The sequence below is a fragment of the Leucoraja erinacea genome, chromosome 3 (genome assembly GCF_028641065.1).
Source record: "Leucoraja erinacea ecotype New England chromosome 3, Leri_hhj_1, whole genome shotgun sequence".
NCBI lineage: Eukaryota > Metazoa > Chordata > Chondrichthyes > Rajiformes > Rajidae > Leucoraja > Leucoraja erinaceus.
The window spans coordinates 9,063,816-9,135,904 of NC_073379.1; the positions used below are offsets into that span (position 1 = coordinate 9,063,816).

The window sequence follows — 72,089 nt, forward strand, 5'->3', positions numbered from 1 at the left end:
GCGTAGGATCGTGTTACTAAGCGGGGATCGCTGGTTGGCGCGGACCCGATGGGCCGAAGGGCCTGTTTCCACACTGTATCTATAAACTAAACTAAACCTCTATAAGATCATCGGGTGTCAGGGGTTATGGGGAGAAGGCAGGAGAATGAGGGCTAGGAGGGAGAGAGGGAGCAGCCATGATTGAATGGTGGAGTAGACTTGATGGGCCGGGGTGGGAGATTGCAACCTTCACGTGTTCCACCCTGTTTTGACGACTCGACGTGCACTAACAAGATCAAATAGAACAAGTTGACCGACAACTTTAGACTGTGCACGCCACACCAAGAAGAAGAAGAAGACAGGAATGGCCTAATTATGCTCCTATCACTCATGAACATTCACCATGTTGGTCCTGCCTGTGTTAAGACTTTCGGAAATGCAACACCTCACACTTCTCTGCATTAAATTCCATCAACCACTCCTCAGCCCACCTGGCCAACAAGATTCCTGCTGTAATGTTTTTTTCACAACCATCTTCACTATATTTTAGTACCATCTGCAAACTTGCTAATCTCGCCTTGTGTAGTAGGTTCTCCTGTCAAAACAGGCCCTTCCCTCGAGTCCCGGCGGCCAGCGTCCTCGTAAATCCTCTCTGCGCCCTTTCCGGCTCGACAGACAGCAGCATCTCTTCGCTGCGATATTGTTACATGGGCGAAACTGACGGGGAGAGAGCTGACGAAATGCGCGTCGTCGGAGGAGGAGGAAGTGCAGACTGACGGGCTGCATGGAATGAAACCGAAGATAGACACAAAATGATCAGCCCGGAGAAGACGGGTCTCGTCCTGAAGCGCCACACCTATATATATATATATATATATATATTCCTCCTCTACAGAGATACTGTCTGCCCCGCTGAGTTACTTTTGTGTCTATCTAAGGGGAAGCACAAGCAGGCGACGGGGCTTGGAGCACCGTCTTTCACGCCCTCGCCTGCCGGCGAACAGGGAAGTGAAAACTGAAAATGAATTTGCGGGAGAGACCAATGAAAGTTTGCGAAAGACTTCCGCAGTCAGTGATCTGGGTCCCGCCCAGGCGATGGTGTAAATGCAGAGGAAGAAACAAGAAAACAAATCAGCAAGCGGGGGGAAATTTCCAGTCTCCCGGCCCTCTTCTTTTACTTTCGTTCTAATTCTGCAAGTGACAGGAGTGGCGACTTGCGCTTTCCCTTTGGACTGTATTAAAGCCCGGGACTCATTTGGAAGTGGGCACTTGGAGGTAACGAGCCAAAAAAATACGGAATGCATTCAATTTTATTTTGAAAAAAAATCTCTATATATATACGATGATAGCAGAGATAAGAAATGATTGTTGTTCCTTAAAAAAAAACCTGACGGGTCAGCGCCTCTGCAAAAGTAAAAGGAAAAGTGCTTCTAACTTTTGCGCGGATATTTTTTTTTGTCTTGTAGTTTTAGTTTCGTTTTTAGCACAAACACTTACGCAAAACAACTTGCTGTTCATTAATGTGGAACTTGGACGATCGCCGATCACGCAACATGTTTTTTTTTCTCCTCTCTACCCCCCCCCCCCCCCCTCAACAAAATAATGGTGGATTATTTAGGGAGTTTAGAGGATTAAAAATGAGACAACAAGGTATCGCCCGTAACTAAACTGGTAGAGCCGGGTTAGTGTGATATAGAACAAGAGTTGAAGGTTGTACGGTTGAAATATATATTTGTGTGTGTACATATATATATATATACATATATATGAAGTATGTGGATTGAAACATGGAGGGGCGATGACATTTTCGGGTTTATTGCGTCTCAGTTTGTGCACAGACACTACATAGAATATTGATAATGATAAGATTATAAATGGGGCCGTATTAAACGACCAGAGAGTGAAGTATGTAAAGATGTTTTACATTGCACTAGAGTTGCGTCAAGATATATTTATAGGACTACATTCTCTTAAACCTGATGTAAATCTAGAAATAGATTCTGCATATAAGGTGCGTAGATCGATTAGCATTGCAGCAACAACAAAAAAAGGTGGGGTGCAGCAGCAATTTATTTTTTGGGGGGGATTTTAACTTTTTATTTGGGTTGAATCAGGTTTTTTTTTAGTGAATTTACTTCCGCCTTCTGTAAGAGATGTGGGCGGGCTTTGGGCCAGGCCGCCAGCCAATGGGGGTGCCGGGATCTGTGATTGGCGATGTGGGTAGCCAATGGGGCGGCAGGGATTGGGTGCCTGGCGCCTCCTGTAGCCCATGGTCAGGGGGCGGGTTTCGTTACATAATTCCCAGAATTATATCTTTGCTGCAAAAAAAACATGTCAATGTTGTCAAGAGGGCTCGCTTAGGGAAATGCCGACATGCAGGAATCTGATTTCGTTTTTATCAATCAAATTTTAAGTGCGAAAAAAAAAATGTTTAATTGGATCATCTTGTTCAGAGTGCAGCTTGTTTGTAAGTGTTGAGATCTCCACGCCAGAAAGAAAAATGCAAACATCGAACAAAAGTGCAACACAGTGTGTAGGAAGGAACTGCAGGTGCTGGTTTACACCGAAGACAGACACAGAGTGCTGGAGTAACTCAGCGGGTCAGGCAGCATCTCTGGAGAGAAGGGATGGGGTCCAGATTCAGGGACAGTTTCTTCCCAGCTGTTATAGACAATAGGTGCAGGAGTAGGCCATTCGGCCCTTCGAGCCAGCGCCGCCATTCAATGTGATCATGGCTGATCATCCCCTATCAGTACCCTGTTCCTGCCTTAGTTTAGTTTTTGGTTTAGAGATACAGCGCGGAAATAGGCTCTTTGGCCCACCGAGTCCGCATCGACCAGCGATCCCCTTTACACTAACTAGTTCAATCCTACACACGAGGGACAATTTACAAAAGTCGTTTAACCGACAAATCTGTACGTCGTTGGAGTGCGGCTGGAAACCGGAGCACCCGGGGAAAACCCACGGGGAGAACGTACAAACTCTGTGCAGACAGCACCCGTAGTCAGGATAGAACCCGGGTCTCTGGCGCTGTGAGGCAGCAACTCTACCGCTGCTCTCCACCGTGCCACCCCGTTTTATTTTGCAAACTTACGTAGGCTTCCACACTGTCCAGTATACCACTGATTTAGGAGTCAGCTGCAAAATTACAGACAATTTTAACTACATTGTCACCCAATTTGTTAATACAGCATCAATAATAGACAATGATTACTTTTATGTGGATTCTAAAGTTCTGAAAAGGTTCTTTTAAAAAAAAAAAAAAAATTTAAATAATATTTTTATTAGAAGTCCTTAGGCCAACCGACCCGTGATCCCCGCACACCATCCTACACACACTAGAGACAATGTACACAGCCACCAAGGCAATTAACCTACAAACCTGTATGTCATTGAAAGTGGGCATGCAGGTGCAGCAGGCAGTGAAGAAAGCGAATGGTATGTTAGCAGTCATAGCAAAAGGATTTGAGTATAGGAACAGGGAGATTCTACAGCAGTTGTACAGGGTCTTGGTGAGACCACACCTGGAGTATTGCATACAGTTTTGGTCTCCTAATCTGAGGAAAGACATTCTTGCCATAGAGGGAGTATAGAGAAGGTTCACCAGACTGATTCCTGGGATGGCAGGACTTTCATATGAAGAAAGACTGGATAGACTCGGCTTGTACTCGCTAGAATTTAGAAGATTAGGAACTTAGAAAATTCTTAAGGGGTTGGTCAGGCTAGATGCAGGAAGATTGTTCCTGATGTTGGGGAAGTCTAGAACAAGGGATCACAGTTTAAGGGTAAGGGGAAAGTCTTTTAGGACCGAGATGAGAAAAACATTTTTCACACAGAGAGTGGTGAATCGGTGGAATTCTCTGCCACAGAAGGTAGTTGAGGCCAGTTCATTGGCTATATTTAAGAGGGAGTTAGATGTGACCCTTGTGGCTAAAGGGATCAGGGGGTATGGAGAGAAGGCAGGTACAGGATACTGAGTTGGATGATCAGCCATGATCATATTGAATGGCGGTGCAGGCTCGAAGGGCTGAATGGCCTACTCCTGCACCTATTTTCTATGTTTCTATGTCTTTGGAGAGTGGGAGGAAACCAAAGGTCTCGGAGAAAACCTACGCGGCCACAGGGAGAACGTACAAACTCTGTCCAGACAGCATCCATAGTCAGGATTGCACACTGGTCTCTGGCGCTGTAAGGCAGCAACTCTAACGCTGCGCCACCGTGCCACCCTTTTCTTGTATATGAATGTACCTATCCAAAAGCCTCACAAATGCCACTATCATATCTGCCTCCACCACCACCCCTGGCAGCGCGTTCCAGGCACCCACCACCCTCTGTGTAAAACATTAACCCCACATACTTTCAAAAGAGAACTAGATAGGGCTCTTGAAGATAGCGGAGTCCAGGGATATGGCGAGAAGGCAGGAACGGGGTACTGATTGTGGATGATCAGCCATGATCACATTGAATGGCGGTCGGTGCTGGCTCAATGGCCTACTCCTGCACCTATTGTCTATTGACATTCCTCACAGCAAGCACAGCTCATGAAAACGGTAACTTCTTGATTAGTGCGGGTGTCAGGTGTTACGGGGAGAATGCAGGAAAATGGGGTTAGGAGGGAGAGATAGACCAGCCATGATTGAATGGCGGGGTGGACTCAATGGGCCGAATGGCCTAATTCTACTCCTATCACTTATGACCTTCTGAATTTATGATCACACATCTCCTTTCAACTTTGCCCATCTCACCTTAAAGCCCTGCTCTCGAGTCTTTGACATTTCCACCCTGGGGTAGAAAGGTTCTGATTTCTTCTATTTGAAGAGAAATCTTGCTCTGTATTAACCACACCCTCTGTGTAAAAAATCTTGCCCCGCACACATCCGTTAAACTTTCCCCTTCTCACCTTATAAACCATGCTCTCCAGTGTCGGGCATTTCCACCCTGGGGGAAAAAAAGATTTCAGATGCTGCCTCTGTCCGAACTGACACCAAGTCATGTTCAACCCTAATCTCCCAAACCTCACACCGGCTCCAAGTTTAACAATCCTTTGTATACAATCCACGCCTGCTTTCCTCGGGGAATGCAAATGCCAACCGCTCCTCCGAAAAGCCAAGTTCTGGAGCCTCTTCCTGAACTACGGAGTCTCTTTCCGAATTTAAGACCTCATTCTTAATGGAGGAGGGGGCCGTCGAGAGAAACTGTCGGGGGCCGCAGAGAATGAGGCGGGGACCAGGCGGGTGTGGAGGGGTGTTTGTTGCAAGGTGTGGGGATAGGCAGTAGATAGGACTGTTCAGTGAACATTTGTAGCTTTGTCGGTGTCAGATATATGGCGACTCTTGTGCAGTAGGTGAGGTCTGCTGTACGATGTTACCTGGTTGGATGCCATATAAAGCATTTCACTGCACCTAGATACATTCATGTATCATTGAATCTTTAACACCTAGCTTGTTCTTGAATGTCTCTAGGTCACATTCAGCTTGATAACACACCTATGAAGCACTGTGTTCACACTGCTATTTAAATACCAGATCATATTGGTAGACAAAAATGCTGGAGAAACTCAGCGGGTGAGGCAGCATCTATGGTCCGAATTAATAGGTGACGTTTCAGGTCGAGACCCTTCATCAGACTGATGTGGGGGTTGGGGGGAGCGGGAAGAAGAAAGGGAGAGTTGGAGACAGTGGGCTGTGGGAGAGCTGCGAAGGGGAGGGGAAGGAGGGAGGAAGGACTACCTGAAATTGGAGAAATCAATGTTCATACCGCTGGGGTGTAAACTGCCCAAGCGGAATATGAGACGCTGCTCCTCCAATTTACGGTGGGACTCAATCTGGCCATGGAGGAGGCCCAGGACAGAAAGGTCGGATTGGGAATGTGAGGGGGAGTTGAAGTGCTGGGTCGGTCAACCAGGAGATCAGGTTGGTTAGTGTGAACTGAGGGGAGGTGTTGGGCGAAGTGATCGCCAAACATGCTTGGTCTCACCGATGTAGAGCAGCTGACACCGAGAGCAGCGAATGCAATAGATGAGGTTGCATTGAGATCATATTGGTGTCGTATTCAATAATTTTACCCTCAATGGTTAATATATTGGCTCACCTCCTAGATTCCAGTATTACATGTGCAATGTTTTGTGATTTTATTGGTTCACACCTTTTCCTCACGGGGGAAATTTCTAAAGGCCATAGCATTCATCCATAGCCACAGCCATAACATAGCCATAGGCCTGGAAAGAGTGGATGTGGAGAGGATGTTTCCACTAGTGGCAGAGTCTCGGACCAGAGGTCGTAGCCTCAGAATTAAAGAACATTCCTTTAGGAAGGAGATGAAAAGGAATTTCTTTAGTAAGAGGGTGGTGAATCTGTGGAATTCATTGCCACAGGGACTGTGGAGGCCAGGTCAATGGATAATTTTTAGGCAGTGATAGATAGATTCTTGATTAGTATTGGGTGTCAGAGGTTATGGGGAGAAGGCAGGAGAATGGGGCTGGGAGGAAGAGATGGATCAGCCATAATTGAATGGCGGAGTAGACTTGATGGGCCGAATGGCGAATTCCGCTCCTATTCCCGATTACCTTATGACTTTACTTAAGGTGACAGAGGCAAAGTTTAAAGGAGATTTGCGGGATGTCCAATTTTTATGTGTCAGAGGTAGTGGGTGCCTGGAACGCGCTGCCAGGGGTGGTGGTGGAGGCAGACACGATAGTGGCGTTTAAGAGGCTTTTAGATAGACACAAGGATATGCGGGGAATGGAGTGATATGGATCACGTGCAGGCAGATAAGAATAGTTTAAAGGGCCAGTCCCACTTGCCGATTTTTTCGGCGACTGCCGGCGTCATATCAGGGTCGCCAAAAGATTTTGAACATTTCAAAATCCAGCGGCGACCAAAAATACGTTGCGACACTTGAGGAAACACCGCGCGTCAATACGTCATCACGCCGCGACTTTTTCGGTGACCTGATATGTTGGTCAATGATGCCGGCAGTCGCTGAAAAAATCGCCAAGTGGGGCAGGCCCTTAACTTGGCACCATGTGCAGCACAAGCACTGTGGGACGAAGGGCCTGTTCCTGCACTGTACTGTTCCAAGCTCTGTATTGGAAGATCTGCATTGTGTTTCCTGCAGTTTCTGTTTATATTTCAGGGCTCCAGCTAAGCATTTAAAAAAAAAAAAAAAACACCCTTCAACAGAACATGGCAAACCATATTTAGATAGATGATAGAACAGTATCGTATGTAAGGAATGGAAGGATATGGTTCACATGCAGGCAGTGGAGATCAGTTTAACTTGGCATCTTGCTGAGTTCAGTTTAGTTCAGACTAGAAACATAGAAAATAGGTGCCGGAATAGGCCATTCGGCCCTTCAAGCCTGCACCGCCATTCAATATGATCATGGCTGATCATCCAAATCAATATCCCATACCTGCCTTCTCTCCATACCTCCTGATCCCTTTAGCCACAAGGGCCACATCTAACTCCCTCTTAAATCTAGCCAATGAACTGGCCTCAACTACCTTCTGTGGCAGAGAATTCCACAGATTCACCACTCTCTGTGTAGAAAATGATTTTCTCATCTCAGTCCTAAAAGACTCTTATCCTTAAACTGTGACCTCTTGTTTTGGACTTCCCCAACATCGGGAATAATCTTCCTGCATCTAGCCTGTCCAACCCCTTAAGAATGTTGTAAGTTTCTATAAGATCCCCCCTCAATCTTCTAAATTCTAGCGTGTACAAGCCGAGTCTATCCAGTCTTTCTTCATGGAAAGTCCTGACATCCCAGGAATCAGTCTGGTAAACCTTCTCTGTACTCCCTCTATGGCAAGAATGTCTTTCCTCAGATTAGGAGACCAAAACTGTACGCAATACTCCAGGTGTGGTCTCACCAAGACCCTGTACAACTGCAGTAGAACCTCCCTGCTCTTATACTCAAATCCTTTTGCTATGATGCTAACATACCATTTGCCTACTTTCAATGACTGGTGTACCATGACACCCAGGTCTCCGCTTTTCCTAATCGGCCACCATTCAGATAATAGCCTACTTTCCTGTTTTTGCCACCAAAATGGATAACCTCACATTTATCCACATTATACTACATCTGCCATGCATTTGTGCACTCACCCAGCCTATCCAAGCTCCTCCTTGCAGCCTCCTAGCATCCTACTCACAGCTAACATTGCCCCCCAGCTTCGTGTCATCCGCAAACTTGGAGATGTTGCATTCAATTCCCTCGTCCAAATCATTAATACATATTGTAAATAGCTGGGGTCCCAGCACTGAGCCTTGCGGTACCCCACTAGTCACTGCATGCCATTGTGAAAAGGACCCGTTTACTCCTACTCTTTGCTTCCTGTCTGCCAGCCAGTTCTCTATCCACATCAATACTGAACCCCCAAAACCATGTGCTTTAAGTTTGTATACAAATCTCTTATGTGGGACCTTGTCGAAAGCTTTCTGAAAGTCCAGATATAACACATCCACTGGTTCTCCCTTATCCACTCTACTAGTTACATCCTCGAAAAATTCTATAAGATTCGTCAGACATGATTTACCTTTCATAAATCCATGCTGACTTTGTCCAATGATTTCACCACTTTCCAAATATGCTGCTATCCCATCTTTAATAAACGATTCTAGCAGTTTCCCCACTACCGAAGTTAGACTAACTGGTCTGTAATTCCCCGTTTTCTCTCTCCCTCCCTTTTTAAAAAGTATGGTTACATTAGCTACCCTCCAATCCTCAGGAACTACTCCAGAATCTAAAGAGTTTTGAAAGATTATTACTAATGCATCCACTATTTCTGGGGCTACTTCCTTAAGTACTCTGAGATGCAGCCTCTGGCCCTGGGCGATTTATCGGCCTTTAACCCATTCTATTTACCTAACACCACTTCCCGGCTAACTTGGATTTCACTCAGTTCCTCCATCTCATTTGACCCCCGGTCCCCTGCTATTTCCGGCAGATTATTTATGTCTTTCTTAGTGAAGACAGAACCAAAGTAGTTATTCAATTGGTCTGCCATGTCTTTGTTCCCCATGATTCACCTGTTTCTGACTGCAAGGGATCTACATTTGTTTTAACTAATCTTTTTCTCTTCACATATCTATTAAAACATTTGCAGTCAGTTTTTATGTTCCCTGACAGTTTGTCTTTCCTAATTAAGCCTTTTGTCCTCCTCTGCTGGACTCTGAATTTCTCCCAGTCCTCTGGTAGACTGCTTTTTCTGGCTAATTTGTATGCTTCATCTTTTGTTTTGATACTATCCCTGATTTCCCTTGTTATCCACGGATGCACTACCTTCCCTGATTTAGTCTTTTGCCAAACTGGGATGAACAATTGTTGTAGTTCATCTATGCAGTCTTTAAATGCCTTCCATTGCATATTCACCGTCAACCCTTTAAGAATCAATTGCCAATTTATCTTGGCCAATTCACGTCTCATACCCTCAAAGTTACCTTTCTTTAAGTTCAGGACCCTTGTTTCTGAATTAACAATGTTACTCTCCATCCTAATGAAGAACTCAACCATATTATGGTCACTCTTGCTCAAGGGGCCACGCACAACAAGACTGCTAACTAACCCTTCCTCATTACTCAATACCCAGTCTAGAATTGCCTGCTCTCTCGTTGGTACCTCTACATGTTGGTTTAGAAAACTATCCCACATACATTCCAAGAAATCCTCTTCCTCAGCACCCTTGCCAATTTGATTCACCCAATCTATATGTAGTTTGAAGTCACCCATTATAACTGTTTTACCTTTGTTGCACGCATTTCTAATTTCCTGTTTGATGCCATCCCCAACTCCACTACTACTGTTAGGTAGCCTGTACACAACTCCCACTAGCGCTTTCTGCCCCTTAGTGTTTCGCAACTCTACCCATATCAATTCCACATCCTCCAAGCATAGTCGAAGACGGTCTTCAACATGTCATTTTTTCAAACTCTTCTAAACTCGCCAATTAGGTGCCCCAAATGGGACAGCCCCTTTACTAAGATGGCCACTTCTCGGTGAACAATGCTGCCTGGAAGATCTAGCGGTGGCTAACGAGAAGGCTGCCCACCGTGCAAGAACCTGGCCCAACATTTGAAACATGGATGATGGACACGAAAGAAGAAGAAGTACAAGGCCCTGTTCTTGTGCTGCACCATTCTGCTCTATCTTCTATGATGCTGGCAAATAGCAGTGTTATGAAGAACACAAGTCAAAGTCAATTTCATTCGTCACTTACATCCAGAAGGTGCAATGAAATGAATTTGCCAGCAGCGAAACAATTAAGAAGAACACACAATACACAATAAGATTTAACACAAACACAATAAGATCAAACACGAAGAGACTTAAGTATTTGAATTTCTGGGCAGTCCATATTTAAAAATGCAAATAGCTGCATTTTTAAACTAAGATAAACAATGGCATTTAATGTGTGACTCATTGACATGTCTGTTTTATATTGTTTCAAACTTAAAATTGACAAGATGTTCGGCAGCTGGGAAATTGGAGCGAGATTTTACAAAATAAAGGCAAAAACATTTAAATATTTAGTTTGCCTGCGTCAGTTTTTGGACAAAAGTCAAATTGCTGGAGGAACTCAGTGGCTCAGGCCTCTGATTCGATCTTGAGTACGGGTGCTGTCTGTACAGAGTTTGTAGGTACTCACCGTGACCCGCGTGGGTTTTCTCCGGGTGCTCCGGTTTCTCCCACTTCCAAAGACGTGCAGGGTTGTAGATTAATTGGCTTCTGTAAATTATCTGTGTGTGGGATAGAACGAGTGTGTGCTGCGATCGCTGGTCGGCGCTGACTCGGTGGGCCGAATGGCCTGTTTCCATGAACGATCTCTATAACTAAAACAAGAACCTTTCTCCAGATACTCTTTGGATATTCATATATCATATTCAGATATGAAATATTTTGTGGGTTAATATCATGCCATAGTGATCAGGTCGACACAGACTGATTGGGCCGAAGGGCCTGTTTCCAACATTGCATCTCTGAACAAAAATAAGATGCTGCCTGACCTGCTGAGTTCCTCCAGCACTTTGTGTTTTGTTCAAGATTCCAGCACCTACAGTTGCTTGTGTCATTGTTATTGGACAGTTTCACATACAAGAAAAATCTTGGAAACACTTCAAAAATGTGTCCACACAAAAGCAACATGTCTGTAGAACTACTTTAGAAGTTCTTTAGTCGTGAACAATGTATCTTCAGTGCTGGTGATTCCCTGGATCCTGTCCCATGATCTTAAAACACAGGACGGCATTTCTAATGCTTAACTCATTAGTCCACAAGTTGCAGTTGTTGCTCGCAATACTGGCATTTGTTGTCCATCCTTAGGTTTCTCCGCAGCTTCAGAAGGTCAAAAGTGATAGGAGAAGAATTTGGCCATTCGGCCCATCAAGTCTACTCCGCCATTCAATCATGGCTGATCTATCTTTCCCTCTTAACCCCATTCTCCTGCCTTCTCCCCATAACCCCTGCCACCCATGCTAATCAAGAATCTATCTATCTCTGCCTTAAAAAATATCCATTGACTTGGCCTCCACAGCCTTCTGTGGCAATGAATTCCACAGATTCACCGCCCTCTGGCTAAAAAAATTCCCCCTCCATTCTAATAGTGTCCATTTATTCTGAGGTTATGGAACATGCTATTCCCCCCCCTATTCCCTCCCCACTGCTATCATCTCTTTATATGTCTGCATCAAAACTCTCATTGGCCTCCACTCCGGGTGATCCGGTTTTCTCCCACACTCCAAAGACGTACAGGTTTGTGGGCTTCAATAAAATTGCAAATTGTCCCTAGTGTGTGGGATGGTGCTAGTGTGCTGTTTCACTATTCTGTACGTTTCAATGAGGTTTCCCTCACCCTTCTAAACTCCAGCGAGTACAGGCCCAGTGTCTTTAAATGCTCACCATATGAATGAATGAATGAATTCTCTGCCCCATGGGGCGGTGGAGGCAGGTTCTCTGGATGCTTTCACGAGGGCTCTTAAAAATAGCGGAGTCAGGGGATATGTGGAGAAGACAGGAACGGGGTACTGATTGGGGATGATCAGCCATGATCACATTGAATGGCTGTGCTGGCTCGAAGGGCTGAATGGGCTACTCCTGCACCTATTGTCTATTGAATGAATGAATGAATGCATGAATAAATGAATAATGATGAATGAATGAATGAATTGAAAGAATGAATGAATGAATGCATGAATAAGTTTATTGGCCAAGTATTCACATACAAGGAATTTGCCTTGGTGCTCCACCCGCAAGTGACAACATGACATACAGTGGCAACCAATTATTCCTGGGATCATTCTTGTAAACCTCCTCTGGTTTAGAGGATTCCTGAAAGGCGTTGATACGGTAGTCAGTCAGAACCAGGATGGAAATGTCAAAGACTCGATGGCATTACGACTTTAAGGTGAGAGAGGCAAAGTTTGAAGGAGAAATGAAGGGCAAGTTTTTTTTTTACACAAAGGGCGTTGGGTGCCTGCAATACTCTGCCAGGGGTGGAGGCAGATACGATAGTGGCATTTAGGGGCTTTAGGGGCAGAGAATGGAGGGATGTGGGTCAGAGGCAGGTAGAGGAGATTAGCGACATCATGTTCGGCACAGACATTGTGGGCCGAAGGACCTGTTCCTGGGCTGTACTATTCTAAGCTTGATATTAATTTCCACTGAGCGGATAAAAATAATTTATTTTAGAGTCGTAGAGTGATGCAGTGTGAATGAATGAATGACTGAATGAATGAATTCTCTGCCTCAGAGGGCGGTGGAGGCAGGTTCTCTGGATGCTTTCAAGAAGGCTCTTAAAGAGAGCGGAATTAGGGGATATGGGGAGAACGCAGGAACGGGGTACTGATTGGGGATGATCAGCCATGATCACATTGAATGGCGGTGCTGGCTCGAAGAGCTGAATGGCCTACTCCTGCACCTATTGTCCATTGTCTATTGAACCCGAGGGATAACTTTTTTCTACAAAGGGTGGTGGGTGTATGGAATGAGCTGCCGGAGGAGGTAGTTGATGCAAGTAATATCACAACATTTAAGAAACTTTTAACATTTGGGACTGTTTCCACACTGCATCACTCTACGACTCTAAAATAAATTATTTTTATCCGCTCAGAAAGAAGGAATAAAAGCGCCTGGTACAGTCACCGACTGGCTATGGTTAAAATATGTAGGATGGGACTGCAGATGCTGGTTTACACTGAAGATTGACACAAAATGCTGGAGTAACTCAGCGGGACAGGCAGCATCTCTGGAGAGGGGGAATGGGTGACGTTTCGGGCTGAGACCATTCTTCAGACTGAGAGTCAGGGGGTGAGGGAAACATATAGACATGGAAGGGTGAGGTGTGAAAATGAGCCATCAAAGGGGACGAAAGTCAAGGAAAATGTAGAATGGATCTGAGGGGAAGGAGACAACGAGGCAGACAATCGGTAATATGTAATCAGGAGGGCAGTGAAACTAGTTGGAGAACTGAGAAGGGGGAGGGATGGAGAGAGAGGGAAAGCAAGAGCTAGAGAAGTCAATGTTCATACCGCTGGGGTGTAAACTACCCTAGCGAGATATGAGGTGCTGTTCCTCCAATTTGCGTTGCGCTTCACTCTGACAATGGAGGAGGCCCAGGACAGAAAGGTCAACGTGAGAATGGGAGGGGAAGTTAAAGAGTTTAGGTAGGTTTAGGCGGACTGAGCGGAGGTGTTCAGCGAAACGATCGCCGAGCCTGCGCTTGGTCTCGCCGATATACAGGAGCGGTGGATACAGTAATTCAGTTTGGAACGATGAGAGGGGAACATATAAGATTTCTAAGGGCTTGGACACGCTAAAGGCAGGAAACATGTTCCCGATTTTGGGGGAGTCCAGAACCAGGGGCCACAGTTTAAGAATAAGCGGTAAGCCATTTAGAACAGAGACGAGGAAACACTTTTTCTCACAAAGAGTTGCGAGTCTGTGGAATTCTCTGCCTCAGAGGGCGGTGGAGGCTGGTTCTCTGGATACTTTCAAGAGAGAGCTAGATAGGGCTCTTAAAGATAGTGGAGGCAGGGGATATGGGGAGAAGACAGGAACGGGCTACTGATTGTGGATGATCAGCCATGAATGGCGGTGCTGGCTCGAAGGGCTGAATGGCCTACTCCTGCACCTATTGTCTATTGTCTATTATTGTCTATTGTCTATTATTGTTTGGAAGATTCCAATCCAATCTAATTCCAATGTTCTACTCGTCAATGTGATTCTCCTTAACCTTTACAGCGACTATCCAGGACAGACACGGACCCCTACATTTGACAGGAAGGTCGCCCTTATCCCGTATGTCACCCACTCCAAGTCAGGAACTGTTCGGACTACAGGGTCACGTTTAACTTGCAGGTAAGAAAAGCATCTGTCTCAGATTGACTTGCCATTAACCACCCATTTTTGTGTTGATAAGTGATAGGAGCAGAATTTGGCCACGCGGCCCATCAAGTCTACTCCGCCATTCAACCATGGGTGATCTATCTCTCCCTCCGAACCCCATTCTCCTACTTTCTCTCCATAGCCTCTGACACCCATATGAATCGAGAATCTATCTACCTCTGTCTTAAAAATATCCATTGACTTGGCCTCCACAGCCTTCTGTGGCAATGAATTCCACAGATTCACCACCCTCTGACTAATTTTTAATTTAATTGAATGAGACCTGTATGTGAACATTTAAGCTTTCACATCGTATTTGCGCATGGGGTACAGACGTCTTCCCTCTGCAGTTTCTTCGTCTTCATACTCTCCTCGTGTTTGTTTAGTCGCCAGCGCCTGGCCCGTGCCTTCTTGGGTCGCAGATCCAAAGGCTTGTACTTCTGGCCTTTGTAGAATTTTCCTCCCTTGTAGAAATTCCTCCTCATCTCCTTCCTAAAGGAACGTCCTTTAATTCTGAAGCTGTGTCCTCGAGTCCTAGACTCTCCCACCAGTGGAAACATCCTCTCCACATCCACTTTATCCAAGCCTTTCACTGTTCGGTCCATTTTGATGAGGTTCTCCCCTCATTCTTCTAAACCCCAGGCCCAGTGCCGTCAAACGCTCTTCATAGGTTAACCCACTCATTCCTGGGATCATTCTCGTAAACCTCCTCTGGACCCTCTCCGGCGTCAGTATATCCTTCCTATGATTGGGGGGAAAAATTGCTCACAATATTACAAATGCGGCCTGACAAGCGCCTTATTGAGCTCCGCTTCACATCCCTGTTTTTGTATTCTAGTCCTCTTGGAATATTTTGGGGGAGATGTTTCGGAATGTGGAGCGCGTACGGTTTGCAGATGTGAATCGGATTAATATATTGAGCCAGACAAGGAGTGGAGTTGCCACAAGGTATTTGTTGGAAATGAACTTCAACAGAGCATGGTTGTGGGCATAGAATAGTGAAACGCTTGGATGGAGCGGACGTGGAGAGGATGTTCCCACAAGTGCGAGAGTCTAGGACAGGGGTGGGCAACCTTGTTCTGCAATAGGGGCCGGGACGCATGTCTGTGAGGGGATGGCGGGCCACATCTATCACGTGTACACATGGATCCCGCCCCCACCCCGCCCCGGATGGCAGGCATCAAATCACGTGTTCACATAGATCACGGCCCTTCGAGGACGCCACCCGGAACGGAGCACTGCCCCTAGTTATGGGCGCTCACCAACATGGCGCACCTATGGACCATTGCCTTGGCAGTGACTCAAATACTCACACTCACTCGTCCCCGGCCTATTGACAACCCCGATCCCGACAGTGAAGCCCAGACACAGAAGGTGCGTGGCCGTGCCCGCGGCTTTGCGCAGGTACAGCCAGACCTCGGCGCTCGGCGGCTCCGACACTGCGGCCGTCAGCGCAGGCCCCCCTTGTGTCACCGCGCCTGGGCACCGCGGCCTCGGGCCCGGGTTTGTACTGGAGATGACGGGAGTCTGCGGGCCGGATGATGTCGGGTTACGGGCCGCATCCGGCCCGAGGGCCGTAGGTTGCCGATCCCCTGGTCCAGGACCAGAGATCGCAGCCTCAGAATAAAAGGATGTTCTTTTAGGAAAGAGGCAAGGAGGGATTTCTAGAGTTTATGAGTTTGGTTATTGTCACGTGTACTGAGGTACAGTGAAAAGCTTTTGTTGTGTGCTAACCAGTCAACTGAAAGACAATGCATGATTACAATCGATCCATTTACAGTGTACAGATACATGAAAAAGGGAATAACGTGAATGATGTTCAGAGCAAGATAAAGTCCAATCAAGGATAGTCCGAGGGTCTCCAATGAGGTAGATAGATAGCAGCTCAGGACTGCTCTCTGGTTGTTGATAGGATGGTTCAGTTGCCTGATATCAGCTGGGAAGAAACTGTCCCTAAAGGGCCTGTCCCACTTACGCGACATTTTAGCCGACTGCCGGCACCCGTCATAGGTCGTTGCAGGTCGCCGAAAATGTTCAACATGTTGAAAACCCAGCGACGACCAGAACAAGGTACCACTCTTTGGGCGACTGCTCACGACCATACAGGCTTCACCCCGCGACATGTCGCCTGTATGGTCGTGCGTCGTCTCCTCAGTCGCCCAAAGAGTCGTAGCATCTTTCTGGTCACCGCTGGATGTTCAACATGTTGAAAAATTTCAGCGACCTGCAACGACCTTTGAAGGGTGACAGCAGTCACCGAAAAAGTTGCGTAAGTGGGACAGGCCCATGAATCTGTACAGGAGGTGTGCTTTTTTACACTTCATTTTATTTTGCAATAGGCCTGAATATTTCATTTGTTTTTTGTTACAAAGTGGTAATAGAGGAGATTAAACCAATTTCCTGTTTTAATATCATCACCATGGCATTAAATAAACACACAGACCTGTTTCCACGATAAGATTCAAAACTAAATATAAGGTGTAGTCTGTTTGACCTATATTAATAGGTGCAATATAAGGGAGTGGAGCCAGAATTGAATGCTATTCTAAAACTCACCTGGTTCAGGGTGTTTGAACAGCGAAAACCTAACGACGTTGTCTTTTGTTGGAAAAGTGGCTGTTAAAAGAACCTGGTTCTGCTGCTGTTTGATTTCCATCATAGCAATGTTTTTTAGTTTAGTATAGAGATGCAGGTGGCGCAGCGGTAGAGTTGCTGCCTTACAGCAAATGCAGCACCGGAGACCCGGGTTCAATCCCGACTACGGGTGCTGTCTGTGCAGCGTTTGCACGTTCTCCCCGTGCAAACGCTGTCTGTAATCGTGACCTGCCTGGGTTTTCTCCGAGATAACCATATAATATAACCATATAACAATTACAGCACGGAAACAGGCCATCTCGACCCTTCTAGTCCGTGCCGAATACATAATCTCCCCTAGTCCCATATACCTGCACTCCGACCATAACCCTCCATTCCCTTCCCATCCATATAACTATCCAATTTATTTTTAAATGATAAAAACGAACCTGCCTCCACCACCTTCACTGAAAGCTCATTCCACACAGCTACCACTCTCGGAGTAAAGAAGTTCCCCCTCATGTTACCCCTAAACTTCAGTCCCTTAATTCTCAAGTCATGTCCCCTTGTTTGAATCTTCCCTACTCTCAGTGGGAAAAGCTTTCCCACGTCAACTCTGTCTATCCCTCTCATCGTTTAAAAAACCTCTATCAAGTCCCCCCTTAACCTTCTGCGCTCCAAAGAATAAAGCCCTAACTTGTTCAACCTTTCTCTGTAACTTAGTTGCTGAAACCCAGGCAACATTCTAGTAAATCTCCTCTGTACTCTCTCTATTCTTGTACTCTGTACTCTTATTCTGTACTCTCTGATCTTCGGTTTCCTCCCACACTCCAAAGACGCACAGGTTTGTAGGTTAATGTAGGCTTGGAAAATGTATAAATTGTCCCTAGTGGGTGTTGGATAGTGTTAATGTGCGGGGATCGCAGGTCAGCGCGGACCAGGTGGGCCGAAGGGCCTGTTTCCGCTCTGTATCTCTAAACAAAAGTAAATTAGACTATAGCACGGAAACAGGCCCTTCAACCCACCGAGTCCACGCCGACCAGGCCTGCCAGATCACAAAGCCAAGTCGCCGGACATTGCGTGCGACGTCGCGCGGCCCGGGCCAAAACTCCTCAGCAGGCCCGCCGGCTGGACTTTGTGTTCTGCTGCACGCAAAGCCCGGCACCGCATCCAACTCATGAACCATGAGAAGGAGAGGTGGTGGCGTTGGCGGTAAGCGAAGGTCCGAAGGTCGGACAGCTGGCCGGGCTGCCGACCGACGGGGCCACAGGCGAGGCGCTGTTGCTGCTGCACTCCATGGGCTGCACTACGTCGGGACGGGTGAGGCGGGGCCGGATCGACCCGAGTCCCCTCGACCCAGTCAAATACGGGACAAGGGCGGTCCTGTACGGGACAAACCAATGTAGCCCAATATACGGGATGTCCCGGCTAATACGGGACAGTTGGTAATCCTAGAGGAAATGGACAGGCGATGTTTCGAGACGGGACCCTTCTTCACACCGATTACCATTGACATTTTGCTGTCAGTCTGAAGAAGGGTCCCGACCCGAAACGTCGCATATTCCCCCAAGATCCAGGTTCGACCCTGAGCTCTGTTGCTGTCTTTGTGGAGTTTGCACGTTTTCCCCGTCGGGCGGCACGTTGGTGCAGTGGTAGAGTTGCTGCCTCACAGCGCCAGAGACCTGGGTTCCATCCTGACTACTGGTGCTGTCTGTAAGGAGTTTGCACGTTCTCCCTGTGACCGTTGGGGTTTTCTCCGGGTGCTCCAGTTTCCTCCCACACTCCAAAGCGGTACTGGTTTGTAGACTAATTGCCCCCTTGCAAATTGTCCCTAGTGTGTAGGGAGTAGATGACATCGGACTAGTTTGAATGGACGATCAATGTTGGGCACAGACTCACTGGACCTAGTGGAAGGGCCTATTTCCACGCTGTGTCTGCAAACCAAACATTCCCTCCACAGATGCCGCCTAACCCACCGAGTTCCTCCTGCATTTAGTTTTCTGCTCCACAGTTAATTCTTGGCAGTGCATGGCCGAGGTAAATGTTCCAGATAGTCAAGGTGAATGACGTACATCTGCAACAATGTTCAAGGTTTCATCACTTGCTGAGGTTAGGAGGGAAAGATGGATCAACCATGATTGAATGGCGGAGTGGGCTTGTGGGCCGAATGGCCTAATTCTGCTCCTATCACTTACGAACTAATGAATTTATGAACTTTGTATCTCCAGAGATCAGAATCTCTTTCCTCATTTGTGAAAGCAATCCCCATTCTACCTGCAACACAGGAAGTACAAGTGACTTTTAACTACAGTCTACCATTGTGCACCTGGAAATTGTTTCCTCTCTTCTGTTCACCCAGATGTGGCCTTTGGCTGTTAGTGAATGAGAAATTAATTCCAATGGTATTTGGCAAGAACCCTATTTTATTTGATGAGCCTGTTGCCGCATATCACATGCAGTCCCAGGACACCACACTTGAGTTTTGTCATTTTAAAATTTAATCTTGTTGCACAGTTTTTTTAAATGAAATAAAAATTCCTATTTAGTTTCGTTCAGAGATGCATCACGTAGACAGGCCCACCGAGTCCTCGCCGACCAGCATTCCCTGTACACTAGCACTATCCTACACACACTACGGACAATTTACAGTTTTACCAATGTCAATTAACGTACAAACCAGCACGTCTTTGGAATGTGGGAGGAAACCGGAGCACCAGGAGAAAACCCACTTGGTCACGTACGAAGTTCGTCTTTTTCGTCGAGTGATCTATCTTGCTTGCTATAGGATCTTTGGTGAGGTAGATGGGATATGTTGGTTGGTTGGTGTGGGCGTTGGGCTGAAGGGCCTGTTTCCACGCTGTATTACTAATAGTGAAAGTGAGAGGTTGCTGAAGTTGATTTTGTTCCCGTTTATTCCAGGTGGCGATGCCTGTGGAGCGAATGCGAATGCGCCCGTGGCTAGAAGAGCAAATAAACTCGAATATAATACCTGGTTTGAAATGGCTAAACAAGGTAAGGTCACTGTTAGAGCCGAAAGCTACAGGGTGAATGGATGATATCATAAATTCAGAAGTAGTCGGATCAGAATTGGGGCCATTCAGTCCATAGCGTCTATTCCAACATTCAATCATGGCTGATCTATCTCTCCCTCTCAATCCAATTCTCCTGCCTGCTCCCCATAACCCCTGACATCCGTACTAATCAAGAATCTATCTATATCCATTGTCTTGGCTTCTACGAAAGATCCTATAGCGGAGCAAGATAGACCACTCCTGCTAAATGCAATGGGCTGACGTGTAGTACGCAACGGAACGGAACGTGGGCCTTTTTTCATCCATTTCCGTAACCGGACCCGACCCGACTCGCAGTGTAATCAACATTGCGGGGGAACAGTTTGTGTTAATAAATTAAAATTCTGAAAATGAGGAGAGGATTTTTACCAAATAACTTTTATTTTTACGAGGATGTTTCCGTAACCGGCTTCCGTCTCCGCACTAGTATCCTATGGGATCTTTGGTGTGCAGACCGAAGCCAGTTACGGAAATGGGGCCTTAAATTACCCATGAATCTGCCCATGACCGTACTACGTCTTTTTCGTCAAGTGGACTATCTTGCTCCGCTATAGGATCTTTGGCTTCTACTGTCTTCTGTGGCAAAGAATTCCAAAGATTCATCACCCTCTGACTAAATTAATTTCTCCTCAACTCCTTCCTAGAAGAACGTCCTTTAGAGGCTTCGACCTCTTGTCCGTGACTCTCCCACTAATCAAGAAATATCAGTGGTATTTTCAATGGTTCAATCTTAGTTTATTTTCACTTTTAAGTTTAGTTCATTGTCACTTGTACCGAGTACAGTGAAAAGCTTTTTTGTTGCGCGCTAACCAGTCCGCGGAAAGACTGTACGTGATTACAATCGAGCCGCCCACAGTGTACAGATTCATGATAGAGGGAATAACACTTTGTTAATAAAGTCCGATTAAAGATGGATAAGTGCGATGGTCTCCAATGACTGCGGTTACAGGGAAATTCAAGGATTCATTTAATTGATTTTGGAGTTGAAACTGCTTCTGGAAGCATGGGCTAGAATGGCAAGATAAAAATAATTCAAATCACACAGTGACTAAGATCTTACACTGATCACTGAAATGCCAGAATGAGGAATTGCATTGTTTTAGGTTTTATATTTAGGATTATTATTGTGATGTGTACCGAATTTCTTAGGCCCCCCTTCGGTCATGGCTGACCATGGGTGTCTCCAGGGTGCTATTCCCTATATGGAGGACGCCTGTGCGTGACTTTGTTTAACGTGGGGAGACTGGTGCACAGACAGCCACCCCACGGTCCTTGACAGATCTGGGTCAGGATCCAGTGGCATGGAGTCCAAGACGACCGGAGACCCTTTTCTGCTGCAGCCTTCATCCGCCTTCCCAGCCGTTGTGACGCTCCACTAAGGTCAGCCATCGTTCCTCCGCCTGTTCCACTGTTGAGGTCTTGGTTGGATTGCTCTTTGTCAGAGACCTCCCCCTCGACCTTACTGCCATGGGTGGCCCTACCAGGAGCATAGCTCCAGACGGCATCGCTCTCAGGATCTCAGGTCCACACAAGCTTCTCCACCACGACAAGGTGACAATCCACAGAGAAGATCGGCCAAATATAGATGAATATAATCAAGCTGTCCACAGTGTCCAGGTGCAGGGTATGGTATACCTCTGCTGCTTTGGTAGCACACAACAAAACAGCTTTCCCGAGCACCTCGCCTCACCCTGGTCAAATCCTATTCTACCCTCTTTCACCAGGCAATGGGAGATGTGTTTTGAGACATCCTGAAGCGGTTATGAGAGATGCTATATAAATAGATGTCCGTGATACAATGTCCGTGCTGATCATGATGCCAAGTTAAACTAATCTCAATAGGACATAAAAAGCATAGAGAACATGGATAGGTGATGTTTCACTGAGTGCTGGAGTAACTCAGCGGGTCAGGCAGCATCTGTGGAGAACATGGATAGGTGACGTTTCACAGAGTGCTGGAGTAACTCAGCTGGTCAGGCAGCATCACTGGAGAACATGGATAGGTGACGGGGTGATGTTTCGGGCCAGGTGCTGTCTGTGTGGAGTACGCACGTTCTGCCTGTGGCATCTCCAGGTGCTCCGGGCCGGCAGATGGTTGGAACAAAGGCCAGAGATAAGTGCGGCAGGTGTGCGAGCGGATTGAAGAGTTGCGAATTGTGAAGCCAGAGGAAGGAAGGGTGGGGGGGGGGGGGGGGGGGTGGGGGGGGAGTTGGGGGGGGGGGGGGGGGGGGGGGGGGGGGGGGGGGGGGGGGGGGGGAGTGGGGGGGGGCACGGGGAAGAAGGAGGGGGGGGGGGGGGGGGGGAACGGGAATAGAAGGGGAAAGGACGGTGGTGGAAAAACGGGGGAGGGGGGAGGTGGGGTTGTTAGAGGTTACTCCCCTCTGCCTTCAGGTGAAGGTAAGGCAGCAACTCTAACGCTGCATCACTATGCCAGCGGCCAAAGGTAACGGCAGTTTATCACACGACGTGCGATTCATGTTTTCAATGACGGCATTACTTTCCCAGGAAAAGAGGATTTTCCAGATTCCATGGATGCACGCCGCTCGACACGGGTGGGACGTGGAGAAGGATGCACCGTTATTTAAAAACTGGGCCGTTCACACAGGTAGATGAACAACAGCAGTGAAAAGAAAACTATTCATATACAGTAGAAACAATGAAACAGACACACAGAGTGCTGGAGTAACTCAGCGGGTCTGGCAGCATCTCTTGAGAACATAGACAGGTGACTTTTCAGTTTGAGATCCTTCTTCAAATATTGTGCTACTCTGTAATGGATTGTGAGTCATACATCACAGAAACAGACCCTTTGGCCCATCATGCCCATGCTGACCTAGATGCCCCATCTAAGCTTGACCGCATTGGGTCCATATCCCGCTAAACCTTTCCTATCCATGTAGCTGACCTGGTCTCTTTTAAACTACCTCCTCTGGCATGTTTCCTGCCTCTAGCTTGTCCAAACCCTGAATAATCTTATATGTTTCAATAAGATATCCTCTCATCCTTCTAAATTCCAGAGTGTACAAGCCCAGCCGCTCCATTCTCTCAACATGTGACAGTCCCGCCATCCCGGGAATTAACCTTGTGAACCTTCCTCCCCATTGTCACATTATACCTATGACCTGAAAAGTTACTGGTCCAGTTCCCTTCACAGATGCTGCCTGACCTTTTGAGTTCTTCAAGCAGTTTGATTTTATGGACTAGGCTCCAGCATCTGCAGTCTCTTGTGTGTCTGGTTTTAACAGGTCCATTAAATTAGCAACAGGAGAAATTTGTTTTGCTGTGTTATTGTCACTTATTCTTTTTCAGGCTCATATGTAATACTTATATGTGGTAATCACTGTTGTTAAACATTAGGCACAAAATGCTCAAAAGAGTCGTAATGTTTTTCTGGTGTCCGCTGGATTTTGTGTGGTCGTAGGTGGATGTCCTAATTGGCCTGTCCCACTGTACGAGGTAATTCAAGAGCTCTGCCGAGTTTTTTTAAAAATCACTCGTGGTAAGCACATAGAATGTACGTAGCAGGTACGTTGGAGCTCGGGACGTCTCTTAGCGGCTTGTAACGCTAACGGCAGGTACTCGGGAAACGCGGTAAGCTCGTGAAGACTCATGAAGATTTTTCAACAACATGTTGAAAAATGCCCACGAGAGCCCCGAGTACCTACGAGCGGCCATTACCGTAATTCCCCGAGAGTTCGAATCAGGGGAAACTCGGGAGATCTCTTGAATGACCTCGTACAGTGGGACAGCCCCTTTATGTGTCTCCGTTTGTCGGTAGCTTGCCGTAGCTTGATGTCGACGAGGTGGTAGGTTGTGGTAGACATTGTCATAGGGGGGATCCAGTCGCTACTTTTTCGGCGACCTGCTGCGACTCTGACAGTCGGCAGCTGTCGAAAATAATCGCCTAAGTGGGACAGGCCCTTTAATATGCAGGGATCGCTGGGTGGAAAGGCATGTTTCCTAAACTAAACTAAACTAAACTAAACTAAAGAAAACTCAGCTGGCCAGCCAGTTTACCACTGGGGTGTAAGCTGCCCAAGTGAAATTTGAGGTGCTGTTCCTCCAATTTGCGTTTGGCCTCACAATGACAGCGGCGGAGGCCCAGGATGTTAAAAGTTGTTGTTTTTTTTCAAGATGTTCCCTCATTTGATATCTTTTGTGTGTGTGTGTGCTGACAGGAAAATATCACCATGGAATAGACAAGCCTGATCCCAAGACATGGAAGGCCAATTTCCGTTGCGCGATGAACTCATTACCCGACATCGATGAAGTGAAGGACAAAAGTATAAAGAAGGGGAGCAATGCCTACAGAGTGTACAGGATGCTGCCAGCCACAGAAAAGCCAAACAAGAAAGGTGCTTGAATAAATAAACAAACAGTTTCCAAGATGACAATAGACAATAGGTGCAGGAGTAGGCCATTCGGCCCTTCAAGCCAGCACCGCCATTCGCTGTGATCATGGCTGATCATGCAGAATCAGTACCCCGTTCCTACCTTCTCCCCATATCCCCTGACTCCGCTATCTTTAAGAGCCCTATCTAATTCTCTCTTGAAAGCATCCAGAGAACCAGCCTCCACTGCCCTCTGAGGCAGAGAATTCCACACTCACAACTCTCTGGGTGAAAAAGTGTTTCCTCGTCTCCGTTCTAAATGGCTTACCCATTATTCTTAAACTGTGGCCCCTGTTTCTGAATGGGGTACTGATTGTGGATGATCAGCCATGATCACTTTGAATGACGGTGCTGACTCGAAGGGCCAAATGGCCTACTCCTGCACCTATTGTTTATATCCTCCACACACGAGGGTTAATTTACCAAAGCCAATGAACCTACAGACCTGCACGTCTTTGGGACGTGGGAGGAAACCGGAGCACCCGGAGAAATCCCACGCGGTCAAGGGGAGAACGTGGAAACTCCACACACAGACAGCACCCGTAGTCAGGATGGAACCCGGTCCTTGGCGCTGTGAGACAGCAACTCTACCGCTGCGCCACCGTGCTGCCCTGCAAGATAATGCAATCACAGCACAGAGATATGATTATAAGCTTATTCTTGATATTTCAATGGTTTGTAATTCTCATCTGGGGCAGCACGGTAGCGCAGCTGGTAGAGCCGCTACCTCACAGCGTCAGAGATCCGGGTTCGATCCTGACTCCAGGTGCTGTCTGTGTGTGGAGTTTGTACGTTCTCCCTGTGACCGACCGCGTGGGTTTTCTCCGGGCGCTCCGGTTTCCTCCCAAATTCTACAGAGGCAGGTTTGTCGGTCGATTGGCCTCATTGGAGACCCTCGGACTATATTACAATACAATACAATTGTTTATTTGTCACATTGCACAAAAAGTGCAAGTGAAATGGATATGTCAGCAGCGATACAATGATATAGAGCACGCACAAAAACACAATAAAAATTTAACATAAACATCCACCACAGCATTCATCACTGTGGTGGAAGGCACACAATTTGGCCAGGCCAGCCATTGGACTTGTCAGAATATTATGCTCAACGAAACAGTTATAACATATTGGTTTCTGTAAAATGTCCATAGTGTGTGAGGAGTGGATGCATGTGGAATAATATATAACTGGTGTGAATGGGTGATCAGTGGTCGGTGTGGACTTGGTGGGCTGAAGGGCCTGTTTCAATGCTGCATCTCCAAACTAAACGCAATCTCTGAACTAATCTGGTCTGGATTCTGAAATCAACTACAGCTGCACTGGCACTGTTACCTTGGGCTATAAATAACATATTTTCCACAACTAAACTGGTTAAATGGACCATGAGAAGTCATCATTTGTTGATTAACAAGAGAATAAAATAACGAGCAGTCCCTCCGTCCCACAATGCAATGTTCTCGATGTTGGGGGAGTCCAGAACCAGGGGCCACAGTTTAGGAATAAGGGGTAAGCCATTTAGAACGGAGATGAGGAAAAACTTTTTCAGAGTTGTGAATCTGTGGAATTCTCTGCCTCAGGGGGCAATAGACAATAGGTGCAGGAGTAGGCCACTCGGCCCTTCGAGCCAGCACCGCCATTCAATGTGATCACGGCTGATCATCCCCAATCAGCACCCCGTTCCTGCCTTCACCCCATATTCCCTGGACTCCGCTATCTTTAAGAGCCCTATCTAGCTCTTTCTTGAAAGTATCCAGAGAACCGGCCTCCACCTCCCTCTGAGGCAGAGAATTCCACAGACACAACTCTCAGTGTGAAAAAGTGTTTCCTCATCTCCGTTCTAAATGGCTTACCCCTTATTCTTAAACTATGGCAGTGGAGGCCAATTCTCTGGTAGCTTTCACACGAGAGTTAGATAGAGCTCTTGAAGATAGCGGAGTCAGGGGATATGGGGGGAAGGCAGAGAATTCCACAGACTCACAACTCTGTGTGAAAAATTGTAATCATGTAATGTCTTTCCAGGGTCTTTGACATTTCCACCCTGGGGGAAAAGGTTGTGACTGTCTACCCTTTCTGCACCTCTCCTCATTTTATAAACTTCTATCAGGTCTCCCCTCACAATCCTCCACTCCAGCAAAAACAAGTTTTAGTCCAAAGACAGACACCAGATGCTGGCGTAACTCGGCGGGACAGGCAGCATCTCTGGAGAGAAGGAATGGGTCGAGACCCTTCGCCAGACTTGTCCAACTTCTTGCTATAGTTGATCCACACAGCATTCTTGTAAAACACTTCTTGTAAAACGTACAAACACCGTCGCTAAAGCCTTCACATCCTTCCTCTAATGGAGCAACCAGAACTGCAGGCAGTACTCCACTGATGCCTTAACCAAAGTCCGAAAAAGCTGCCTCATGACTTCTTGAATCTTATACTCAATGCCATGACCAATGAAGGCAAGCATAACATACGCCTTCGTTACCACTCCATCTACATTAGTTGCCATGTGCAGGACCGGGAGCTAAGGACCGGAACCCCATCCAAGCCTCTGCATATCGATGCTGTTCATTGTCTTGACCTTCACTGGGCTGAAGAATGGTTACAGGGGATGACAGGGCCCTGGGCAGAGCGAGAGGGCAGGAGAATGGGGTTGAGAGGGAGAGATAGATCGACCATGATTACACTTGATGGGCTGAATGGCCTAATTCTGCTCCTATGAACTTTTGGGGGATCACTTCTGTTCTGAAACTTTATTTTTTTTTTTAACTTCACTAAAAAGGAAAGAAAATAAAAGTGGAAAAGGAAGAAGAATGTAAGACAGTCAAGGTGAGTAATATTCACGTTCCATTTCATCTGGCCATTTGACTCCAGATTCACAAATTTATAATTGCAGCCTTCACAATAAGCCGTCCCCACCACAACCCCCCTCATTGCAGTTGCTGCCTCACAGTGCCAGAGACTACGTCAGGATCGAACCTGTCTGTACGGAGTTTGTAGGTTCTTCCCGTGACCTGTGTGGGTTTTTCTCCGGGTACTCCAGTTTCAGATTCAGATTCAGATTCAATTTTAATTGTCATTGTCAGTGTACAGTACAGAGACAACGAAATGCATTTAGCATCTCCCTGGAAGAGCGACATAGCAAATGATTTGAATAAATAATAATAAGTGTCCGGGGGGGGTGGTGATTGGCAGTCACCGAGGTACGTTGTTGAGTAGAGTGACAGCCGCCGGGAAGAACCAGCTGTTCCTCGACCTGCTGGTTCGGCAACGGAGAGACCTGTAGCGCCTCCCGGATGGTAGGAGGGTAAACAATCCATGGTTGGGGTGAGAGCAGTCCTTGGCGATGCTGAGCGCCCTCCGCAGACAACGCTTGCTTTGGACGAACTTTGAAGAATTAAGAAAGTATTTTGTTTTAGTTTAGGGAACAGGCCCTTCGGCCCACTGAGTCCGTGCCGACCAACCATCCCTGCATACTAACACTACCCTACACACACGCGGGTCAATTTACATTTATACCAAGCCAATTAACCTACATATCTGTACGTGTTTGGAATGAGGGAGGAAACCGGAGCGCCCGGAGTAAACCCGCAAAGGTCACGAGGAGAACGTACAAACTCCGTACAGACAGCACCCGCAGTCAGGATCGAAGTTGGATCTCTGGCGCTGTGAGGCAGCAAATCTTCCGCTGCGCCACCGTGCCGCACTCAGTTTGCTGCTGAAGTTAAACAAAATCACTTTTGTCTTTGCAGTGGAAAGCTCCCAAATTTCCGTTTGAAGATAATAAAGTATTGCTAAACAATCACAATCTCTTCACAAAGCCCAATGTCGTGGTGAAAGAGGATACCGAAGTGCACAGCACGGTGGACAACTTTGTAGGTGAGACTCAGATACTCAAGTGCACAAGAAATAGGCTGAATTGATTACGTTCCACTGTCTACTGTTTCCATAAATGTTGACAAAACAAGTCGTACAGTTTTGGTGGTGGGAGGATTGGGTGGTTTATAACAATTCTGGGCCTCTCCCACTTACGCGACTTTTACGCGAACAAGGTACGACTCTTTGGGCGACTACTCACGACCGTACAGGCTTCACCCCGCAACATGGCGCCAGAGTCGTACCTTGTTCTGATCGCCGCATCACCTATCCATGTTCTCCAGTGATGCTGCCTGACCCGCTGAGTTACTCCAGCACTCTGTGAAACGTCACCTATCCATGTTCTCCAGAGATGCTGCCTGACCCGCTGAGTTACTCCAGCACTCTGTGAAACGTCACCTATCCATGTTCTCCACAGATGCTGCCTGACCCGCTGAGTTACTCCAGCACTCTGTGAAACGTCACCTATCCATGTTCTCCACAGATGCTGCCTGACCCGCTGAGTTACTCCGGCACTCTGTGAAACGTCACCTATCCATGTTCTCCAGAGATGCTGCCTGACCCGCTGAGTTACTCCAGCATGATGTGTCCTGCTTTTTTAAAATCAATTATCTGTTGCATTCTAGATTAGTTTAGATAAACTATCGTCAGGTTTAGTTTATTTTATTATTGTCACGTGTACAGTATTAGTGTCACCTTTCCTGTCCATGTACCTGTCCAAATGTCTTTTAATGAAAAAATAATTTGATATGAATTTGATTTATGAATGAAAATTTGATATGGAGATAAACGTTATCCCACAAACAGATAAGAACTAGAAGGTAAATGCAAAGTGCCGGAGTAACTCAGTGGCGCTGTCTGCACGGAGTTTGTACGTTCTCCCAGTGACCGCGTGGGTTTTCTCCGGGTGCTCCGTTTCTTTTAAGGACAGTTTACATTCATACCAAGCCAATTAACCTACAAACCTGTACGTCTACGGAGTGCGGGAGGAGACCGGAGCAGCTGGAGAAAACCCTCACAGGTCCCGGAGGAGCTCCGTACAGACAGCTCCCGTAGACAATTGACAATAGGTGCAGGAGGAGGCCATTTGGCCCTTCGAGCCAGAACCGCCATTCAATGTGATCATGGCTGATCATCCACAATCAGTAGCCCGTTCCTGCCTTCTCCCCATATCCCCTGACTCCGCTATCTTCAAGAGCCCTATCTAGCTCTCTCTTGAAAGTAGTCAGGAACGAGCCGGGGTCTCTGGCTCTGCAAGCGCACTAATGCAGCAAGTCAACCGCTGCGCCACCGTGCCGCCCAATCAGTCTGGTATCTCGCTCGGCATGTGCTGTGACTGTGTTGTATGAGGGTTTTTGCATGTCCGAGCTGACACACTGTGCTTCATTTCAAGAGCTCGGTCACTCTCCGAACCGCTGCATGATGGAAGAAGCCATGATCGTCAGCAACCCGCCAGATATCTGTCAGGTGATAGAAGTGACTACGGAATGCGAGGATGAGCCCGTCAGCACCAGCCACCTCTACCCATTGCAGATCTCGCCAGTGTCCTCCTACGCAGGTCAGTGCCACGCTCACCAAAGCCAATTACCACCACCTACTATCTACCACTTTGGTGACCCTCGGACTATCCTTGATCGCACTTTGTGTTGGTAGGAACTGCAGATGCCGGTTGGCACAAAATGCTGGAGAAACTGGGGAAGAAGGATGAGAGGGGATCTTATTGAAACGTATAAGATTATTGGGATTGGACGCGCTAGGGGCAGGAAACATGTTCCCAATGTTGGGGGAGTCCAGATCCAGGGGCCACAGTTTGAGAATAAGAGGTAGGCCATTTAGAACGGAGTTGAGAAAAAACCTTTTCACCCAGGGAGTTGTGAATCTGTGGAATTCTCTGCCACAGAAGGCAGTGGAGTCCAATTCTCTGGATGCTTTCAAACGAGAGATAGATAGAGCTTTTAAAGGTAGCGGAGTCAAGGGATATGGGGAGACGGCAGGAACGGGATACTGTAATGAGGCACCACCATACCTCCCCAATTTGATATACCTTCACTCAGTCCGCCTGGGCCTACCTGATCTCCCGGTTGCCAAACACTTTAACTCCCCCTCCCATTCCCACACTCACCTTTCTGTCCTGAGCCTCCTCCGCTCTCAGAGTGAGGCCCAGCACAAATTGGATGAACAACACCTCATATTTTGCTTGGGCAGCTTACACCCCAGCGGTATGAACATTGACTTCTCTAACTTCAAGTAACCCTTGCTTTCCCTCTCTCTCCATCCCTCCCCCATCCAATTCATTGTACAGGTGCACAACCTTTTATCCGAAAGCTTTGGGACCAGACACTTTTCGTAATTCGGAATTTTTCGGCTTTCAGAATGGAAGATTTTTAGCGTAGATTTTAATGGCTGGCTCAGTGGTAGAGTGCCCGGCTCATATCCGCAAGGTCGCGAGTTTGCGCCTCGATCCCGGCAGTTACTCGATCGCGAGTTTGAGTCTTCAATGTAGTTTTTTCTTGCAGAATAGGAGAGAATAGGGAGGGTTAGGCTGGGATCATTCTCTGGAAGAGATGATCTTAGTGCGGGAGACAAGTGTAAGAGAGGTGTACTGACTGTGTGGGCAGAACTTTGGAAATGATTGCCCACCATTCTCAAAAGCCGCTGTGTCTCCCTGTCCCTGGGATAGCAGGGGGCGATCAAACAGCACAATACCCCCCTCCCCCTCCAACTCCAGAGGAATCCGCTCCCCGATGGGCCGCTACGGCGACAAGTGGCAGTTCGCCCACAGCCCGAGCTGCGCCACCCTGAGAACAAGACTACCTTGCACACCATCAGCTTCTGCCCCTACGGGGAGCGTGTTCATCTGGAGTTGGAGCGGGGCTGGGCTGGAGTTGCTGATCTGGGATCTCCGTGCTTGCAGTGGGCATGGGGGTCGGTGTCCCGATGAGGGGGCGCAGCTCGGGCTGTGGGCGAACTGCCACTTGTCGCTGTGAGCGGCCCATCGGGGAGCGGCTTCTGGTGGTCCTGACGTCTCTGGCCACCCCCCTGGACAGGAGCTGAGACTGGGAACTGTACCGCCCTTGCAGGTGAGCAGGAGAGTGGGGTTGTTTGCAGTTGCAGAGGGAGGGGGCAAGGGCGGTACAGTTCCCAGTCTCAGCTTCTGTCCAGAGGAGTGGCAGGAGACGTCAGGGGCAATCGGAACCCGCTCCCCGATGGGCCGCTACAGCGACAAGTGGCAGTTCGCCCACAACCCGAGCTGCGCCCCCTCATCCGCAACCCGGGTTCTTCTGTAGTTGGAACGGGGCTGGGCTAGAGTTGCTGCTGGCTGTGAGTCTCCGGGATCTCCGTGCTTGCAGTCGGTGTCCCGTTGGTCCTGACGTCTCCGGCCACCCCCCTGGACAGGAGCTGAGACTGTGAACTGTACCGCCCTAGCCCCCTCCCTCTGCAACTGCAAACAACCCCACTCTCCTGCTCACCTGCTAGGGCGGTACAGTGTAGTTAGTCTCAGCTCCTGTACAGGGGGGTGGCCGGAGACGTCACAGCCCGAGCTGCGCCCCCTCATCCGTAACCCCAAGAACAAGACGTACCTTGCACACCATCAGCTTATGTCCCTGCGGGGAGCGTGTTCCTCTGGAGTTGGAACGGGGCTGGGCTGCTGCTAGCTGTGGGTCTCTGGGATATCCGTGCTTGCAGTGGGCCTGGGGGTCGGTGTCCCGTTGGTCCTGACGTCTCCGGTGACGGCACTGACCTGCTGGCATCGCCGACATGAAGACAGTGCAAAGCCCCCGCCGGTGCAATGGGCGGGGAGCTGGAGAGGGGAGGGAAGGGGTCACACACATGGCCGGGAAGCAGAGGGGTGTAGGTGGGGTGAAACTGAAGGGAGCGACAATCTGCTGCTGCCTGCCCGCTGAGTTAAAAAGTTCCCACGCAAGACTCACGATACACTGTGTATCGTGAGTCTACTGTGGGAACTTTTTAACTCAGCGGGCAGGCAGCAGCAGATTGTCAATTATTAACCCTCCCGCGCAATATACCCTCACCTTCTCTTTTATCAATGGGGATTTAGTTCCCCTTTCTTCGAGGACCGACCGGAGGTTCCGCTGTCACCTCTGCGGGCCGCCCTCGGTGAACGTCTTTAAAGACCTTTCTTCAAGGACCGAAAAAATGTCCGCTATTCGGAGCTTTTCGTTAATTTGGAATTTCGGATAAAAGGTTGTGCACCTGTACTAGTTTCAAAGTCGTCTTGTTCAGTCTTTTATCTGTAACATGTTCTCACCTACACCACAGCTAACAATGGCCTGTGTCCTTTATCATCGCTACTTTCATTCTTTTATGAAAGTATTCTGCATATCTTTCATTCATTTGTTCTGTATCTCACTATAATCACCGTCTATATCTCTTGTTTCCCTTTCCTCTGACTCTCAGTCTGATGAAGGTTCTCGACCTGAAACGTCACCTATCCATGTTCTCCAGGGATGCTGCCTGACCCGCTGAGTTACTCCAGCACTCTGTGAAACGCCACCTAGCCATGTTCTCCACAAATGCTGCCTGACAAAGAACTGTAGATGCTGGTTTACAAAAAGAAATGACACAAAGTGCTGGAGTAACTCAGCGGGTCAGGCAGCATCTCTGGAGAACATGGATGGGTGACGTTTAGGGTCGGGACCCTTCTGCAGACTCGACCCAAAACGTCACCTATCCATGTCCTGCAGAAATGCTGCCTGACACACTGAGTTACTCCAGCACTTTGTGACCTTATCTGTATTAACCAGCATCCGCAGTTCTTTGTTTTCTAATTATTCTAGCATTTGGTGTTGTTTTCTGTAAAGCAGCATCTGCAGTTCCTTGTTTCTACCTGATAATATTACCTACTGACCTAAAATATCAATTGGTACTTCATGTTTAAGAAAGAACGGTAGATGCTGGAAAAATCGAAGGTAGACAAAAATGCTGGAGTAACTCAACGGGCGAGGCAGCATCTGTGGAGCGAAGGAATAGGTGACATTTCGGGTCGAGACCCTTCTTCAGACTGATGTGGGGGTGGGGAGGGCAGGAAGAAGAAAGGAAGAGGTGGAGACAGTGGTCTGTGGGAGAGCAGGGAAGGGGAGGTGAAGGAGGGAGAAAGCAAGGACTATCTGAAATTGGAGAAGTCAATGTTCATACCGCTGGGGTGAAAACTACTCAAGCAAAATATGAGGAGCAGCTTCTCCAATTTGCGGTGGGACTCACTCTGGCCATGGAGGAGGCCCAGGACAGAAAGGTCAGATACGGAATGGGAGGGGGAGTTGAAGTGCTGAGTCACTGGGAGATCAGGTTGGTTATTGCGAACCGAGCGGAGGTGTTGGGCGAAGCGATCGTCAAGCCTGCGCTTGGTCTCACCGATGTAGAGCAGCTGACATCTAGAGCAGCGGATGCAGTAGATGAGGTTGGAGGAGGTGCAGGTGAACCTCTGCCGCACCTGGAACGACTGCTTTGGTCCTTGGATGGAGTCAAGGGGGGGGAGGTAAAGCGACAAGTGTAGCACATGAATCGATGGACAATGAAATTCCTTTTTTGCGTACAGTTCAATAATAATCTTGCTATACTGAGGCACATGGATAATGAGCAGGTCTTGGTAAGATTTGATCTTGGCATCATGTTTTTCGGATGTTATCGGCTGAAGAACTTGGTCCTGCGCTCTGCTGTTCTATGTTCAATGTCCCAACAACTAAATAAAATGGCGGCACGGCGCAGCGGTAGAGTTGCTGCCTCAAAGCATCTGACTACGGGTGCTGTCTGTATGGAGTTTTGTACGTTCTCCCCGTGACCTGCATGGGTTTTCTCTGACAATAGACAATAGGTGCAGGAGTAGGCCATTCGGCCCTTCAAGCCGGCACCGCCATTCAATGTGATCATGGCTGATCATCCACAATCAGTACCCCATTCCTGCCGTCTCCCCATATCCCCTGACTCCGCTATCTTCAAGAGCCCTGTCTAGCTCTCTCTTGAAAGTATCCAGAGAACCTGCCTCCACCGCCCTCTGAGGCAGAGAATTCAACGGACTCACAACTCTGTTTGAAAAAAAGATTCCTCATCTCTGTTCTAAATGGGTTACCCCTTATTCTTAAACTGTGGCCCCTGGTTCTGGGATCGCCCAACATCGGGAACATGTTTCCTGCCTCTAGCATGTCCAAACCCTTAATAATCTGATATGTTTCAATAAGATCCCCTCTCATCCTAAATTCCAGAGTTTACAAGCCCAGCTACTCCATTCTCTCAACATATGACAGTCCCGCAATCCCAGAATTAACCTGGTGAACCTACGCTGCACTCCCTCAATAGCAAGAATTCTGAGATCCTCAGTGTAATCCCACACTCCAAAGACGTACAGGTTTGTAGGTTAATTGGCTTGGTATAAATGTCCGCTGTCCACTAGTGCCATGCAGGGTAATATTCATACCACTGGGTGGTAAGCTGCTCAAGCTAACTATGTTTTGTTTATTGTCACGTGTACCGAGGTACAGAGGAAAGATTGTCTGAATCAACCATCAGAGTTATTGTCAAATAACCATGACGACAACATTAATCTCATTAGTCACCTGCATCTCCTCCTCAAAAATATCTATGTAAGACCAAGTTATAGAAGCAAATCTAGGTCAGTTGGATCATCGTAATTCACTCAAGAAGATCATGACTGGCAATGGTGAAAGGCTTGGATAGAGTGTATATGGAGACGATGTTTCCACTAGTGCGAGAGTCCAGGGCCAGAGGCCACAGCCTCAGAATAAAAGTACGTACCTTTAGAAAGGAGATAAGGAGGAATTTCTTTCGTAAGAGGGTGGTGAGACTGTGGAATTTGAATGGCAGCGGAGGCCATGTCATTGGATAGTTTAAGATCATTATAAGATTATTAAGGGTTTGGACATGCTAGAGGCAGGAAACATGAAGTCTCTGCCTCAGAGGGCGGTGGAGTCCGGCTCCCTGGATACTTTCAAGAGAGAGCTAGATAGGGCCCTTAAACATAGCGGAGTCAGGGGATATGACAGGAACGGGGTACTGATTGGGGATGATCAGCCATGATCACATTGAATTGCGGTGCTGGCTCGAAGGGCCGAATGGCCTACTCCTGTACCTATTGTCTCTTGCCTATTGATAACCGCCCATCAAGCCCAAAGCCAAAGTACTATCTAAACTGATTATACAAACCTTTGCTCAGGATAATAACTAACTCCATATGCAAGCTACCAACAAGCCTGTTTCCACACTTTATCACCCTATGATTATGACTCTAGCAGCACATAAAAACTGATGGTGTTGAAAGCTGCATCATGACCTCTTCTCCCATCTCCAGCTTTTCTCCTCCTCATGGACATTCCTGTCGGCCTTCCACCCAAACCTGTAAACTGGGCCTGACCCCAGCCTTTAACCCTGTCGGGTTTTCACCATTCCTGGTGAATGCAGAGTCTTTTACCCAGAGTAGAGGAATCAAGAACTATAGGACATAGGTTTAAGGTGAAGGGGCAAAGATTTAACAGGAACCTGAGAGGTCATTTTTTTACACGAAGGGTGTGTATGGACTGAGCTGCCGGAGGAGGCAGTTGAGGCAGGAATTATCACAATGCCTAAGAAACATTTAGACAGGTACATGGATAGGACAGGTTTGGGGGGATATGGGACTATGTGTAGATTGGACATGTTGGTCGGTGTGGGCAAGTTGGGTCGAAGGGCCCGTTTCCACGCTGTATGACTATAGCCCTTTTAAATGCTTTAATTGTACCGACCTTAACTACTTCCTCTGTCAGCTTATTCCATTTGCCCACCACTCTTTACGTGAAAAGGTTGCCCCTCGGGTTAGAAACATAGAAACATAGAAAATAGGTGCAGGAGTAGGTCATTTGGCCCTTTAAGCCTGCACCGCCATTCAATATGATCATGGCTGATCATCCAACTCAGTATGGGTTCCTATGGATTCTTAGAGCAGCTTGTAATGGAGCCGACCAGAAAAAAGGCATTTCTGGATTTAGTGTTGTCCAATGAACCAGATATGATAAGACAACTCAAGGTAAAGGGACCGCTTGGAGGTAGTGATCATAATATGATTAGTTTTAATCTGCAATTTGAGGAGCAGAAGGTTAAATCACAGTGATGCAGTTGAACAAAGGGGACTATGAAGACATGAGAGGGGAGCTGGCCAAGGTAGACTGGAAAGGGATCCGAGCAGGAATGACGGTGGAACAGCAATGGCAGGAATTTCTGGGCATAATCTGGAAGACGCAGGATAATTTCATTCCAAAAACGTAGAAAGATTCTAAGGGGAGTAGGAGGCAACCGTGGCTGACAAGAGAAGTTAGGGATGGAATAAAACTAAAAGAAAAGATGTATAACACAGCAAAGAGTAGCCGGAAGCCAGAGGATTGGGAAACTTTCATAAGACAACAGAAGGAAACAAAACTGGCAATACGGGCTGAAAAGATGAAGTACGAAGGGAAGTTGGCCAGCAATGTAAAGAAGGACAGTAAAAGATTCTTTAGATATGTTAAGGGAAAAAAAGTAGCAAAGTCAAATGTGGGTCCCTTGAAGGCAGACACGGGTGAAATTATTATGGGGAACAAGGAAATGGCAGAAGAGTTGAACAGATACTTCGGATCTGTCTTCACCAAGGAAGACACAAACCAGAAGTACTGGAGGACAGAGGATCTAAGGGGGTAGCAGAACTGAAATAAATTTTCATTAGGCGAGAAATAGTACTGGGTAGGATAATGGGACTGATGGATGATAAATTGAATATATTGAAAAGACTAGGCTTGTATTCACTGGAGTTTAGAAGAGTGAGGGGGATCTTATAGAAACATATATAATTATAAAAGGACTGGACAAGCTAGATGCAAGAAAAATGTTCCCAATGTTGGGCGAGTCCAGAACCAAGGACCACAGTTTTAGAATAAAGGGGAGGTCATTTAAGTTTGAGGTGAGAAAAAACGTTTTCACCCAGAGAGTTGTGAATTGGTGGAATTCCCTGCCACAGAGGGCAGTGGAGGCCAAGTCACTGGATGGATTTAAGAGAGAGTTAGATAGAGCTCTAGGGGCTAGTGGAGTCAAGGGATATGGGGAGAAGGCAGTCATGGGTTATTGATTGGGGACGATCAGCCGTGATCACAATGAATGGCGGTGCTGGCTCGAATGGCCGAATGGCCTCCTCCCGCACCTATTTTCTATGTTTCTATGATCTACTGAGTTACTCCAGCATTCTGTGAAACGTCACCTATCCACGTTCCCCAGAGGTGCTGCCTGACCCGCTGAGTTACTCCAGCAATTTGTGTCTATTTTCTATGGAATAGAGGCAAATGTTAGCAGTAGATGTGCTCTGACTGTGAGCAGTTGTTCATAGATTGAAGGTTTTGGCTATTATACACTTTGAACCTAAATCTCAAGAGATCCATGTTATTCTGAAAGGAATAAAATGCTTTTGCGGAGTGGTGCAAGTTGACCCTCCCTTTAAACTAATTCTCACTTTTGTTTGTCCATTAGAAAGTGAAACGGATAGTGTTGCAACTGATGCAGACCATGATGAGGTCAGTAAATAACATCCTGCTTTGAAGTGAAACAAAGGGAGAGGTTTATTTACTTGGGGGATTTACTGATTGGGGGATGATCAGCCATGATCACATTGAATGGCGGTGCTGGCTCGAAGAGCCGAATGGCCTACTCCTGCACCTATTGTCTATTGTCTATTGGGAAGGATTTTTAGCCTTGGCGATACAACATGGAAACAGGCCCTTCGGCCCACCGTGTCCACACCAGCCATCGATCGCCCATTCACACCCACTTTCCCACCCACTCTCTGCACACCAGGGGCAATTCTTACCGAGGGCCAATTAACCTACAAACCTGCACGTCTTTGGAGCGTAGGAGGAAACCGGAGAGCTCGGAGAAAAACCCGCGCAGGTCACGGGGAGAACGTGCAAACTCCGTACAGACAGCACTTGTAATTAGGATGGAACCCGGGTCTCTGGCGCAGTGAGGCAGCAACTCTAACATTGCGCCACCGTGCCTAGTGTCTCAATTGTGATGCTCCGATACATACTGTACATTGCTGTAACACTCGTATTTCGCTTGGGCAGCTGACAACCCAGCGATATGAGTATTGATTTCTCTTGCGTCAAGTAACCCCTTGCTTTTCCCTCTCTCTCCATCTACCCCCTGTCCGAGTTCTCCGACTAATTCCACTGTCCTCCTGATTACAAATTACTGTTTGCACGCCTCGTTGTCACCTTCCCCACAGCCAACAATGAACAATTCTGCATTCCCTTGATCATCGTCAGCTTTGATCTGTTCTTTTCGCACCGTACACATGCCATTTGTACCCCTCCATATCTCTCGTTTCCCTCTCCCCTCCGACTCTCAATCTGAAGAAGGGTCTCGACCCAAAACGTCACCCATTCCTTCTCTCCAGAGATGTTGCATTTTGTGTCTATCTTCGGTGTAAAGCAGCATCTGCAGTTCCTTCCCACGCTGTTGTGGTCACGATCTCAGCGCCATCAACCTCGGGTCGATCAGTAAAAGGACCTGTTCAATTATAAATTTGAAGCTTAAAATAATGTGAGGAATTTTCCTTGTTCTGCATGTTTCAATGAGGTGTCCCCTCATTCTTCTAAACTCCAGCGAGTACAGGCCCGGTGCCGACAAACGCTCATCGTAGTTTAACCCACTCATTCCTTGAGATCATTCTTGTAAATCTCCTCTGGACCCTCTCCAGAGCCAGCACATCCTTCCCAAAATTGCTTACAATATTCCAAATGCGGCCTGACCAGCGCCTTATAGAGCCTCAGCATCACATCCCTGTTTTTTGTATCCAAGCCCTCTTGAAATCAATGCTAGCATTGAGTTTGCTTTCTTTACTACCTGTCCTGATTTGACACCGATTAACTTTTTGGGAATCCTGCACCAGCATTTCCAAGTCCTTTTGCCCCGATTTCTGGATTCTAGCGCCTTTTAGAAAACAATCTACGCCTTTATTTCTGCTACCAAAATGCATGACTCCAGAACCAGGGGCCACAGTCTTAGAATAAAGGGGAGGTCATTTAAGACTTGAGGTGAGAAAAAACGTTTTCACCCAGAGAGTTGTGAATTTATGGAATTCCCTGCGACAGAGGGCAGTGGAGGCCGTTGCTGGATGGATTTAAGAGAGAGTTAGATAGAGCTCTAGGGGCTAGTGGAGTCAAGGGATATGGGGAGAAGGCAGGCCCGGGTTATTGATAGGGGACGATCAGCCATGCTCACAATGAATGGCGGTGCTGGCTCAAAGGGCCGAATGGCCTCCACCTTCACCTATTTTCTATGATTCTGCACTCCATATTCCATCTGCCACTTCTCTGCCCACTCTCCCAACCTGTCCAAGTCCTTCTGCAGAGTCCCTGCTTTCTCCACACTACCTGCCCCTCCACATATTTTCATATCATCCGCAAATCCCCTCGTCCAAATCATTAAGATACAACGTGAAGAGTAGCGGCCCCAGCACCGACCCTTGCGGAACTCCACTAGTCATTGGCAGCCTGCCATAAAAAGCCCCCTTTATTGCCACCCTTTGTCTTCTGCCATCCAGCCAACCTGCTATCCATGCTAGTTTCTGCCCCTTTGATACCGTGGGCCCTCACGTGTGGCACCTTATCAAAGGCTTTCTGAAAATCTAAGCAAACAACATATACTGATTCTCTTTTGTCTGTCCTGCTAATTGCTTCTTCAAAAAGTCTCGCAATGGTGCTAGTGTATGGGGGTTATTGATGGTCGGCATGGACTTGGTTGGCCGAAGAGATTGTATCCATCCTGTGTCTCTAAAGTCTAAGGTCTAAAGAGAGAGTACAATGACAATTAAAATTGAATCTGAATCTGAATCTGCATAACTCTAGTTGCCCTCTCCCCTGACCCTCAGTCTGGAGAAGGGTCTCGACTCAAAACGTCATCTATCCATTTTCTCCAGAAATGCTTAGTTACCCCAGCATATTGTGTCTTATCTGCCAGAGGAGATAGAAGATACATGGATAGGACAGGTTTGGCAGGATGTGGGCCAAATGCGGGCAAGTGGGACTTGCTTAGATGGGACATCTTGGTCTGCAGGGGTAAGTTGGGTCGAATGGTCTTTTTCCGTGCTGGATGGATGACTCTGTGACTCCATAGCTGGCGTCCGGCCCTTCCCCCACACATCAGCTACAGAGATGAACTTCTTCACCTTTTGTTTTAAAAAACAAAAATATTTATTCAAATATTAAAATAGTATTTACAACCCAATAAAACAAAGCAGATCCCACCACCATAAAACAAGACAAAACAATGATACTAAGTAAACTGCTAAGCAACTAAATTGCAATCCTTGTCCAGGATGTATTCAGCCCCTCTCGGTGGCCAGCGGTCCCGGAAATCTCCCAGGGTGCCCGTGGACAGCGCGTAGTCCCTTTCTAGTACCACCCGGGTGTGGACGTGACCCCGGAAAAAGGGCAGGCAGCCGGCTCTTCCGCCTGGTGCCGAGCCTCGCGGATGGCCAGCTTGGCCAGGCCCAGGAGCAACCCTCCAGGTCCAGCACACTTTCAGCCCTGCCAACATCTTCACCTTGGTGGGAGGCGGCATTCAACCACCTTCTTCCCCATTTCCTCAGAATGGACGGGACAGGTTTTGGAGGGATCATGGGCCAGACGTATAGAAACATAGAAACATAGAAATTAGGTGCAGGAGTAGGCCATTCGGCCCTTCGAGCCTGCACCTCCATTCAATATGATCATGGCTGATCATCCAACTCAGTATCCCGTACCTACCTTCTCTCCATACCCCCTGATCCCCTTAGCCACAAGGGCCACATCTAACACCCTCTTAAATATAGCCAATGAATTGGCCTCAACTACCTTCTGTGGCAGAGAGTTCCAGAGATTCACCACTGTCTGTGTGAAAAAAGTTCTTCTCATCTCGGTTTTAAAGGATTTCCCCTTTATCCTTAAGCTGTGACCCCTTGTCCTGGACTTCCCTAACATCGGGAACAATCTTCCTGCATCTAGCCTGTCCAACCCCTTAAGAATTTTGTAAGTTTCTATAAGATCCCCTCTCAATCTTCTAAATTCTAGAGAGTATAAACCAAGTCTATCCAGTCTTTCTTCATTAGACAGTCCTGACATCCCAGGAATCAGTCTGGTGAACCTTCTCTGCACTCCCTCTATGGCAATAATGTCCTTCCCCAGATTTGGAGACCAAAACTGTACGCAATACTCCAGGTGTGGTCTCACCAAGACCCTGTACAACTGCAGTAGAACCTCTCTGCTCCTATACTCAAATCCTTTTGCAATGAAAGCTAACATACCATTCGCTTTCTTTACTGCCTGCTGCACCTGCATGCCTACCTTCAATGACTGGTGTACCATGACACCCAGGTCTCGCTGCATCTCCCCCTTTCCCAATCGGCCACCATTTAGATAATAGTCTGCTTTCCTGTTTTTGCCTGTATGTGGGTGGGTGGGTGGGACTCGTGCGGGCGGGGACACGTCGGGCCGAAGGGCCTGTTTCCACGCTGTGTGACTCCGCCACTGTTATTTCCTCAGATGACTGAGGGCGGCAAGCAAGACCGGACGCACTGGCAACAGAGCCACATCGAGGGGAAGGAGTTTCTCAGCAACGTGGGTGTGAACAGTGTGTACTACACGGCCAGCATGCCCGGCCAGAGTCCCAGCATCCACCTGCTAAGCAACGGGTGTGACGGACCCGCACCTTACACCCCGGCCACCACCTTATCGGTGAAGATCGCCGCCTCGCCTGCCGCACCTTCGCACCATTCTTCCATAAAGCTTCGCATGGCAGAGAGCCGGGCCACGGTTATCGTGAAGGCGTCGGACTTAACCAGAGGCAAGAACTGCTGAAAAACACACACACAGTTTGGTCTGGAGTTTAACGTTACCTTCGTCTGATGAGGATAAAACTGGGCTGCAACTGCACTGTCACCTAACGTGTGAATGGACCTTACGGGGCCGCATAAAAACACAGAATGAAGAGAACTGGGAGCCACTCGACTTCACCTGCCGACTCCAGTTCGTTCATCAAATTCTAACTCAGGACTACAGGTTTATGAACTATTTTATTTCCTTTGAGTTTCCCTGTTGCACTCGTATTTTCTCCCCCTCCCCCCACCCCCCTCCCCCACCCCCGAAAAAAAGCAAAAGAAGAAATTGGCTGGGCAATGCCCACCCCCCCCCCTCCGTATCCGAACAGACAAAATGGGACCAGTATGGGGAGATATAACAGAAATGTGCCTTATAAACCTGGCTGGCCGCAGCAGGAGAAATGTGAACTGCTTGTAAATGTTTTTTTTAAAAATCTTTTTTTAAATGTGAATATGTATGTAGTGCAGGAGAAATGAAACTTTATGGCCTGCTTTTGTTTGTTTGCACCTTAAATCCTAGTCTAGCACTAAACGCAATCATATTAATGGCGATTAAACGCAGAAATTCAGAAATTTTATAAAAAATTATTGTGGTTCAGAGTTCTAATTCTAAGCCTGCTTTTACTGTTCTCTGCTCAAGCTCAGAATTACATTAAACAGCAAGCACATGGAAATTGCCTAGATTTTTTTTTAAATAAGAAAGGATTTAGTCTTTTTCTAAAGCAAGCTTTTTATTTTTTGTTATCACATGTAAAGGGATTATTTTATTCAGGGTAATTGAATGCTGAAGTGAATATAGATCTTTATCTTTTTTACCAAAGTATGTTTGTTGTTTCTGGTCGGCTTTTGTCGGCATAAATATCTGTGGTAAATTGTTGATTTTTTTTTACAAATTTGTAGCAATTACAAAAAGTATCCAATAAAATGTAGCCTCTACATCACTGACTAGAGAAAGTGACTCTTGTCATTATTCTTTGAACTTGATAATACACTGTGGACGGCTCGATTGTAATCACGTATTGTCTTTCCGCTGACTGGTTAGCACGCACCACCTCCAGTTTAAATTCCATTTGGAATATTTTGGAGGACCAAGAAACCAAGAACCAAGAACAAAAAGCTCTTCACTTTGACAACAAACTGAACGGATTGATTAATGTTCCACGATCACATTGGGTTTTTAAACTAGTTCTTGCTTTTTAGGTGTCTGAAGAAGGGTTTCGGCCCGAAAACGTCGCCTATTTCCTTTGCTCCATAGATGCTGCCTCACCCGCTGAGTTTCTCCAACCTTTTTTTTCTACCTTCATGTTTTTTAACCATTTTTTAAACCTTTTGTTCAGATGAGTTTGGTTTACCGAGGTACAGTGAAAAGCTTTTGTTGCTAACCAGTCAGCAGAAAGACAATACATGATTACAATCGAGCCGTTCACAGTGTGCAGATACAGGATAAAGGGAATAACGTTTAGTGCAAGATAAAACCAGTAAAGTCTAATCAAGGATAGTCCGCGGGTCACCAATGAGGTAGATAGTAGGTCAGGACCGCTCTCTGGTTGTGGTAGGATGGTTCAGTTGCCTGATAACAGCTGGGAAGAAACTACCCCTGAATCTGGAGGTGTGCGTTTTGACACTTCTGTGTCTTTTGCCTGATGGGAGAGGAGAGAAGTGACCAGGGTGCAACTGGTCCTTGATTATGCTGCTGGCCTTGCCGAGGCAGCGTGGAACGGAATACTCTATTGCCACACGTGACAAGGCACAGTGAAATTCTTTGCTTGCATACCTAAGGTAGTCAGCGTGAGGTATAAATTGAGTAAATGGAAGGGAGGGTGGTTTGGGGAGGTTGGTTTGACCTGGGAATCTCTGCTGATTGTTATTGTGTTCAAGTGGACCCTGGAGTGGGATCTCCAGCAAAAAACAACATGGGTGATCGGGGAGGTGCCCACCGATCCGAACCCCCCTGTGGCCGAACGGAAGACCCGGTGGATCGCGGGCTTCATGGGGAGCCCACCGCGCTGGTCCCCTGCTCATTAATCCCTCCAGATTCAGGAACAGTTTCTTCCTGGCTGTTCTCAGGCAACTGAATCATCCTACCACGCCAGAGAGCAGTGCTGAACTACTATCTACCTCATAGGAGACCTTCGGCTATCTTTAAACGGACTTTACCGTTACCAAATGTTATTCCCTTTATCGTGTATCTATACGTTGTGGACGGCTCCATTGTAATCATGTGTGGTCTTTCCGCTGACTGGATAGCTCCCAACAAAAATAACTTTTTTTTTACTGTACCTTGATACACCTGTACCTTGATACACCTGTACCATGATACACCTGTACCTTGATACATCTGTACCTTGATACACCTGTACCGTGATACACCTGTACCATGATACATCTGTACCATGATACACCTGTACCGTGATACACCTGTACCATGATACACCTGTACCGTGATACACCTGTACCGTGATACACCTGTACCGTGATACATCTGTACCGTGATACACCTGCACCGTGATACACCTGTACCTTCATACACCTGTACCTTGATACACCTGTACCATGATACACCTGTACCGTGATACACCTGTACCATGATACACCTGTACCGTGATACACCTGTACCGTGATACACCTGTACCTTCACACACCTGTACCTTGATACACCTGTACCGTGATACACCTGTACCTTGATACACCTGTACCTTGATACACCTGTACCGTGATACACCTGTACCTTGATACACCTGTACCTTCACACACCTGTACCGTGATACACCTGTACCGTGATACACCTGTACCTTGATACACCTGTACCGTGATACACCTGTACCTTGATACACCTGTACCTTCATACACCTGTACCTTGATACACCTGTACCATGATACACCTGTACCGTGATACACCTGTACCTTGATACACCTGTACCGTGATACACCTGTACCTTGATACACCTGTACCTTGATACACCTGTACCTTCACACACCTGTACCTTCACACACCTGTACCGTGATACACCTGTACCGTGATACACCTGTACCTTGATACACCTGTACCTTCACACACCTGTACCTTCACACACCTGTACCGTGATACACCTGTACCGTGATACACCTGTACCTTGATACACCTGTACCGTGATACACCTGTACCTTGATACACCTGTACCGTGATACACCTGTACCTTGATACACCTGTACCTTCATACACCTGTACCGTGATACACCTGTACCGTGATACACCTGCACCTTCACACACCTGTACCGTGATACACCTGTACCATGATACACCTGTACCTTGATACACCTGTACCGTGATACACCTGTACCGTGATACACCTGTACCGTGATACACCTGTACCTTGATACACCTGTACCGTGATACACCTGTACCTTGATACACCTGTACCGTGATACACCTGTACCTTGATACACCTGTACCGTGATACACCTGTACCGTGATACACCTGTACCTTGATACACCTGTACCGTGATACACCTGTACCGTGATACACCTGTACCTTGATACACCTGTACCGTGATACACCTGTACCGTGATACACCTGTACCGTGATACACCTGTGGGCACATGAGGGCCAATGACTTACGGTCGCCAAGCCCGCCCATGTGGAGGATCCGCGCCGCTCGCTCCAAGCGGCTGAGCCCAAAGGTGTGGAGAAGCAGCGCCTTGAGGCCTTCATATTTATTGGCCGCTGGTGCCTCGCGCAGGTGAGGCACCAAGCGACCAGCCTGGTCGAGAGCGCCGACCACATAGAAGTAGCGGATGTCATCCGCTATGATCCTGCGGGTGTGGAATTGAGCCTCGGTCTGCCGGAACCACACCTGGGGCTGCGAGGTGCAGTCGACCGGCAGCTGAAGTGCGACCGCGTTTTGTTGGGCCTGGTCGGCGGCAGAACTAGAGTTGAGCGCAGGCGGCGTCCATTATTGCGGTCCAAAATGCCTATGTTGGACCGTCGGGGTCACCAACGAAGCAGGATACGAATTGTCAAGCAAATAATTATTTATTAGTGATACACAGTTCAGCTCCCAAAACCACATTAAGGGACATTACCGTTGCCAACCCTATACATGCCCCAGGGAAACCCCGTGACCCACTCCTCCCGCCAAACCAAGTCACATGACCCAACCCATAGAGCCGAGGGTTCGCACTATGCACGGCTGACCACCAGGGGCCACCACATTGGTATAAATGTAAACAAATGTCCCTGGATGGTGTTAATGTGCGGGGATCGCTGGTTGGTGCAACTAAGTGGGTTGAAGAGCCTGTTTCTGCGCTGAATATGTATCTCTCTAAACAGCACAGCACTGCAACAGACCCTTTGGCTCAGATTAATTTAGTTTACCGAACATGATGCCAGGATAAACTAAACTCATCTGTCTGAACGGGGTACTGATTGGGGATGATCGGCCATGATCACATTGAATGGTGGTGCTGGCTCGAAGGGCTGAATGGCCTACTCCTGCACCTATTGTCTATTGTTCATGATCCAGATTCCTCAAGGCCATTGGTGAGTCTAATACTGTGTTCATTTATGTTCACCCTGCCATACGAAAAAGACGTCACCAGCTGTAGAGATTGCGGAGAAGTTGTTGTACGAAGATGTTCCCCCGGCTTCGATGGCCTGAGGTTAGGGAGAGGAGGGATTGGGTCAAGCTGGGACTCTATTCCTAATGGCCCTGTCCCACGGTACGAGTTCATTCCAAGAGCTCTCCTGAATTCGCCCTGATTCGATCTTGGAGATTTACGGTAATGGCCGCTTGTCGGTACTCGGGGCTCTCGTGGACATTTTTCAACATGTTGAAAAATCTTCCCGAGTCTTCCCGAGCTTACCCGCCGTTAGCGAATCTTCCAGAGTACCTGCCGTTAGTGTTACGAGCCGCTAAGAGACGTCCCCGAGCTCCGACGTACCCGCTATGTTCATTCTCCGTGCTTACCACGAGTTTGATTTTTTAAAATTTAACTTGGGAGAGCTCTTGGAATGAACTCGTACAGTGGGACAGGGCTTTTAGGGTTAGAGTCCCAGCTTGCCCTAATCCCTCCTCTCCCTAACCTCAGGCCATCGAAGCCTGGGTGTTGAGGGGTGATCTTATAGAGGTGTATAAAAATCACTGGGGGAATTGATAAGATGAATGCACAGAGTCTATTACGTGTGAGTAGGGGAATCAGGAACCAGGGGACACGGATTTAAGATGAGAGGGGAATGATTCAAAAGGAACCTGAGGGGCAACTTTTTCACGTAAAGAGTGGTGGGCACATGGAACAAGCTGACAGAGGAAGTAGTTAAGGTCGGTACAATTACAGCATTTAAAAGGGCTATAGTCATACAGCGTGGAAACGGGCCCTTCTGCCCAACCTGCCCACACCGACCAACATGTCCAATTTACACATAGTCCCATCTGCCTGTGTTTGGCCCATATCCCTCCAAACCTGCCCTATCCATGTACCTGTCTAAATGTTTCTTAGGCATTGTGATAATTCCTGCCAACTACCTCCTCCGGCAGCTCATTCCATTGGTGCTCTGGTTCTTGATTCCCCTACTCTGGGTAAAAGACTCCGCATTCACCCTAACTCTTCCCCTCATGATTTTATATACCTCTATAAGATCACCCACTCAGCCTTCTGTGCTCCATCGATAGAGCCCTATCCTGCCCTGACTCTCAGTCTGAAGAAGAGTCTCGATCCAAAATCTCACCTATTCCTTTTCTCCAGAGATGCTGCCTGACCCGCTGAGTTACTCCAGCACTCTGGGAAACGTCACCTATCCATGTTCTCCAGAGATGCTGCCTGACCCGCTGAGTTACTCCAGCACTCTGTATCTATCTGCAGTGCAATATGGAAACTTGCCAATGCACACCAATCAGCTCAAAGTGCAGAATGCAGTGGTCAGATAAGCAAACATTAACAAATACCTGGAACGCAGCGCATGTATGTGTGGATGATTTGATTGTAGAAGTCATTGACTTCCAAAACCTTGAAGAATAGTGTATTAGAAGGAAGTGCAGATGCTGGAAAATCGAAGATAGACAAAAATGCTGGAGAAATTCAGCGGGTGAGACAGCATCAAAATGGAAACATGCCAATGTTTAATATACATAATGTATATATTTTTAATGAACTCAGCACGGTGGTGCAGCGGTAGAGTTGCTGCCTCACAACGCACAGAGACCCGGGTTCCATCCTGACTACAGGTGCTGTCTGTACGGAGTTTGTACCTTCTCCCCGTGACCTACGTGGGTTTTCTCCGGCTGCTCCGGTTTCCTCCCACACTCCATTGACGTACAGTTTGTAGGCTAATTGGCTTCAGTAAAAAAAATGGAAAAAGTCCCCAGTGTGTGTAGGATAAAAGGTAGGCAAAAATGCTGGAGAAACTCAGCGGGTGAGGCAGCATCTATGGAGCGAAGGAAATAGGCAAAGTTTCGGGTCGAGACCCTTCTTCAGACGTGTAGGATAGAACCTGGTGATCGCTGGTTCTACGTGGACTCGGTGCGCCGAAGAATAGTTTTGTTTTGTTTAGTTTAGTTTATAGTTACAGCGTTGTATCTCTAAACTAAACTCAACTAAACTCCATGGCATATACAATTTGGGTTCCTTTGATGCTTTCGACCGAATGCAAGGATTATTAAAAATAATTCTCTTCTATACAGGTTCATCCGTGAACCTGAAATGGAATGTTTCTCAATGTACTGTTGCCCAAGGCACACAATTAAAGCAATTCTTAGACGTACAATTCACACTCCACCCCGCACCTTATGCATGAATGATCAATAACCACTGCAATCCAGTTATGTTTTTAATGCACCAATTTTAATTTTGACTAGTCTGCTGATTGCATGTTTCGAGGAATAAACTGCTATCACTAATGGCACCTTATTGTGTGTGGGGGACATGTCCCACAGTTTTATTAGCTGTAAAACACTAAAGGCAATGGAGTTGAAAACACTGCAGATAATATTCGCACACAGCTAGCCACGTCAGCAGGTCATAGGCTTAAGTTAAAGGGGGAAAGATTTAATAGGAACCTGAGGGGTAGCATTTTCACACAAAGGGTGGTGGGTGTATGGAGCGAGCTGCCGGAGGAGGTAGTTGAGGCAGGTACTATTGCAACGTTTAAGAAACAATTAAACAGGTGCATGGATAGTTGTTTGAGAAAAAACTTCAGATGCTGGAACTATCGAAGGTAGACAATAAATGCTGGGGAAACTCAGCTGGTGAGGCAGCATCTATGGAGAGAAGGAATAGGCGACGTTTCAGGTCGAGACCCTTCTTCAGACTTCAGGGCAGGTTTGGAGGGATATGGACCAAGCGCAGGCAGGTGGGACTAGTGAAGCTGGAACGTGTTGGCCGGTATGGACAAGTTGGACCGACGCTGTGTCACTCTATGGCTATGACTAAACAGAGATTGTCAGATTCTTGATTAGTACGGGTGTCAGAGTTTATGGGGAGAATGATTGAATGGCGGAGTAGACTTGATGGGCTGAATGGCCTACTTCTGTGCCTGTCACTTATGGACAACCAAATGTCATCGTCGCCACTCAACCCTTAGAACCAGCAATAGACAGACGCAAAGTGCTGGAGTAATTTAGCGGGTGAGGCAGCATCTCTGGAGGAAAAGGATATGACATGCAAAACAGTCTACACAAGTAGACTATACCAGTCCCACCTGCCTGCGATTGGTCCATAACTCTCTAAACCAGTCTTATCCATTCATTGTACCTGTCTAAATGTTTCTTAAACGTTGGGATAGTCCCAGCCTCAGCTACTTCCTCCGGCAGCTCGTTCCATACACCCACCACCCTTTGTGTGGAAAGGTTACCCCTCACGTCCCTATTAAATTTTACTCCCCTCACCTTAAACCTTTGTCCTCTGGTTCTCGATTTCCCCAGCTCTGGGCAAGAGATCCTGTGGTCTATACAATCTATTCCTCTCATGATTTTGTACACCTCTATAAGATCGCCTCTCATCCACCTGTGCTCCAAGGTATGGCTCCAAATGTGCTCCAAAACCCATACACCTCAACAGTTCTGGACTATATAAAATTCTGCACTGACAACGTCACTACCCACAAAGAGATAAAGACCTTCCCTAACCAGAAGCCGTGGATGAGCAGGGGGGTCAGACTCCTGCTGAAGGCTCGTGATGCCGCTTTCAGATCTGGCGACGCTGAGGGATACAGCTCATCCAGGGCCAATCTGAAAAAGGGAATTAGGAATGCTAAACTCAATCACAAACAGCGGATTGAGGAGCATTTCCACAACAACTCTGACCCCAGGTGCATGTGGCAAGGAATCAAATCCATTGCCGATTATCAAAAAGTTAACACCCCCCCCCCAGACAACGCGTCCCTTCCTGACGAGTTAAACCATTTCTATGCTCGCTTTGACCGGGACAACAAAACTCCAGCCACCAAAGTTGCTCCACCCCCGAATGAACAACCCCTCAGTCTCTCCACCTCTGCTGTACAAGATGCACTGAGCAAGGTGAATGAGCACAAAGCTGCCGGCCCCGATGGCATTCCCGGGCGGGTGCTTAGAGCATGTGCTGGACAACTATCCCTGGTCTTCACTGACATTTTCAACCTGTCACTGGCCCAGGGTGTTGTCCCCACTTGCCTCAAGACATCAACCATTGTGCCAGTGCCCAAACAGTCAGCCACAGGGAGTCTCAACGACTTCCGCCCAGTGGCACTCACCCCTGTCATTGCAAAGTGCTTTGAGCAGCTGATCTTGGCTCACCTCAAAGCCTGCCTCCCCCCCACACTGGACCCCCATCAGTTTGCCTACCGGACCAACAGGTCTACAGAGGACGCCATATCGGCGGCCCTCCACTCTGCCCTGACCCACCTGGACCACAACAACTCCTACATCAGGCTGCTGTTCATTGATTTCAGCTCTGCCTTTAATACTGTCATCCCCGCCAGCTTGATCACCAAACTCAGTGGACTTGGCATCTCCACCTCCCTCTGCAATTGGACACTGGATTTCCTCACTAACAGACCACAGTCTGTTAGGGTCAATAACTTCACATCCTCCACTATAACACTGAACACCGGCGTGCCACAGGGCTGTGTGCTCAGCCCTCTCCTCTATTCCCTCTTCACCCATGACTGCATCTCTAAGAATGGCTCCAACGCCATCATTAAATTTGCCGACGACACCACGGTGGTAGGGCTGATCAGTGACACCAACGAGTCAGCCTACAGGGAGGAGGTCCAGCACCTGACAACCTGGTGTGCCAACAATAACCTCGTCCTCAACTCCAAGAAGACGAAGGAAATTATTGTTGACCTCAGGAAGATCAGAAGGGGCAGACATACCCCCATCCATATAAACGGGACTGAGGTGGAGCGTGTCTCCAACTACAAATTCCTTGGGGTACACATCTCGGAGGATCTGTCCTGGTCCCTCAACACCTCCAAGCTGATCAAAAAGGCGCAGCAGCGCCTTTACTTCCTGAGGTCCCCCCAGATCCTGACCAACTTTTACCGCTGTACCATTGAAAGCATCCTGACCACCTGCTTCACGGTATGGTACAGCAGTTGCACCGTAGTGGACAGGAAGGCACTACAACGGGTGGTGAAAACCGCTCAGTACATCATCGGTGCCCCGCTCCCTGCCATGGATGCCCTCCACCGAAAACGGTGTCTGAGACGGGCCGGGAAGATCATCAAAGACCCCTCCCACCCCAACCATGGACTGTTTGCCCTCCTCCCCTCAGGGAGGCGGTACAGGAGCCTCAGGTCTCGTACTAGTAGGATGAGGAACAGCTTCTACAACAATACAATCACATTGCTGAACTCGGAGTCCCGCCGATAGATTTCTCCATTCTCTCCGTCCACATTGTTTGCTTATTCTGTATTTTTATTTCTATATTGCACTATTACTATGGACTGATGCTAAACTGCATTTCGTTGTATCCATACTTGTATCTGTGCAATGACATTAAAGTTGAATTGAATTGAATTGAATTGAATATAGAGACCTTGAACCCTTCCTCAGAATTCCGATTTAAAGCAACAGAGAGCAAGGCTTCATGTTCCCAGGAAACTCCCATGTTACAACCAACAAGCAATCCACATGTACGACCCCCCCTCCAATCTCATACAATCTCCCTCCCATCAGTCTGATGAAGGGTCCCAACCCGAAACGTCTCCCATCCAAATTCTCCAGAGATGCTGCCTGTCCCGCTGAGTTACTCCAGAATTCTGTGTCTATCTTCGGTTTAAACCAGCATCTGCAGTTCCTTCCTACACAGGACAAGGGCTGTGGGAGGTGACGTGTCGGACTGTTGCTGGGTGAAAGTTCAGCCATTTCTATTGTCTATGTTGTCACACTACAAGACCCTGGCATGCTGCAATCACGGGGACTAGAGGGCAGAATAAATCCACTCATGCCGCAATTGCTTTGAATTGATGGCAAACTGTGGTATTCAGGCTCATTCTCTCTCTCGTTTATTTGCGCAGTGTCTTCATTTCACACAGAACTCAAGCACAACAACGCCTCTACTTCCTTAGAAGGCTTAGGACGTTCGGCATGTCCCCAACAACTCTCACCAACTTCTACAGATGCGCCACAGAAAGCATTGTATCGGGATGCATCACAGCTCGGTTTGGGAACAGCTCCATCCAAGCGTCCACATCTCTGAGGATATGACATGGTCATCACACGCCTCAGCACTGGTGAGTAAGGTAAGGCAGCGTCTTTACCACCTCAGGCAATTGAGGAAATTCAGAGTGTCTCCGAGGATCCTCCAGTGCTTCTACGCAGCGGCGGTGGAAAGCAGCTTGTCCGGGAACATTACCATCTGGTTCGGGAATTGCTCTGCCAAGGACAAGAAGGCTATGCAGAGAGTAGTGCGTTCGGCCGAACGCACTATGGGAACTTCACTCACCCCCCTGCAGGAACTATACAACAGGAGGTGCAACTCCAGAGCAAACAAAATCATGAGAGACCTCTTCCACCCCTGCAACGGACTGTTCCAGCCGCTACGGTCAGGCAAACGCCTCCGTTGCCATGCGGTGAGAACGGAGAGGTTGAGAAGGAGTTTCTTCCCAGAGGCAATTCGGACTGTAAACGCCTTTCTCACCAGGGACTAACTCTACAGAACGTTTTTTCCTTTTATTATTTATTATGTAAAAGAATATGTGTGTTATGATTGTGTTTATAATTTGTTTGGTTGTTTTGTTGTTTGTCTTTTGCACAAAAGTCCGCGAGCATTGCCACTTTCATTTCACTGCACATCTCGTATGTGTATGTGACAAATAAACTTGACTTTACTTGACTTGACCGCAGGAAATTGCAGGGAATTGTGGACGCAGCCCAGATCATCACACAAACCAACCTCCCTTCCATTGACTCCATCTACACCTCACGCTGCCTCAGCAAGGCCGGCAGCATAATCAAGGACGAGTCGCACCCTGGCCACTCCCTCTCCCACCCACCCCCCCATATCCCATCAGGCAAAAGGTACAGAAGTGTGAAAACGCACACCTCCAGATTCAGGGACAGTTTCTTCCCAGCTGTTATCAGGCAACTGAACCATTCTACCACAACCAGAGAGTGGTCCTGAAATTTGTATGTTCTCCCCGTGACCATGTGGGTTTTTGCCAGGTTCTCTGGTTTTCTCCCACACTCCAAAGACGTGCATGTTTGCAGGTTAATTTGCTGCGGTAAGAATTGTAAATTGTGCCTGGTCTGTAGGATAGTGTCAACGTATGTGTATCGCTGGTTGACACGGACTTGGTGGGCCGAAGGGCCTGTTTCTGTGCCGTATCTTTAAACTAAACTAAACTAAATTAAAGATAGACCCGAAAAGCTGCAGTAACTCAGCGGGTCAGGCAGCATCTCCGGAGAAAAGGAATAGGTGACATTTTGGCTCAAGACCCTTCTTCAGACTGAGAGTCAGGGGAGAGGGAACCGAGAGATATGAAGAGGTCCATAGAACAAATTAATGAAAGATATCAGTTCAGTTTAGTTTATTGTCACGTGTGCAGGGTGGTTCAGTGAAAAGCTTTTGTTGCGTGCTAACCAGTCAGCGGAAAGACAATACATGATTACAATCGAGCCACCCACAGTGTACATATACACGATAAGGGAATAACGTTTTAGTGCAAGGTAAAGCCAGCAAAGTCCGATCAAAGATAGTCTGAGGGTCCTCGATGAGGTAGATAGTAGTTCAGGATAGTAGATATGTAAAAACTCTGGCTGAAGAGATGTGTGGGAAGGAATTGCAGATGCTGGTTTACACCGAAGATTGAGACAAAATGCTGGAGAAACTCAGTGGGACAGGCGGCATCTTTGGATAGAAGGGTGGCACGGTGGCGCAGCGGTAGAGTCACTGCCTAACAGCGCCAGAGACCCGGGTTCAATCCTGACTATGGCTGCTTGTCTGTACGGAGTTTGTATGTTCTCCCCGTGACCTGCGTGGGTTTTCTCTGAGATAGAAACATAGAAACATAGAAAATAGGTGCAGGAGTAGGCCATTCAGCCCTTCGAGCCTGCAACGCCATTCAATGTGATCATGGCTGATCATCCAACTCAGTATCCCGTACCTGCCTTCTCTCCATACTCCCTGATCCCCTTTAGCCACAAGGGCCACATCTAACCCCCTCTTAAATATAGCCAATGAACTGGCCTCAACTACTTTCTGTGGCAGGTAGTTAAAACTCGGGAGAGCTCTTGGAATGAACTCGTACCGTGGGACAGGGCTATTAAGGGCCTGTCCCACTTGGCGATTATTTTCGGCGACTGCCGGCGTTATGTCAGGATCGCCAAAAGATTTTGAACATTTCAAAATCCAGCGGCGACAAAAGAAATGTTGTGAAAAAACACCGCACGTTAATACGTCGTCACGCCGCGTCACACCGCGAATTTATCGGTGACCTGGTATGTCGGTCAATGATGCCGGCAGTGGCCGAAAAAATCGCCAAGTGGGACAGGCCCTTTACTTCAGCAGATTAGATCTGGAAATGGCTCCCCTGCATTGTGTCGAGCTGTTGCACACGGTGTCTTGTTTCAGGTGGTAACCCGAGTTGTAAATCATTGCCTGACCTGGGTTTGTTCCCACTAGATGAACGTCAGACCAGACCAGCCTGGTTTGTGGAAACAGGTTCCACCGGATCGACTCGACGTGCAGCTGTCTCTTTTGTTTTCCTTTTGGGGCAAACTCTTGCCTTGAATGATTGAAATAACGTACCGCATAGAGAATGGCCCGGATAGAGTAGATGTGGAGAGTCAAGAGTCAAGAGTCAAGAGTCAATTTATTTGTCATTTGGACCCCTGGAGGTCCAAACGAAATGCCGTTTCTGCAGCCATACATTACACACAAATAGACCCCAGACACAACATAATTACATTTAACATAAACATCCATCACATAACTGTGATGGAAGGCCAAATAAACTTCTCTCTCTCCACTGCACTCTCCCCCCCCCCCCGATGTCAGAGTCAAAGTCAAAGGATGTTTCCACTAGTGGGAGACAGTCTAGGACCAGAGGTCACAGCCTCAGAATGAAAGGATGTTCCTTTAGGAACGAGATGAGGAGGAATTCTCTGTGTCTGTGGAATTCTCTGCCTCAGAGGGCGGTGGAGGCCGGTTCTCTGGATACTTTCAAGAGAGAGCTAGATAAGGCTCTTAAAAATAGTGGAGTCAGGGGATATGGGGAGTAGGCAGGAACGGGGTACTGATTGGGGATGATCAGCCATGATCACATTGAATGGCGGTGCTGGTTGAACCTATTGTCTATTGTCTATTTTTGTCTATTGAATGTCTTTAGTCAGAAGGTGGTGAATCTGGATGGAATGGAATTGAATGCTTCATTGTCACATGCGGCGAGGCAAGGTGAAATTCATTGCTGCAAACATAATGTTACAAATAGCAGCCACCGACGGCGCTGACAACGTTACAAAGCACGCTGGCTCCTCTTTATGGTCTCTCCCCCCCCCCCCCCCCCCCCCCCCCCCCCACACAGCGGTTCCGCCCCACACCGGGTCCCCCTTTGTTCTTCCCCCTCCCCATGCCAACAAACATCACCTCAACTCTAGTCCCATCTGCCTGCATTTGGCCCATTTTCCTCTAAACCTGTCCTATCCACGTACCTGCCCAATTGCCTCTTAAACGTTGTGATAGTCCCTGCCTCAACTACTTCTTCCGCCAGCTCGTTCCATACACCCACCACCCTCTGTGTAAAAATGTTCCCCCTCAGGTTCCTATTAAATCTTTCCCCCCCTCACCTTAAACCGATGTCCTCTGGTTCTTGTTTCCCCTACTCTGGGCAAAAGATTCTGTGCATCTACCCGATCTATTCCTCTCATGATCTTATTCACCTCTATATGATCTGTTGGTACAATGTGAAGAATTCATCGATCAACAAATTTGTCAGGATATAGACATGAAAAGCTGGAGTAACTCAGCGGGTCAGGCAGCATCTCTGGAGAACATGGATAGGTGACGTTTCACAGAGTGCTGGAGTAACTCAGGGGGTCAGGCAGTATCTCTGGAGAACATGGATAGGTGACGTTTCACAGAGTGCTGGAGTAACTCAGCGGGTCAGGCAGCATCTCTGGAGAACATGGATAGGTGACGTTTCATGTCAGGACCCTACCTCAGGCTGAAAGTAAAGGGGGAAAGAACTGGAGGTAAGAAATGGTCAGAACAAATCAGGGCCTGCAACAGATGACCAAGGATGGATGGAGTACATAATGGTCCATTGTTGGCTGGGGAAGAGGTGATAACAAAGAGATACAAAGATACGAACAGTGGAACTAGTAGGACAACTAGGGTGGGGGAGCGGGGGAGGGTGGAATGAGCGGTTACGAAATTAGAGAAATCAATATTCTATCTGCAATATACATACTGCCGGATAGACACAAAATGCTGGAGTAACTCAGCGGGACAGGCAGCATCTCTAGTGAGAAGGAATGGGTGACGTTTCGGGTCGAGACCCTTCTTCAGACTGAGAGTCAGGGGAGAGTGGAACCGAGAGATATAGACGGCAATATAAAACAAATGAATGAAAGATATGCAAAAAGAGTAACGATGATCAAGGAAAGGTGGAGCCCACAATGGTCCAATGTTGGCTGTCGGCCAGGTGTTAACGAGTTATACTAACAGTGAAACTAGTACGACGACCAGGGTGGATGAGGGATGTAGATGTCAGGTGTGAACATGCAAGAACATTTAAGGTGTGAAAAGAACAGATCGAAGCTGGAGATGCTCAAATGTAGAACGGTTCATTGTTGGCTGAGGGCAAGGTGACAATGAGGCAGACAATGTGTAAATTTAATGAGGAGGCCGATGGGAGAGGGACGGAGAGAGAGAGGGGATGCAAGGGTTACTTTAAATGCCTGGGAGTCCACATCTCAGAGGATCTGACATGGACATCACACACTGCTGCAGTGGTGAGTAAGGCAAGGCAGCGCCTTTACCACCTCAGGCAATTGAGGAAATTCAGAGTGTCTCTGAGGATCCTCCAGTCCTTCTACTCAGCGGCTGTGGAAAGCATCTTGTCCGGAAACATCACAATTTGGTTTGGGAACTGCTCTGCCCAGGACAAGAAGGCTTTGCAGAGAGTAGTGCGTTCGGCCGATCGCACTATGGGAACTACACTCGCCCCCCCTGCAGGACCTATACATCAGAAGGTGCAGATGCAGAGCCAACAGGATCACGGGGGACCCCTTCCACCCCAGCAACAGACTGTTCCAGCTGCTACGGTCAGGCAAACGCCTCCGTTGCCATGCTGTGAGAACGGAGAGGATGAGAAGGAGTTTCTTCCCAGAGGCCATTAGGACTGTAAACTCCTATCTCACCAGGGACTAACTTTACTGAACCAATTTACTGTTGTGTGGTGTCTTTTTAAAATTGCTGTTTCTTTCTTCTTTTTTTTCCTCTCCTACAAATGTGTAATTACTGATTCTGTTCCATTCTGTTTCATAGTTTTTTTGCACAGTCCGCGAGCATTGCCACTTTCATTTCACTGCACATCTCGTATGTGTATGGGACGAATAAACTTGACTTGACGAAGTTAGATAATAGCCCTATCCCACGGTGTGAGTTCATTCCAAGAGTTCTCCCGAGTTTAAAAAAAATCAAACTCGTGGTAAGCACGGAGAATGAACATAGCGGGTACGTCGGAGCTCGGGGACGTCTCTTAGCGAGAACGGCAGGTGCTCGGGAAAACTCGCTAACGGCAGGTAAGCTCGGGAAGACTCGTGAAGATTTTTCAACGTGATGAAAAATGTCCACGATAGCACCGAGTACCGACAAGCGGCCATCACCGTAAATCTCTGAGCTCGAATCTGGGCAAACTCGGGAGAGCTCATGGAATGAACTTGTACAGTGGGACAGGGCTTTAAGTCTATTGGTTAGAGAAGGGCAGCAAGGTGGCGCAGCAGAAGAGTTGCTGCCTTACAGCACTTACAGCGCTGGAGACCCGGGTTCGATCCTGACGACGGGTGCTGTCTGTACGGAGTTTGTACGTTCTCCCCGTGACCGCGTGGGTTTTCTCCAGGATCTTCAGTTTCCTCCCACACTCCAAAGACGTACAGGTTTGTACATTAATTGGCTTAGTATCATTTTTAATTGTCCCCAGTGTGTGTAGGATAGTGTTAATGTGCGGGGATTGCTGGTCGGCACGGACTCGGTGGGCTGAAGGGCCAGTTTCCGTGCTGTATCTCTGAACTAAGCTGAACTAATTCAATATTCATACCACTGGGGTGTAAGCAGCCCAAACAAAATATGAGATGCTGATCCTCCAATTTGCGCTGAGCCTCACTCACTCTGACAATGGAGGAGGCCCAGGACAGAAAGGTCAGTGTGTAGGAAGGAACTGCAGATGCTGGTTTAAACCAAAGATAGACACAAACAGCTGGAGTAACTCAGTGGGACAAGCAGCATCTGTGGAGGGACGGAATGGGTGACGTTTCACGTCGAGACCCTCCGTCTGAGGAAAGGACACGACCCGAAACGTCACCCAAGTCAAGTCAAGTCAAGTCAAGTTTATTTGTCACATACACATACGAGATGTGCAGTGAAATGAAAGTGGCAATGCTCGCGGATTTTTTGTGCAAAAGACAAACAACAAAACAACCAAACAAATTATAAACACAATCATAACACACATATTCTTTTACATAATAAATAATAAAAGGAAAAACGTTCTGTAGAGTTAGTCCCTGGTGAGAAAGGCGTTTACAGTCCGAATTGCCTCTGGGAAGAAACTCCTTCTCAACCTCTCCGTTCTCACCGCATGGCAACGGAGGCGTTTGCCTGACCGTAGCAGCTGGAACAGTCCGTTGCAGGGGTGGAAGGGGTCTCTCATGATTTTGTTTGCTCTGGAGTTGAACCTCCTGTTGTATAGTTCCTGCAGGGGGGTGAGTGAAGTTCCCATAGTACGTTCGGCTGAACGACGTTCGACCCATTCCTTCCCTCCAGAGATGCTGCCTGTCCCGTTGAGTTACTCCAGCTTTTTGTGTCTACCTTTGGTCAGTGTGGCTAATGGGTGGGGGTTAAAGTGTTTGGCAACTAGGAGATTGCATCGGCCTCTGACAGTGGAGGAGGCCCAGGGCAGTTGCAGGGGAATGTGGCCAAACCTGACGGACAACAGGGCTTGGAGGGGATATGGACCTTAAGTGCAACTTCTTCATCTGAGTGAGTGAACAGGAATGTGGTGGCAGCATTAGCAACAAAGGGACGCAGAAGCCAATCGACAATAGGTGCAGGAGTAGGCCATCCACCCCTTCGAGCCAGCACCGCCATTCAATGTAATAATCTCCAATCAGTACCCAGTTCCTGCCTTCTCCCCATATCCCCTGACTCCGCTATCTTTAAGAGCCCTATCTAGCTCTCTCTTGAAAGCATCCAGAGAACCTGCCTCCACCGCCCTCTGAGACAGAGAATTCCACACTCACAATTCTCTGTGTGAAAAAGTGTTTCCTCGTCTCCGTTCTAAATGGCTTACCCCTTATTCTTAAACTGTGGCCCCTTGTTCTGGAGTCGCCCAACATTGGGAACATGTTCCCTGCCTCTAGCGTGTCCAAAACCTTAATAATCTTATATGTTTCAATAAGATGCCCTCTCATCCTTCTAAACTCTAGAGTATACAATCCCAGCCGCTCCATTCTCTCAGCATATGACAGTCCCGCCATCCCGGGATTAACCTTGTAAACCTACGCTGCACTCCCTCAATAGCAAGAATGTCCTTCCTCAAATTAGGGGACCAAAACTGCACACAATGGATGTTCTTTCCAGCACTATAGGTCTTTCTGTCCCTTTAATAAGTAGCTGTTTTGCACTTTGGTTGCACCCTGCTTTAATGACAGGCAAAGCAAAGGAACATTAATAGCTGATCAGAGTTAAAGTTTCTGCACAGAGTAAACATTCTTGCCAGCAATTAACGGAGCAAAGTGCAGTAGCAAAGTTCCCTGTGAACTTCCAGCGAGATGGCAAGAAGCCCTCTCAGCTTTCTTCTTGTGTAGAGATGAAAGGAAACAGGTCATTTGCTTGGTTAATGTTCAAGTTAATGATTCTACAGCAAAAGTCTGCAACTCCATGACCCCAAGCACTATGTATAAGTTTATATGTCGGAAGGAACTGCAGATGCTGGTTTACACTGAAGATAGACAAAAACTGCTGGAGTAACTCAGTTGTTACAGGCAGCATCTCAGGATAGAAGGAATGGGTGATGTTTCGGGTCGAGACCCTTGTTCAGACTCATTTCTAAGTAAGTAAGTAAGTAAGTAAGTTTATTGGCCAAGTATTCACATACAAGGAATTTACCTTGGTGCTCCGCCCACAAGTAACAACATGACATACAGTGACAGTTGCGAATGACTCAGAAAACACTAAACATTAATAATAATAAAACATTAATGATAAAACACCATTGATCAAGCATGTGAACCAACAAAATACCAGATCAAAGGGAGGGTACAGATTTTTGGCTGTTGAGTAGAGCAACTACTCGTGGATAAAAAACTGTTTTTATGTCTGGCTGTGGCAGCTTTGACAGTCCGGAGTCGCCTTCCAGTGGGAAGTGATTCAAAGAGTTTGTGGCCGGGGTGAGAGGGGTCAGAGATGATCTTGCCCGCTCGCTTCCTGGCCCTTGCAGTGTACAGTTCGTCAATGGAGGGAAGGTTGCAGCCAATAACCTTCTCTGCTGATCGGACGATTCGCTGCAGCCTCCAGGTGTCGTGCTTGGTGGCTGAGCCAAACCAGACCATGATGGAGAAGGTGAGAACAGACTCTACGATGGCCGTGTAGAATTGGACCATTTTATATTTACTTCAGCCTGTCTTTGCCCAGTGTTTACCGTTATGATGCCAATTGTTTCAAAGCTACTTAAAATAGAGTTATAGTAATAGAGTTATCGAGTCATACAGCATGGAAACAGGCCCTTCGGCCCATCTTGCCCACACCGACCAATGTGCCCCATCTACACTTGTCCCACCTGCCAGCGTTTGGCCTATTATCCCTCAAAACCTGTCCTATCCATATGCCTGTCTAAATGTTTCTTAAATGTTGTGATAGTCCCAGCCTCAGCCACCTCCTCCGGCAGCTCGTTCCAGACACCCACCAGCCTTTGTGTGAAAAAGTTACCCCTCAAATTCTTGTAAAATCTTTTGCCCTTAAGCCCACCTTTCCCCCTTTCCCACCTTAAACCCGTGTCCTCGATAGAATTTAGAAGGTTGAGGGGGGATCTTATAGAAACTTACAAAATTCTTAAGGGGTTGGACAGGCTAGATGCAGGAAGATTGTGCCCGATGTTGGGGAAGTCCAGAACAAGGGGTCACAGTTTATGGATAAAGGGGAAATCTTTTAGGACTGAGATGAGAAAAACATTTTTTACACAGAGAGTGGTGAATCTCTGGAATTCTCTGCCATAGAATGTAGTTGAGGCCAGTTCATTGGCTATATTTAAGAGGGAGTTAGATATGGCCCTTGTGGCTAAAGGGATCAGGGGGTATGGAGAGAAAGCAGGTACAGGATACTGAGTTGGATGATCAGCCATGATATTGAATGGCAGTGCAGACTCAAAGGGCCGAATGGCCTACTCCTGCACCTGTTTTCTATGTTTCTATGTTTCCATGTCCTCTGCTCCTCGATTCCCCTACTTCAGGCAAGAGACCATATGATCCACCCGATCTATTCCTCTCATGATTTTGTACACCTCTACAAGATCACCCCTCATCCTCCTGCGCTCCAAGGAATAGAGTCCTTGGACAATTCCTCAGAATTCTGATTTAAAGCAACAGAGAGCAAGGCTTCATGTTCCCAGGAAACTCTCATGTTACAACCAACAAGCAATCCACATGTACGACCCCCCCTCCAATCTCATACAATCTGCCTCCCGACAATCAGTCTGACGAAGGGTCCCGACCCGAAGCGTCGCCCGTCCAAGTTCTCCAGAGACGCTGCCTGTCCCGCTGAGTTACTCCAGAATTTTGTGTCTATCTTCGGTTTAAACCAGCATCTGCAGTTCCTTCCTACACTGGACAAGGGCTGTGGGAGGTGACGTGTCGGACTGTTGCTGGGTGAATGTTCAGCCATTTTTCGATTGAACTTGCAGGGCAATTTCATGCACGTGACTTGCTTGCAGCCTTCAGTATCAGCCCTGGCGCTGTAGAGCAGCAGCGCTACCGCTGCGCCTCCGCGCAACCACACCGCTATTCCGATAACAGTCCGTCACCCTGGGGTTTGTGTCCGTGGACGGCAACATTTGGTACGACTTAGCCCAATGGAGCTATGAATTGTATGCTCTGGATAGGTATGTTACAAAACCTACCTGAAGTGTGTCTGAGAATCTGCCCCACCCCTTGTACGCGATTTTGGCGCTGTTTAGAGGGGGCGGGTTTAAAACGCGATTTTTACTAGGCTGTTGCAATCGAAAATGTTCAGCCTAGTAAATTATTAACGGAAAATCGCTGAAAGACCCCGTCGCAAAAGGTATTATTAGTTTTTATGGCCTTGTATAATAGTTATAGTAGTTTAAAAATCACTCTCTCAACCTGCAACCTCTCGCAGCCCCAGGGTTTTATAAAGCAAACAATTAAAGGTATGTACCTTATTTTTACATTAAAAGGGGCTTCTTAAGAACCCTGTATATAAAGTTTTCTATAGCGAATAGTTCATTTTGGGCTCTTTATATCCCGCAGTATTTTTCTGGGCATTTGGGGGCACAAATCCACTGCAATGTGAACGTTCTAAACCAGCGCGTTCACAGGAACCCACTAGAAAGCCGATTTAAATTGACTTTAATTTACAGCAATTGAACACGAAATTCCTTCCATTTGGCCTATAAATTAATGTAAATGAGATTTAAAAATCATGTTTTATTGTGAATTATTTGTGAATATTATTTGGACACTTAGGTTATTTAAAAATGTTAATCATTTATTAAGAAATGGATAGATGGTTAGATCTAGTAATTGAAGTTTGAAATTAGCTACAATTGGGTAACTAACTAATTATATGCTTTAATTTCAGGTAATCCAAGTAAGATTATTTTATATTTGTTTCAGAATGGTTCAATCTATGATAACTGAAAATTTCATTCAGTTCTCTTAATTCTTAAGAATGTTATGGGCTTTTGACTGTCCTCGATCACAGCCTTTTTGTTATGTCGACAGAAAATCAATAGGGAACAAGATGCTAATTTCCGAATATGAAAATGACTTTTTAAATACTTGAGATATGAAAGAGAATTAGGTGTCAAATTAAACTTCTTTGTATGCTTTATCTGATGGGATAAATTGCAGACTTGATTTTTTAAATCAAACTTTTGTAACATTGCTACTCTGGAGTTTAGAAGGATGAGAGGGCATCTTATTGAAACATATAAGATTATTAAGGGTTTGGACATGCTAGAGGCAGGAAACATGTTCCCACTGTTGGGGGAGTCCAGAACCAGGGGCCACAGTTTAAGAATAAGGGGTAAGCCATTTAGATCGGAGATGAGGAAACACTTTCCATATCATCGTGATCCATATCCCTTGACTCCCTTCCATTCCCTGCCTATCCATGTGCCTATCTAATAGCCTCTGAAACATCACTATCGTATCTGCCTCCACCATCACCCCTGGCAGGGTGTTCCAGGCACATGGGACATATTGGTGTTGAGTGTTGTCCGGATAATAACTGGAGCCTTACACGGTGATAAAGATCCAAAGGCTTTATTAACTACATAGCAAGTACAACTTCACACTTGCACGTCACTCTAATTCTAAGGGAACCAGGCAAGCAGCAATTACTGAAAAGCTAGTGGGCGTCACTACAAAAGCATGACTCATAATATGAGTGACACTGATCGACATCCTCCCTCTTAAAGAATCAACAACAATACAAACCCAGAAACTAAGTAAGGCATGTATAACAATCGATGACAAACTGGAGGGAAGTCAAACATAAAAGTCAAACATAGTCCGGATACTTCCCGGGATTATCGGGATTATCCCGGGAATACACGAGATTGATCCCTGGGATGGCGGGACTGTCGTATGAGCAAAGATTGCAAAGACTAGGTTTGTATTCACTGGAGTTTAGAAGGATGAGGGGGTATCTTATAGAAACATATAAAATTATAAAAGGACTGGACAAGCTATATGCAGGGAAAATGTTCCCAATGTTGGGCGAGTCCAGAACCAGAGGCCACAGTCTTAGAATAAAGAGGAGGTCATTTAAGACTGAGGTGGACATAATGGTTGTGAATTTGTGGAATTCCCTGCCACAGAGGGCATGGAGGCCAAATCACTGGATGGATTTAAGAGAGAGTTTTCTGATGCTCTTGAATGGAGTCAACGGGGTCTGATTCTTAGAAGGCCTACGATCAGCCATGATGATGAGGGGGATCGATCCTCCCTGATCATATTGAATGGCGGTGCAGGCTCGAAGGGCTGAATGGCCTCCTCCTGCATTTTCTATGTTTCTATGTTCACAACCGGCCTACAAACACGACCGGCACGTGTACGATAGAGACCATCTCCGTTCTTTTTCCTCGGGGAGAGAGCAGGCGGTTTTCGCAGGCGAGGGAGACTGGACCAGAAGCCCTGGAGACGAAGCAGGCGCAGGCGAAGACGGTACAAGCAGAGGAGCCGTTGCAGACGTGGATTATTGTGCTGGCAGAAGCATGGGAGTGCCACGAGACGCCGACGGAAGTGAACTTGTACGATCTGGATATTACGGCGGAGGAACTGGCTCGTTCACAGGCAGGATATGTTGCCCGTTACGTCTGTAGAGTGCCGCCATTGGCATTGACGATATATGAGCGTGGCTCTGAAGCAATTCCAGATATTACTCCAATACGATCGTGGCCTTTGTCAGTCTGGAAGCGGACCACCTGCCCCTTGGTCAGTGGAGGCAGTAGCCTAGTTGTCTTGTCAAACCATAGTTTTTGAATGTCACGCTCCTGTTGCAACCTGGATTGAACCTCCTCAGGTGGTCAACGCCTGATCCGCTACAGGCATTGTGGTACGGGTCTGCCTTGACAATAAGGCGGGTGAACCCAAGACGGGGTCACGGGAGATGTTGCGTAAGTTGAGCAGGATCCAGGAATAGGTCAGATTTAGCTCTGTAAGAACGTTCCATGAGCTGTTTAGAACTTTTGACAGCCCGTTCAGCCAGCCCGTTAGACTGGGGATATTCAGGGCTGCTGGTGAGGTGGTGAAAATTCCAGTGTCTCGCAAACTCCTTGAATTGTTGGCTGAAACAGGTCTCACTCCCCCACAAACATCCTCAGGACTTTTTACAGGGGCACGGTGGAGTCTGTACTTACCTACTGCATGAACACCTGGTACTCTAACTGTAACTGCTCAGACAGGAAGTCTCTGCAGAGGGTAGTGACGGGAGCAGAGAGGATCATTGGCGTCTCCCTACCTTCGGTACAAGAACTGTTCCTGAGCCGCTGCCTGAAAAAAGCACTGGGCATAGCAAAGGACAGACTGCACCCCCTCCACACACATCTAGATCTCCTGCCATCAGGAAAGAGATACCGTAGCATCAAAGCCCGGACAACCAGACTGCTAAACAGCTTCCTTCCACAGGCTGTGAGGCTGCTAAACAGTCACTCCACCTGATTCTGCTGCTTTTGCACTGATAATTTAATAACCGGCACTGAGTAATAACTCTGGCACAGGCTCAGGCCACTTAAATCAGCTGCCCTTGGACATTTGATGACTGTTTTTACTTGTATTTTTAATGTTGCTGTTTTTACCTTCACTTTTTTAAACTATTCGTACTGTTTTATGAGGAACTGGATTGATTTTGTTTGAATCGTTTCGATGCTCCGGTATTTCCTGGGAAACGTCTTCTCATTTTGCACTGTACAACTGTTGCTATGCAAGATGAGAATAAAGAATGTTAATGATAATGATAATGGCGAATTGATTGCCGTTGTCAGTTAGCAGTCTGCCCGGAGATCCGTGGACCGAAAAGTGGCGAGATAACTTTGAAATCACTCCGCTGGAAGTGGGGCAGCTAAAAAATATCAATGTCAAACCATCCTGAATAAGAACCGTCGAGCACCAGATACTGTTTGCCGTGCCAATCAAATATGTCAGCTGCTTTCACACTGCCTGGTGAATAACCCCAGTTTCTTTCCTCGAAAGGCTTGCTGCTTTGTTTGTTTCCAACCCGCTTAAATCAATACTATCCTTGCTGCTCAGTCAATCGCTAACCTTTCTAAACTTAGTCACCGCTCACACATTGGATTTTAGTTCTGTTTCGTTTAGAGTTACAGCGCGGAAACAAGCCCTTATCGGCCCACCGTGTCGGCACCGACCAGCGATCCCCACACATTAACACTAACCTACATACAATTTATGAATTTGCCAAAGCCAATTAGCCTACAAACCTGTACGTCTTTGGAGCATGGGAGGAAACCGAAGCACCCGGAGAAAACACACCCAGGTCACGGGGAGAACATGCAAACTCCGTACAGACAGCGCCCGTAGTCAGGCGGGTCTCTGGTGCAGTGAGGCAGCAACTCTACCGCTGCGCCACCGTGCAGCCCTCGTTATTTTCTGAAATGTAAGAGCAGGGTAAATGCATGAAGCACTGACACCGGATGGGCTACAGAGGAAAAGTAATAAATGCAAGCCTTTGGCTTCAAGAAGGCTTTGGCAATGGTGAAGATGAGTGTCCATGGCAGGGAGGAGCAGGCAACGATTCTGAAGTGAACAGTCCGAAGAATGTACCTGATCACGGCTCGGTGGCGCAGCGGTAGAGTTGCTGCCTCACAGCCAGAGACCTGGGTTCCATCCTGACTACGGGCGCTGTCTGTACCGAGTTTGTACTTTTTCCCCGTGACCTGCGTGGGTTTTCTACGGGTGCTCCGGTTTCCTCCCACATTCCAAAGACGTTCAGGTTTGTAGGCTAATTGGCTTTGGCAAATTCATAAATTGTATGTAGGTTAGTGTTAATGTGTGGGGATCGCTCAACTACCTCACTATCTCCATCGTAGGTGATAGACTTCTGACCGATATTCACTATAAACCTACTGACTCCCATGGCTATCTGGACTACACTTCTTCCCACCCTGCTTCCTGTAAGGACTCCATCCCCTACTCCCAATTCCTCCGTTTACACCGCATCTGTTCCCAGGATGAGGTGTTCCACACCAGGGCATCTGAAATGTCCGCATTCTTCAGGGAACGGGGGTTCCCTTCCTGCACCATAGATGAGGCTCGCACCAGGGTCTCTTCCATACCCCGCAACACTGCTCTCTCTCCCCATCCCCCCACTCGCAACAAGGGCACAGTGCCCCTAGTCCTCACCTTCCACCCCTCCAGCCGTCACATACAACAAGTAATCCTCCGTCAGTTTCGCCACCTCCAACGTGACCCCACCACTCGCCACATCTTCCCATCTCCCCCCATGTCTACCTTTCGCAAAGACCGCTACCTCCGTAACTCTCTTGTCAATTCTTCCCTTCCCTCCCGTACCACCCCCTCCCCGGGCACTTCCCGTTGCAACCACAAGAGATGCTACACTTGTCGCTTTACCTCCCCCCTTGACTCCATTCAAGGACCCAAGCAGTTGTTCCAGGTGCGACAGAGGTTCACCTGCATCTCCTCCAACCTCATCTATTGCATCCGCTGCTCTAGATGTCAGCTGATCTACATCGGTGAGACCAAGGGGAGGCTGGGCGATCGTTTTGCCGAACACCTCCGCTCGGTCTGCATTAACCAACCTGACCTCCCGGTGGCTCAGCACTTCAACTCCCCCTCCCATTCCGTATCCGACCTCTCTGTCCTGGGTCTCCTCCATGGCCAGAGCGAGCACCACCCGAAATTAGAGGAACAGCACCTCATATTCCGCTTGGGAGTCTGAATCTTGGGAGCATGAACATTGAATTCTCCCAATTTTGTTAGCCCTTGCTGTCTCCTCCCTTTCCAATCTCTCCCTCAGCCCTCAGGCTCCTCCTCCTCCTCCTTTTTCCTTTCTTCTGCTCCGCCCCCCCCCCCCCCCCCCCATCAGTCTGAAGAAGGGTTTCAGGGTTTCGGCCCAAAACGTTGCCTATGTCCTTCGCTCCAGAGATGCTGCTGCACCCCCTGAGTTTCTCCAGCATTATTGTGTACCTTCGATTTTCCAGCACCTGCAGTTCCTTCTTAAAGACATTATGATGCTAAACAGATGTGTTAAATGATTATTTAAGAGTGTTAAATTGAGATAAGCATCGGAACACAATAAAAAAAAAAATTGCTACAGATTTACAGGCACATAAAACTCAACAACGCAATAATAAATATCGATTAAAGCATCAGTTAGGCATCTTTATCTTTAACCTCACTTTACTCCGATTAAAGGTTATTCCCTTTATTATGTATCTGTAAACTGTAAATGGCTCGATTGTAATCATGTATTGTCTTTCCGCTGACTGGTTAGCCTGCGACAACATTTTTTGCTGCACCTTGGTAAAGGTGACAATGATCTGAACTGAACTAAACACTAGTTCTATGTTATCCCACTTTCTCATCCGCTCCCGACACACTAGGGGAAATTTAAGAAGCCCAATTATGGGCCTGTCCCACTTAGGCCATTTTTTCGGCCATAGTCGTAGCAGGTCGCCGGGAAAGTGGATACAGGACCCACCCCTTCCCCCCCCCCCCCCCCCCCCCCCCCCACAACATGTCTACAGCAACCTACCACCTAGTCGACGTCAAGCTAGAGCAAGCTACCGACAACTGGCGACACATTAGGACGTTCACCTACGACCACAATCACGACAACCTACGTCCACCCGCGACAAGCTACGACAAGGGAAGACAATTCAGTCACCGGTGCCTGTCGCCGGTTGACGTAGGTATCGCCAGTGGAATTCACCGAAGTCAGCACCCAGCGACAACATACATCACCCTGGCGACAACCTACGTCACCCTGGCGACAACCTACGTCACCCTGGCGACAACCTACATCACTATGGCGACAACCTACTGGCGACAACCTACGTCACCCTGGCGACAACCTACGTCACTATGGCGACAACCTACGTCACCATGGCGACAACCTACGTCACCCTGGCGACAACCTACGTCGCCATGGCGACAACCTACGTCACCTTGGCGACAACCCACGACAAGGCAACTGTCGCTGAAAAGATTTGAACATTTCAAAATCCAGTGGCGACCAGAAAAGCGATTCTTTGGCAGCCTGTGGAGGCGACTCACGACCCTACAGGCAACATCCCGGCGGTGACCATGTGGTGAAAGCCTAGTCGTCTGTAGTCGCCTAAACAATCGCCTAAGTGGGACAAGGGCATTAACCTACAAACCCGCACGTCTTTGGGATGTGGCGGGAAACTGGAGCACCCGGAGAAAAACACACGTGGTAGCAACCAAGGTCAGGATCGAACTCGGGTCTCGGGCACCGTGAGGCAGTGGCTCAATGGGCAGAGCTGATACCCAATTCTGAGTGCAATGCGCTCCTTCAAGACTGAGGTGAGGGGTAATCCTAGAATGTGTAGAAACATGGAATTGCAGATGTTGATTTACAAATATAGACGCAAAATACTGGAGTAACTCAGCCGGTCAGGCAGCATCTCTGGAGAACATGGATAGGTGACGTTTCACATAGTGCTGGAGTAACTCAGCAGGTCAGGCAGCATCTCTGGAGAACATGGATAGGTGACGTTTCGGGTCGAGTCCCTTCTTCAGTTTCGGGAAGTGGTGAGAGGTGGGCACAGGTGCGGGAGTGCTTGATTTGCAGATGGGTGGAGGGTTGGTGAAGGGTCCCAACCGGAAACAGTATCTAGACTTATGGAGTCATACAGCATGGAAACAGGCCCTTCGGCCTAACTTGCCTATGCTGACCTTGCCAAGATTCCCCATCTACCAAGGCCCAACTGCCTGAGTTTATACCAAATCCCTCTAAATATTTCCTGTCCACAGTTTAAATAGGGGGTCACAGTTTAAGAATAAGGGGCAGGCCATTTAGGACTGAGATGAGGAAAACCATCTTCACCCTGCGAGTTGTGAATCTGTGGAATTCTCTGCCACAGAAGGCAGTGGAGGCCTATTCACTGGATGTTTTCATGAGGGAGATTTAGCCCTTAGGGCCAAAGGAATCAAGGCATATGGGGAGAAAGCAGGAACGGGGTACTGATTTTAGATGTGATCAGCCATGATCATAACGAAGGACCGAATGGCCTCTGCCTGCAGCTATTATTCTATGTTTCTATGTTTCTATTAAGTCTTTCCCCTCCCAACTTAAAGCTACCTCCTCTGGTTCTTGATCACACTACTCTGGGTAAAAGGCTCCATTGTGAATTTCATTTGTGATCATACTGAGGTGTATAATTCTCCTGCACTCCAAGGATTTATCCTTTTATTCTTTAGACTTTAGAGGTACTACTCGGAAGCAGGCCCTTCAGCCCACCGAGTTTGCGCCGACCAGCCCCTTAGTCTGAAGAAGGGTTTCGGCCCGAAACGTTGCCTATTTCCTTCGCTCCGTAGATGCTGCTGCACCCGCTGAGTTTCTCCAGCATTTTTGTGTACCAGCCCCGTACACTAGTTGTTGAAGAACTGCAGATGCTGGAAAAATCGAAGGTAGACTAAAATGCTGGAGAAATGCTGGAGAAATGCAGCGAGTGAGGCAGCATCTATGGAGCGAAGGAAATAGGCGACGTTTTGGGTCGAGTCCCTTCTTCAGACTGACCGCTCAGTTTCACCAGCATTTCTGTCTACACCCGTACACTAGTTCTATCCTACATTTTGGGACAATTTACAGAAGCCAATTAATCTACAAACTTGTAGGTCTTTGGAGTGTGGGAGGATACCGGAGTACCCGGATTAAACCGGGCAGCGAACCTACCGCTGCTGCTGGTTCTCCTATCCATGTTCCCCAGTGATGCTGCCTGTCCTGCCGAGTAAATCCAGCAGTTTGCGTCTTCCTCTGTCATCCTGTGATTAGTTTGGTGCAAAGTGTTTCTTCTTCTTGCGAATGAAACATAAACCAAAGGAATAGTTAGATCTCCAGCCGGGTGTTGAGCAGCCAGGTTGTTGTCTCTGCGTCAATGTCTGCCGGGCGCTGAGCTCCATTTGGTGGGTGGTAGAGCGGGCACCCAGGGATGACATTGTTAGCTGCCTGTTGTTCAGAGCACTGGTGAGTCCTTCGATATTCAGCTGTAGTATCGCACCATCCTTGCCTTTGACGGCAACTGCTGCCCGCTCTGAAAAGAGCGCCCAGCTTGGCTCAGGGCTGCGACACTCAGTCTTTGACCTATCCTTGGCTTGGTTTCGTGTTATCGGCATCTATCTCCTCGAAGTATTCCACGAGAGAAGACTAAAAGCTCTGTCCCACTTACGTGTCCTTGGCACGCAAATTACACGACCTCGTGGTCGCGTTGAGGGGCACAGGCATCATGTGGCCGGTCCAACTGAGAAGTGCGGAGGGGTATGAGTTGTGCGCGGCATCGAGCAGGGCTCCGAAATTTTGT

At 47.6% G+C, this 72,089-nt stretch overlaps 1 protein-coding gene across 2 annotated transcripts; it reads left to right on the top strand.

The window, feature by feature from the left end:
- The first annotated feature begins 581 nt into the window (after positions 1-581).
- Positions 582-43,110, top strand: irf2b (interferon regulatory factor 2b). 2 transcript variants are annotated; one of them, XM_055632034.1, is made up of 10 exons: positions 582-1,254; positions 14,222-14,338; positions 19,859-19,951; positions 22,516-22,615; positions 24,189-24,365; positions 27,175-27,221; positions 28,145-28,271; positions 29,662-29,826; positions 37,770-37,813; positions 41,822-43,110. In XM_055632034.1, exons 3-10 carry the CDS (start codon positions 19,865-19,867, stop codon positions 42,134-42,136), a joined length of 1,062 nt encoding a protein of 353 aa, XP_055488009.1. In that variant the 5' UTR covers positions 582-1,254; positions 14,222-14,338; positions 19,859-19,864; the 3' UTR covers positions 42,137-43,110. The 2 variants fall into 2 exon arrangements, with proteins under 2 accessions (XP_055488009.1, XP_055488010.1); XM_055632035.1 differs by lacking the exon at positions 37,770-37,813 and having other exon boundaries at positions 597-1,254; positions 41,822-41,957.
- Positions 43,111-72,089: the final 28,979 nt, after the last annotated feature.

What these genes read in the sequence shown, in the direction of transcription:
- irf2b (XM_055632034.1), top strand. Translation starts at nt 19,865, where the DNA reads ATGCCTGTGGAGCGAATGCGAATGCGCCCGTGGCTAGAAGAGCAAATA. An exon ending in AAGAATGTAAGACAGTCAAG is followed by an intron (nt 27,222 to 28,144) that starts GTGAGTAATATT and finishes TTGTCTTTGCAG; the next exon opens with TGGAAAGCTCCCAAATTTCC. An exon ending in CACGGTGGACAACTTTGTAG is followed by an intron (nt 28,272 to 29,661) that starts GTGAGACTCAGA and finishes CTTCATTTCAAG; the next exon opens with AGCTCGGTCACTCTCCGAAC.